The sequence below is a fragment of the Microchirus variegatus genome (assembly GCF_963457635.1).
Source record: "Microchirus variegatus genome assembly, chromosome: 18".
Lineage (NCBI taxonomy): Eukaryota > Metazoa > Chordata > Actinopteri > Pleuronectiformes > Soleidae > Microchirus > Microchirus variegatus.
In genome coordinates, this window is record NC_139819.1 from 1551720 (window position 1) to 1623808 (window position 72089).

Consider the following 72089-nt stretch of genomic DNA (forward strand, 5'->3'; position numbering starts at 1 on the left):
AGGCCGAGCGAAGCTGCTCTGTGCCGGCTCACAGTGAGCACCGAGCGTCCACAGAGGGCGGAGCTGATCACCGCCGACAACGTCGCTGCCGAACTATAAATACGTCATATCTTGACACACACAGCACATGTTCCGGGACACAGAAAAGTAAGAAACGGCCACTGTTTCAACAACAACAGTCTTTCTCCCTCGGACGCCATTGCTCACTGTAGCCAAAAGCACAACAACCTTGCGCAGCGACCCCTGCTGATCGGGCGTGAAATTGCATCGCCTATCCGTCACCACGACGCAGAAGTATAAAGGCTCGAGTGGTCTACGTGGTGACGCAGACGGATAACGCATTACGCAGTCGGAGAAGTATAATGTGGCCTTGAGGGAGCGTTTGTGTGTATGCAGCAGCAGAGCAGGGACGGGCGGAGATAAGACAAGTTTTTTATGCTTTTTTTAGCGTCTTCCGTCACTTTCCGACCCGTTTACAGTCGCCCTTTTGATATATATATTTATTCGTTTTTATCGTTTCCAGTTCCAAACACTGGGTCGGGGACCCTCAGATGGGTCGCAGAACACATCATTAGGGTCCCCAAACAAATTTGCTGAATCTTTTCCAAAAGTGAGGACATTTTCTGAACTCCAATAGCATGATCCCACGTCGAAGGAAACACCTTTGTAGTGAGTTGTGACCTGCTTGGCGTTCCGTAGCGGTGGTTCCAGGGTTTTCCGCCGCTGACTAAGGTCACATGACTGATGCTACAAATACGTCGCTAACGCTAGCTAACGCTTTAGAAACAAGGTGACTTTTTAGGACATTTCTGAGGACATAATATATCCTTCTGAGGACAGAAGATGCTTCTTGAGGGTAGACGGCTAGCGCTCGGTGGGTGATTCCACCGGCGTGGAACGACGCATGAGAATAGTCTGTATTTTCCTGTGCTGGCTGTTTTAACGTGTGCTAGACCCATGGTAGCACTTTGTAAGCTAGCTTCAGTGATTTGACGCCTTAGCGGGCTGCTAAGGCGTCATTGCGGCTGTCGAGGCGGGAGGCGACCAAAGCCCGGACACGGAGCTGATGGATCGGTCATTTAACACTCGTTCGAATCCAGCAGTTATTTGTTTACGTGTAAAAAGTTCCACTTTTTGTGTTGTTTTCGTGTGGATTTCCGTCGTATGGTTGTTTTTTTTTTGTTTTTTTTGTCACTCATTTCTTTAATTAGACAAAATAAATGCGTTTGCGTGTTCCGACTTTGTTTTGACACGGAAAGAGGTTTGACCCCGGATTTTAATTACACCCACAGCTTTTCATCTTTTTTTTACCCTCCTCTATTACTCTTCAAAATACCTTCTTTTTTATTTAAAAAAAAGGTGTGTGTGTTTTTTCTCTCCGGTAGTAGTTGCCGTCTCTCTCTCTCTCACACACACACACGCACACACACACACACACACAGTGATTACCATTGTTCTAATCCTTTTATTTTATTTCCCTCCCATCGTTGCTTGCTCTTTGGCAGCCTGCATGCAAATGTGGTGGGTAATGAGCAGAAAAAGGCTCAGAGAAAGAGGGGGAAGGAGGGAGCGAGAAAGAGAGGGAGAGACAATTTCTATGCCTCTGAACAATCAAAAGAGCAGCACACCCCCATTCTTTGTACTTTCCTTTGGCTTGTCTGTGTGTGTGTGTGTGTGTGTGTGTGTTGGTGGGTGGTGGTGGTGGTGGGTATGTGGAGGGGTGGTGGGGGGGTGCTGTTGCTGTCATGTGTCTGACAGATATTGAAGATAATTGTCCGCTTTCTTCGTCTTGCCTGTGTAATTCCACTGCAGCTCCGACAACACTCGCTCACCTGGGTGGAGGAGGAGGAGGTGGGGGAGGAGTTACGGAGAGAGTGATGGGAGGTGGTGCCGTCTTTGGTTATTAGAGGAGCGCGCTCGTGTTACTGCTGTTAGCGGTTTCTGATTTAAAGGCGGAGTGCATTCATCGGGGGGGTGCGGTGTCGGGATTCTCCGAACCCTCGATTCTCGATCTTTTAGCACAGATGCTATTTTTTTAGACTAGTTTCAGTTGTCTATATGCGTCGTGTCATGAGTGCTATAATAATGTAATCCTTTGTTTACCACTCTAAAGGCCTTATCGTCATTTATTTATTTATTTATTTATTTATTTATTACACCTTTGTGGTGAGTGAGTTGTGACCTGCTCGGCTTTCCGTAGAATTGGTTCCTGACATTTTCGGAAAGTGAATCACAAGTGTAATCACATACCCTAAAAGGTAACGCCTTTGTCGTAAGATTAGATTAGATTAGCTTAGATTGGGATTTGATTTATTTATTTATTTATGTATTAAACTAAAGACGCTGATGGCACAGATGCTATTTTCAGTCAAGGATCATTGGTTCCCATTAGCGATATCATAATATAGTCCTTTGTTTACCACACTAAAGGCCTTATCGTCATTATTTATTTATTTATATATTGAACTAAAGGCCCTATCGTCATAATTTAAGTCATTTATTTTATTTATTTATTTATTACACCTTTGTGGTGAGTTGTGACCTGCTCGGCTCTCCGTAGAATGGCTCCTGTTCGTGAATGAAATCAATAAAGTTTTGCTCCAGGTGAGGACATTTTCAGAAAGTGAGGACATTCTTTAGAAAGTGAGGACATTTAAAAAAAAAACATGAACGTTTTCTGACCTCTAATCACATACCCAAAAGGTTACGCCTTTGTCGTGAGATTAGATTAGATTAGATTATTTAGGAGGAGTTTTCACGTGAGTCGCGTTCAGTCCAATGATAGAAACAACAAACACTAAAATTATCATCATTATTTATTTATTTATTTATTGATACATTTATGTATTAAACTAAAAGGACTTATCGTCGTAATTTATTTATTTGTTTATTTATTACACCTTTGTGGTGAGTGAGTTGTGACCTGCTCGGCTTTCCGTAGAATTGGTTCCTGACATTTTCGGAAAGTGAATCACAAGTGTAATCACATACCCTAAAAGGTAACGCCTTTGTCGTAAGATTAGATTAGATTAGATTGGGATTTATTTTATTTATTTATGTATTAAACTAAAGACGCTGATAGCACAGATGCTAGTTTCAGTCAAGGATCATTGGTTCCCATTGGCGATATCATAATATAGTCCTTTGTTTACCACACTAAAGGCCTTATCCTCATTATTTATTTATTTATGTATTAAACTAAAGGCCCTATCGTCTTAATTTAAGTCATTTATTTATTTATTTATATATTTGTTTATTTATTACACCTTTGTGGTGAGTTGTGACCTGCTCGGCTTTCCGTAGTATGGCTCCTGTACGTGAATGAAATCAGTAAAGTTTTCCAGATGAGGACATTTTTTTAGGGAGTAAGATTAGATTTGCAGTAAAATCAGATGAGATGAGATTAGATTAGATTGAACTTTCTCGTTATTCTGCAGAGTCGCGTTCGTTCTCACGACGGAAACAACAAACCCGCTCGACGCCGTCAACGGAGATTGCGAAAGTCTTCACCGTGGCAGGTGAACATTTTTTACAGAGCGCTAAGCTAACCCACAGATGGCATGTGTGTATGGAAGGACAAAAGATAAAATATATACATATGTTTTCATAAGAAAAATTAAATCCCCGGTCCACGTGTTGGTTGGTGGGGGTCGAGGTTTTCCTCATCTGTGGCTCCTTCGATGGCGGGAAAGAGGAAAAAAAAACACAGTCCCTGTGGTTCTGCAAGGAGGCAAACTCTCAGAGACCCAAGTTGCAGAACAGGTGTCTCACTGGGGTGGAATACATTTGAATGATAAAAACCCAGGAGAGGATTATTCAGGCATCTCCAGCCCTGGATAGAGGGCATCTACTATTAATGAGATGGAGGGATTCAGATTTCCAGACCGGCTCCTGGCTACGCATCGGAGCTCTGCACTGTTTAAGAAATGTTGACTCTGGGGGGAGGACGAGAGGATTCAGGGCTGGGTTCATGTTCTGGAAGGTCTCTTAAAGCACCAGGACAAGCTTCCTTTACGCATAACATCAACCATGAGCAGATTAAATACAGCAAAGACATTTAAATAGAAAAGGGTTCTAAATATCACACATGGACGCAAACGCCTTTGTGGTGAACTGGTGAACAATAAAGTTTGATCCAGATGAGGACAGAAGAGGTGAGGACATTTTCAGGAAGTGAGGACATTTAAAAAAAAAAAACAGGGACATTTTCAGAAAATACTTTTCCGTCATGTGAGGACATTTTTAGGAAGTGAGGACATTTTAAAAAAAAAACAGGGACATTTTCGGAAAGAAGACTTTTCCGGCGTGTGAGGACATTTTTAGGAAGTGAAGACATTTTCAGAAAGTGAGGACGTTTTTGGAAGAGAGGACATATTTAGTAAGTGAGGACATTTTCAAAAAACACAGACATTTTCAGAAAATACTTTTCTGTCATGTGAGGACATTTTCAGAAAGTGAGGATATTTTCAGAAAGAGGACTTTTTTAGGAAGTGAGGACATTTTTACGAATTGAGGACATTTTTACGAAGTGAGGACATTTTTACGAAGTGAGGACATTTTTAGAAAGCGAGGACATTTCCATAAGGTGAGGATATTTTTTTTGGAAGTGATGATATTTTCATAAGGGAGGACGTTTTCAGGAAGTGAGGACATTTTCAGGAAGTGAGGACATTTTCAGAAAGTGAGGACATTTTCAAAAAACAAGGACATTTTCAGAGAGTAAAACTTTTCCGACGTGAGGACATTTTTAGGAACTAAGGACATTTTCAGAAAGAGGACATTTTATGAAGTAAGAACATTTTCAGAAATTGAGGACATTTTCAGAAAGTGAGGACATTTTTAGGAAGTGAGGACATTTTCAGAAAGTGAGAACATTTTTAGGAAGTGAGGACATTTTCAGAAAGTGAGGACATTTTTAGGAAGTGAGGACATTTTCAGAAAGTGAGGACATTTTTAGGAAGTGAGGACTTTTTTAGAAAGCAAGGACATTTTATAAGGTGATGACATTTTTTTTTGAGAAGTGAGGACATTTTCATAATGGAGGACATTTTTTTTAGGAAGTGAGGACATTTTCAAAAAGGAAGGACATTTTTAAGATGTGAGGATTTTCCTAAAATAAGGACATTTTCAGAAAGCATCCCATGTGCACATGTCACATGACACAAAGACAGACTGGACGATCAGGTCTCATTCCACTCATTTGGTTTGGATTCAGAAAAAGATCCCAGGTCATTGAGATAACGCCGATCACGTGTGGTGACTTGAGGGGGAAATGGTGTGACCCCCCCCATGATTCCGTTCACCAGAGGAATGCGTTCCACATACTTTGCCTTGATTAAAGATACCAATCAATCCATTTTAGGCGTCTCCGTAGAGCAAACCCTAAACTGGTGGAGCTGCCAAACGAAACAGCCTGAGAATTACAGTTGGTGCCAAATGGAGGATTCAAAAAAGAAAAAGAAAAAGAAGAACTTGAACTTCACTTGTGCATCTGTTGTTTTTTTTCCCGAAGTTCTAGGAAAACTGGGGGAATGGGAAGGCCCACTGTAGCCTCACTTCTTCTTCCACTCTCAGTCCAGACTTGGACTGACCCCCTCCTCCTCTTTAAGGCAACGCTGAAAACACTGGAATATGTGGCCAAATCAAACAATGGTTGGGTCCCATTGCTAAGCAGTGTCTAGAAGGACTGGGCCGCCCTCCAAGCCTGTGGTCACTGGAAAACACTGGTGAATGCTGGGATAATGCTAGGCTTCAACAGAAGCAGCGGGCCCCCACCACCACCACCACCACCTCCTCCGTCCTCCTCCCACTGAAGCTCGACTGGGACCTGGCTGCTCATCGCTAATTCTTGTACAGCAGAGTTCTGATGCGACGCTGCCTCCAGAAGCTTGTTTGTTGCGGCGAGTTTGTTTGTGCGGCACATTTCAACACCGAGATCGCTTCAAAGTGCAGCGGTGATGATGATATGTAGGGTTTTCAAAGGAACGAATTGATTTCACAGACCTGATGTTTAGGGCATTTAGGAGCGGCTTGCCCCAGGAATGTATTTTGGGAAGCCAAAGTGTCAGGGCCTCAGATCTGGAGTCGTGTTTTTTCCACTTTTTTGGTCTTGGGAAGTGGTGTTTTTTTTCTGGGAGGTCGTTTGCGAAACGGCGTTGACTGAAGATAAAGGCATGGACCAGTTTCTCCAGGTCCTGCTGTGCCTTAAGTCTTGATGTCTTCTTCAGATGATCACATCCACAAGGCTAGAACAAAGTCACGCTTAAGATACGATAATACCGCAAAGGTGTCTCTGAGTTTAACTGCAGTTCGTCCATGACACAATTTTCAACTCTCTGAATCCTTTATTGTCGGCTACGGAAAAATGGCAGTCACCTCTTTCTTCCCTCTCGTTTCCAAACCTTTGTCTCTCCTTCATCCAGACTCTGTCACCAGGAAAACCTGCATCTGCCGTTTTTCCCTTTCTGTACTAGATTCATAAAAGGCAGCAAGGATGGCGTCTTCTTCTTCTTTTGTGCAGGCTTTTATTGTGAAACTCATTTTCACGTCAGTATAACGGTTGCCCTCAAAGCTGCCAGATGTAACTGTATCTCAGAATACATGTAACTCAATGTAAACACAATCGCTTTTGGTTGTGGCTTCTGTCAACACATTGTGCTGCGATCGCTAACGCCGGCATACTTGGCTCCTTGTTTGGTGTCAAAATGCCGACGTAGATCGTACTCTTTGACGACCGACACCGCCTCATAACACAAAGGACGAACCGGTTTTTCTGAAAAACATGTATTCGCCTTCCCATCTTTCTTGAAACTGCCTTCCATCTGCATCGATCTTTCTCTTCCTGGACATTTTGGGATCATTTGTGGATATTTCAATCTCAATTTCATTCGTTGCATGATGCATATACAATGATACACTACTTCGCGGGTAACACGATCGCCATGCATTGTGGGAAATGTAGTTTATGGTCAAGCGCGCCTTAAAGGGATAGTTCGGAATTTTGGACATAAGACCTATTTTCCAACTCAGCCGGTGATGTGATGGAGACGTTTTCAAGAAATTTCATTCAGTTCTTCTAGTTCCCGAGTTCGCTGATGCTATGGCTAGCTCAAGTCACTGGTACCAGCTAGCATGGCATTAGAAACACTCATACCGACTCCACAGTGCACCCGAGGCAAATCGATTGTAACGGCAGACTATCGATGTACATATCTGTGTTGATAGAATGTTTGAAATAAAACCAACCTTGCAATTTGAAGGATTTATGTCTCAGCATCAACGCGTCATACTTCCTGTTAGGCTATGATAAAGTAGTCCCTCAAAAATTCATGCGATGCGAGGTTAGTTTTGTTTCAAATATTACTCTATCAACACAGATATGCACATCGATAGTCTGCCGTTACAATCGATTTGCCTCGGGTGCACTGTGGAGTCGGCATGAGTGTTTCTAATGCCATGCTAGCAGGTACCATTGACTTGCGCTAGCCATAGCACCAGCGAACTCGGCAACTAGAAGAACTGAATGAAATTTCTTGAAAACGTCTCCACGCGTCTCCGTCACACCGGCTGAGTTGGAAAATAGGTTTTCCGAACTATCCCTTAGACCTCGCTGGGCCACATAAAGTGACGTTGGCGGGCCACGTCTGGCCCCCGGGCCTTGAGTTTGACACACGTGACCTAGAGATTTCACACTGTTTCAGGGTCTTTAACTGCCGTGATCTTCACACCTCACCTGTGAGGTCACCTGTCCTTAGCGAGGTCGGGCTGCTGCGACTGTGCTACTGTATGAAACGTCTCTGGTGTCTTTGTCCGGGTCTCCGCGCGATCGATGCGTTGCAAAGTTCATCCTCTAATTACTGCAGTGAGCGCCCCCTTCACCTCACCTCACCTTACCTCACCTCACCTCCTCCCCCAGCTAACTTATCAATAACACACTTCCACTCATTTCCCCGGGAGCCGCAAATCTCCGGTGCCGACGCCTCCTTCAGTCTCCGAGTGAGCGAGCGAGAGGAAGCCTGGACGCATGTGTTAACAATCGCTGACAGGTCCCCTCCCGTAAACACCCCTGGAGAAGGAGAACATGTTTAGGTTTCCTTTCTGCTCCGCTGACTTCACAACACTGTTGTTTGTCTCCACGCGTCTTCTCTCTCTGTATCTGGTGTATCTACTTCTGTCTCGCTCTGTCAGAGCGCTGATTCACACTCTCCGTGGCAGCACGGAGGTCCGTCACGGTTGGCACGATGTGTAAAGGACGTCATCTGTAGGCGGTGGCGGCGGCGGCACGGTACGCGTGGACCCTATAGCCTCTTCCACGCTAAAATTAGCAAGGGTGCGCCTGCTAAAGGAGGTGTTAAATAGCATTTCCGTCTGAAGAAGTAGCTCAGTAGCGCTGTTGCCTCGCAGCAAAAAGGACCCTGGTCCGCAACCCCAGTCCCTCCATGTAAGGGATGTGTTTATGGGGTTCTTGCGGGTTCTCCGGTTTCCTTTTACTACAGTCCAAAAACACGGCGAGGTCAGTCGGACACCGCGGGTGTGAATGCGAGCGTGAATGTTTGTCGACGTGCGACGGGCTTGGCCCGATGTCGACAGGGATCGGCACCAGCGACCTTCATGTGGAGGATAACGCTGTAGACGATAACTACACTACCGTTCAAAAGCTTGGGGTCCACTTAGAAATGTCCTTAGACATTAAATTAATCAGAAATACAATCTATACATTGTTAATGTGGTAAACGACTATTCTAGCTGCAAACGTCTGGTTTTTAATGGAATATGTACATATGTGTATAGAGGCACATTTCCAGTGTTCTAATGGTACATTGTGTTTGCTAATGGCGTTAGAAGACTATTGGATGATTAGAAAACCCTTGAAAACCCTTGTGCAATGATGAAAAATCATTATTTCTCATCTTGTCGATGTCTTGACTATATTTTCTGCTCATTTTGCAACTCTTTTGATGAATAAAAGTCTGACTTTTAATGGAAAACACCCCAAAAAATTGTATAGGTGAGCCCAAACTTTGTGAACGGTAGCGTATACTTGCATCGTCCGTGGTTGAGCCGCGAGAGGAAGCTGAAAGCGACGACGTCATCGCACCTTTTCATCGACCCAAATGATGAAGTAAAAACATATTTCATATTTTCTCGTGACTCGAGCGCTTCGCGAACGCGAGCGCGCGTCGTAGTTTTGCGGCGGTCGGCCGCGTCGCGGGTTTCCACCCGTGCGGAACGGAGTCGCGCGACCTGGAAGCAATCCTCCTCATCTCATCAAAAATCCCATTTAAATGTGGTTTTAATTGTATTTTTTTGGTCCAGTTGGTGGCTGATACCCACACCTGTACAATCCATCGCTCAGAGAACACAAGGTAGCACGGACGACTGGCAAATGGAGCATGTGTGAAATGCTCCGTTTTTATGACAGAAACCACAGCCCACGTACGAACGGAAGCTCTGTGGACGCAAGAACAGGGAAAAGTGTTGAAGAGGGGGGAGGGTGGAGGTCTTACTTTTTTGTGTTGATGTCTCTTTCTGTCTCTATATCATCTTTTTCCTCGTCTTTACCCCCCTCCTGTCTGCCTCTCTTTCTCTGCCAGAGGGGCCGGGATTATGTCTGGAGTAGAGGGAGATAACCTGTAGGCCATGGATGAAGGGATTTGGAAGATGGGAATGTTTTTCTTTTTTTTTTTTTTTTCAAAGTGAGGTGGGTGGGAGGGCACGGCGGCGCCGGATGCAGTGCGACGCCGTTGGATTTATCGCCGAAAAAGAAGAAATCCCACCCAGAGCCGCACATCCGCTCATCCGCGCTCACTAAAATAAGCATCTTACAATATTCATTATAGCCTCGACAATAAAAGGAATTACGGCCTCCTAATCTTGGAACACAGGTAATTCTCGAGGGTTTTTCCCGGTCCCGTTGGATGGGGAAGAAGAAGAAGCTCTGCGTCCTGTAGACGGAGAAAAACCCGAGCACGGCGAGGGGAATAACAGTTAATGTGAAGGATTAGAAACCCGCGATGATCTTCCCCCGTTGTCGTCGCTTTTATCTCCGAGGTGCAGATCCGGGAAAGCTCACAGGGGGAAAATGGCCTTGTCCTGACGTTCCATATGCATATGTATGTGTGCCAGAGTGCACACACTTACAGTGCCGTGTATATATGCACAGTGGTTTTTTTTTTAGGAAACAATTTCTTTCTGTATCGTCCTTTTTTTTTCCTCTTGTGCAGGTCGAGCAGTTCCAGCGTTCCCAAAGAGACGTCCCGGCACTCGCTGTCCTACGCTGTCCGCGTCTTTGAGCCCAAACGGGGTGTGGCAATCCCATTACCTGCATGTCCTCTGCTGTCTCCTCAGACAGCAGTGGTGGTGGTGGTGGTGGTGGTGGTGGTGGTGGTGGTGGTGGTGGTGGGGGGATTTAAAATGGACAGGTGGCGCTGTGGGCAAGGTGACACTCTCGTGTGTACTCTGCTGTGTAACTGCTTACCGCAGAAATTGCATCTCAGCGTTGGGGGGGGGGGGTAAAGGTTGAGATTTGGGAGTGCATGCAGAGGGTTGCGGAGACCCCGATGTGACGACGTGCGATCGGGTTTCACATCTGCGCGCTTCATGCAAATATGCGCGTACAGACGTCATTTATTTTTCCGGGAACCCCAAAAAAAAACAAAAAAACAACGTTGTTAAGGAGTCGGAGTGTACACGTGTGTCTGATGTCACTGTGTGTGTGTGTGTGTGTGTGTGTGTGTGTGTGTGTGTGTGTGTGTGTGTGTGTGTGTGTGTGTGTGTGTGTGTGACTGTTGCAAAAACAGAAAAACAGTCAGGAGGAGGTGAGGGAATCAAAGCCCTACTTGCGCTGCTGTAACGTGAATTCCGGGTTAGGGTTAGGTTTCGGGTTTTTAACCATTTAAGCAGGGAAAAATAAGTCATGGGTTGATCAGAGGGAAGATGGTGGTGCAAGTGCAGGTCGAAGTATGTTGAACATCCACCAGAGGGCGACACCACGAGGTGCACAAAGAACCCCATTTGAATGGAAGTCTGCATGGGAAAATTAGATTTGTCTTCTTAGTTAATGGTCTCAATCACAAGTTTTGGCTCTTCCTCAATAGAAGCTGACGTCAATAATGTTCCCGTTTCGAGGGAAAATACGCAAAATAAAATGCAGAGCATGAGGTGTGATTGACAGCCTGGTTGCAGCGACATCAAAGACCTCCAATTTCATAGTTTTTCAAAATTCATATCTTCATATTTTTTTATTGCTGGTACGGAGCAGGACCTTGGACGCAACAGCACCTTAAGAAAATCGTACGCTGTCATTAAGAAGCAGAAGTGGACGAGGATTTCCTGGGGCCCACGGTTGGTGTTGGGTAGTGCCCGGGTTCCTGGGTTCGAGCCCCGTTTGGAACAACTTCGGAACAAGGGCCTTTCTGCAAGGAGTTTGCATGTTATCCCCGTGTGTGTGGGGGTTTTCTCCGGGTTCTCCGGCTTCCTCCCACAGTCCAAAAACATGCGATATTGGGGATTGCGATGGACTGTTGAACTGTCCACGGTGTACCCCGCCTATCACCCGACGTCAGCTGAGATAGGCACAGCACCCCCCGCCACCCTTTGGTGGAGGATTAAGCGGTAGATGGTGGATGGATGGATGGATGAGGATTCCAAACTCGGCAAAGGAACATCGGGTCAGAGGACAACCACGTGGAATGAGTCTGATGAATGATTGATGTGAGAGTCTGACGCGGAAGAACCAGTCCAACGACAACCAAAGAAGACAAAAACTTATGCCTGGGAACCCGACTTTCTACATCAAGGTTTGCCGTGTTGTTGAACCAGTCGAGTCATTCTCGTCCAAACTGTGGCGTCAACCAAGAGAGCTGCACCATCCTCTGTGTGACAAAACCCTGCAGATCAGCACTTTCTGAAATACTCAGACCCGCCACACTTCAAAGTCACTTTAAATCACCTTTTCCTGACGCTGGGTTCAAACTTCAGCAGCTCGAGACCACCGTGACCATGTCTGCACGACTAAAAGCGCCCGATTAGACACTGGCGTTAATCAGTTGAACAGGTGTACCTTTTCGGAATAATTCACTCCAATGAAAAGATTCTCCTTTTTCAAGTCATGAAAAAAAAAAACTGTTATCCAGAGTGCGCTCTAATATTTTCCACTTTCCTACCCAATAAAAATATAGATTTTTTTTTTCCCCCTCCTCATGTAAAACGATACTCTTCTTTTGAGCTTGGTTGTTTTGTAGCTTGCGTCCTACTGTTGTAGCAACCCCGGACATTCTACTTTGGTGGGGAAAAAATGCTTAAACAAACACTGGTAACAGTTTGTATGAGTGTCTTAATGTGTGTGTGTGTGTGTGTGTGTGTGTGTGTGTGTGTGTGTGTGTGTGTGCTAGGATACAGTGCATATGTGTTTGCATGCTCCAGCAATGTGCAACGCATTAGCTCCTGGCAGTCCCTCCACGTACATAAGTTTGATTCATATGTACAGTAGTGCTCCAAAAGGCTGGCTTTCTTTCCTGGGAGTTGCCAAAGATGACTCACTTAAGCGCTCGGGATACTCTTGTGTCCAACTGACTCTTGAACCTTTCAGAATAAAAGCACCAAACAGTGGTGGGAGGGGGGACATCTCAGACTTTTTCCAGTTCACCCGTTTTCACACCCGAAGCAAGGTTCCCTTATCTCGGAACCCTCGCCCCCGGTGGCCGTGCAGTGGACCTTCAGAGAACTCCCTTGTACCTTTTGTGACGCTCCTTACCCCATAGGCCCTTTGGTCTTGGGAAGGATATATCTGTGCGTCCATCATGGTACGGTTCAGTTTGGTACAGAGGGCGGAGGACAGTACCTTCACTTGGTAGGCGGAGTTGGACGTCCGGCACCTCGGGTGTTGAGGGAATCGCTGGTCGCAAGGGAGTGACGTTTTCCTGATCTAGCTCCGCCCGTACCGCACCGTACCGTTGTGCTGGTGGCCTAAGCGATGGGTACCGAGAAATGGAACGGTCCGAGCGGGTTATTTTGGTACCGTTCCTAAAGAATGCGCACAATTCCGAACCGAATCGCACCACTTGGTGGAAAAACCGACCAAACGTAGGCTTCCGATCTCCGCTCGGTAGAGTTTTGCCCCCGACCCACCCAAGACATTTAACCATCACAGTGACTCCAAAGCTGCTAAATTTGGGTAAAAATCCTTCACAGTCTTCTATAAAGTACCTAAAAGTGATACGTGAGTAAAAGAATTCCACCAGAAAATGACTTTGGTAGAAGTTGAAGTCACTTTTTACTGTACTTAAGTATCAAAAGTCATGTTCTCAAATCAGATGTACTTAGAAGTAAATCAGTTGGGAGCTAGGATTGCGCCATGGGTGCTCAGTGGTAGGGCGAGTTGGAAAACTGTGGGTTAAATTCCTGGCTCTGCTCGTCTATATGTGACCTTGAGCAAGGCACTTTAGCCCCATGTTGCATGTTTGGGTGAAAACTGTAGTTTGACAGTTCGAGGAAATGTAGTGGAGTAAAATGATTTACTTGTATACAGTATTTGTACTTGTGTAGAGCTCTAAAGTTCTAAGGGATGTTCAAGTTTCTGATAAAATAAAAAAGACCCAATGACCGCCCTAATTTCTGCCGTATGGTCGACGCAGTGGAGACCGTCGCGCTCCGCCTTCCAAAATTAAAAATCCATTTTCATGCCTTCTGCTGAGAATCTGCCAGGTTTTTTACTTACTTTCCCTTTCATTCCTGGTGTTGTTGTGGTGGTTAAAGGCAGAGCCTGAAGTGTGTGTGTGTGGGAGTGAGGAGGTGAGTGCAGTATTGGCATGCGGCCCGCACGACTCCCCGCTGTTCACAAACCCATCACGCCAAGATTCTTTTTAATTAGGCTGATCCAAGTGTTTTGTGGGAACCGGACCCATGCTCCACGCTATTAACACATCCTGAAGCGCGACTCCCACTCCCACACTGTATCCCTTTATCCTTCGCATGTTTCCTTTCGGGTTTTTTTATTTTTTTTATCATCTCCATTTTATCATCACATTAGCGACACTTGCTGCATTCTCCCTCGTCGTCTGCCAAGAGATGTTTTTTACCTGAAAGGTGTTGAAATATCACATTTATGCAGCTTTTGTTTCTGCTTGGATCGCCGACAAAACGGAGCGGTCGCTACTCGCAACGCATTCCAATGCAAATGCGGATTTTTTTTTTTTTTTTAACACCGTGTTAACAGAGCCCCTGTTTCTTGCCTTTTTTTTTTTTTTTTTTTCTTAAATAATTCATGTGTAGACAACAGCTTTACAGTGCTGCTCTCAAAGGCTCTCGCTGTGCCGAGTGTAAACACTCTCGACGTCCGAGGTCGGCGATAAGAAAAGTGGTCGTTTCTTTCCCTGATGAAGCTCAAAAGTAAAAAAAAAAAAAAAAAAAGCAAACCGTAAAGAACATTTGGAAAGGTCATTTTCCTTCATATTTAAAAACATTCCTGATTTTTCTTTAATGTTTTGAGAGAAAATAGCACCTGTGCACCGGCCTCCTGGAGTGTGCTGTCCATTAGCAAGATGTTGTGTGCGGCTGTTGTTCAAAGTTGCCACGGTAACTGTCTTCCTTATTTCTAAGGGGGGCCCAGAGGCTTTTTTTTTGGGGGGGGGGGGGGGGGGGGGTTTGCATATTTTAATGTGTGGAATGTAACTCCCTGAAAACAGGGAGGTAAAGGGGGAGCAGATGATCTTGGAGTGGACGTGAGTAAACCCACGCCTCCCTGTGCCGACGCCGGAGACTTCTGTGCTTGTGCAGACGCAAATTACCAGAGTATAAAGTTATTTGTTACGTTCTCTCCACGCTGTCTTTTGTTGAGATGCTGCTCAGAGAAACAAAGAAACAGGAACATTAACAGTGTTTCACTGCTTTATCTGGACGATTAAAGAGTGAATTTAGTCATTTAGTCGTCCGTAAAGGCTGCGTCCGTCTCTGAGATCTCAAACTTGGATGTTCTTGTTGTACAAGTGTGTCACATGAGCACATATGGATTGGTGTGAAAAGTAAACTGAAGCAGAATTGGTGTGAAAAGTAGTTTGGGGTTGGGGTTCCAGCAGCTGTTGGCCAGACGAACGTAAACACCGTCGCTGTTTTCGTGTGGATGGCTGGCTTTATAGGTGCAGCGTGTGAAATCTAGCAATGTTTATTGCAGGGTGTTGCAACTGAATCGACTCGATCAGATTAGTTTAACTTTATTAAAACGCATCCAACCATGAAAACATACAGCAGTAAAACAATAAAAGTGTACGTCACTGGTGTAAAAAACTGGTTTGTCCACTGTGGGTGTCTTCAGAAGTTGAGCGACTATAGATTATGAAGTAGATTATGACCTGGATGAACCTTCACAGACATCCTTTGTTGGCAACTGTAAAAAAAAAAAAAAAAAAATGGTGGCATCTATAGAGCTGCCCTGAGCCCTGATTTATATCAATTTAAATGTAAACACACCCTGCGTTTCACCCCCTCATGTGGAGGGTCTACATTTTCATATAAAACAGCCACAATATATATATATACAACAATAGTAATAACAATAATACAACTTAATTTATATTGCACTCCAAACAATTACTCCATTTACCCCTAACCTTAATCACAACCACAATCTTAGCCCTCGAAATTATGCCTCTCTAAAACCAGCTTTTGGGACGACTGGTCCTGGCGTGGTCTTTGTTGACGTCCTGTAGCTATCAGAGCCTCAGTGTCGGCGTGGCTAACCCTCCGGGTCCAGTCTTTCATACAGTTTGAGTATTTTGGTTTGGTGCAGTTTTTTCCACATTCTCAACTCCTGAAAATAGTCGTGGTTGGGAATGAAAACGACCCTGGCTTTACTAAACACTTACCCTACCCCTACCCCCATCTCCTTCTCCACCTTGGCACTCTAGACTTCTTCGATGTAGCTTATTCCTCTCTTGTAAGTCGCTTTGGATAAAAGCATTGCTAAATGCTTAAAGCTCACATAGTGGTCCTGTTGCACATATATGTTAGTTATGGAGGTCTACTTACATACATTAACTTGTTTTTATGCTCAAAAACCTCCTAGTTGCTGTAAACGAGCCGATAGAAATCTGTCTTTTTTTGACAGCCGCGATATTTCAGACTCAACTCTCACCCCCAGAAGACAGACTGTGTTGTGATTGGCCAGCCAGCGTAGAGCCTTCCCAACTGTCTTGTGATTGGCCAGTACCCGGAAATGACATATTCATCACACCCGCTCTCAGAAGCACAGCTCCCCCCTCTGGAACGGTGGATGCACTGCTCCTCATTATCAAAACATTGTTAATGAATCCACTATGAGTATCATCTTATAACTAACTGACAACCTAATAACTTGACTGACAAATGGATCAGAATAAATAATCCTGACGTAAATGTGTTCTTCTTCTTCTCCTTTTTTATGGAGTTGACAGACTGGGCGCAGTGTTCGCGTTATTCTGCCCCCTACAGTCTGAAGACGTATCTGCATTTAAGGGGTGTCCCATTTCTAAGTGACAAAATAACCCTCAACACTTGGTTTTGAGGGCCAGTTAACATTAAGGGTTGAGCTTGCGGGTTAAGATAGGAATTGGAATTGGCCCAAAGTCATACTTGACGGCAAGAACTGACTTGAAATGACTTTCTTACCGAAAAACATAATCGTGTGAATCGATCTCTTCCCCCATTTTAGAGCCATAGAGGATCCCTGCACCGCCCACCACTGCACATCGCAGACAGCCATCGCCGCCTGGCTTTGGGGAGAGAAGAGGTTCTGTCGGCTTTGGGATCAACTTCACCGCAGGCATCACGTCTGCAAGGCAATGCTCCGATGGGTAATTATTCACGAGGTCACGACACATAAAGTAACTTCAAATAACATTTTCTCTCTAAAGAGAATCACTACTCGTCTAAGATTCAGATCAATCCCACAAAAAAACCCATCAAAACAACAGTAAGAGCAAACAGTCACCTACCGTCGTGTTGAAGGCCCATAAAACCAAATGAATTGTTAAAATGTGACAGTTGGTTCCACTTGCTCATGTTGATACTGTCTTTGTGCAGAAACAGTCCTTTGTCGGGAATGAAAGCCTTCTTAAAGTCCTTGTCCTCAGAGTTCCGCAGAGACTGAGCACAGGTCTGGAAATGTCCAATAACATTTTTTTGTAGACATTTTGTCCATGTTTATCTCAAAGCAGCTAAGGACAAATCAAAAGAGTTCTTTACCGTCCGTCTGCTCGAAGCGTCCATGTCGTAAACGTCCTCAAAATCAAAGCGAGGAAGCTAGTTGAAGCAGTGGCATGGGAGTCGGGGTCCTTGTCGGTGAAATGGTAACTTCTGGCAACGCGTCCTTTTCTCTCGGACTTCCTGAGAAAGTGCTCCAGCTAATTTGGAGATATGACCGATGAGCAAATAAATCCAACACTTCAGCTAAACAACAAACAAGCCGCTCCACATTTTATTTGAACGTAATTTTCCCTAAAACACAACTCACCTGATGCTCTTCAGCCAATAATCCCATGACAGCACAGCCAGTACAATGGTGAGCGAAATCACCGAGAAGCAAAACACGTCGTTAGACCTTGAATGTCATCCTTGATATGTGGGGAACTGCATTTGACCAAGTGTCTCCAAGAGGTTGCTTTGCAAACCGGATCTTTATCAAGGATCCATATCGTAAAAACACAAGCGCGTACGTCAACGTGACGACGCGATGACAGCAATGCACACAACATAACCATTCACAGACGTCAGATGGATGATACAAAAACAGGTTATTTCACTGATGGTCCATTGTTGGCGCTTTGTTTAGTCTGGTGGTCCTGATACACATTTACAGATTTACCCGACTGATATTCTGCTGACAACTAATAGGATGCAGACACGTGGTTTTTGCATGACAATATAGTCAACAGGCACTTTTGTAGAGGGTTAGAATCTGTACATCACACTTTGCAGTCTACTGGCAGTAGACTGCAAAGTGGACTGCACTATCCACTACATTCTTGTTGAGTCTATCTTTACCCTGTAACCTTTGTGTGTGTGAGTGTGTTCAAGTTCAGCCCAGGGCAACACCTCAATATACTAGAGCAATTATTTGTGTGCTCAGCGTTAAAGTCTAAAATGCAATCTTGTAAGATAAATAACACAACAAGAGTATTTAATTTGTTTGAGTTACAGCGCTGTTCTATGGGAACGCATTGCAAAAGCATTTCCCATGAATCAGGCGTTGGTCATAGTAAACACAGGTGTATTGTTGACACACTATTTACTTAATAACGTGTTGTGTCTCCACGACACAGTCACAGACTGTAGTTGCTTTTCTATTAACAATAGTACCTGCTACTTTTAGTTAGGGATGGGGCGATCCGATCCGTTATCGGGTTCCGATACAGACATAATTGACGGATCTGATATCTCTATAGTTGTATCGGAAATTTCCGATCCTTCTGTGTGTGTGTCTCTGCTGAAATGTCTCCACAAGTGATTCCCTGACTGCTCTGTTAGCTGGCTGCAAAAAGTGGAATGGGTTTCCTGAACCGAGGCGCGTCTCGATGAGTCGCGGAGTAATGCTGCACGACTCCGTTCGGGAAATCCATTCCACAGTTTACAGCCAGCCAGCTAGCAGGCGAGCACGATTGACCTGGAGTTAACCAGGAAGTTCAGCTCCGCAACCTGCCGCCGACGTAATCCCAGCCGTCACCGTTTTTGTTTTAACGCCTGCTCGCTGAGGAGAACGGTACTGACAGCGGCATAAAAACAATGCAAATCACGCTCCTCTAAGCCAGGGTTCACGTTAGCCGGTATATATGCCGTTTTTTGGCCGTTGTCACGTGAATTTGGTGGAAAAAAGGTGGATCGGTGCATCCCTACTTTTAGTTCCTGCTCTGCGAGCTGAGCCAATACTAAAACGTGACGTCAACCGACCGCAGGGCCACTGAGTCGTGAGCGCGGCGTCCGACACAAGAATCAAACCGAACGGCGGTGGTGAACGGCAGTAAAAAAGACTTCCTGAAATCCTGAAATCTCAAGATTTAATAATAACTAGTTTTATTCAAGTATAACTAACCGCAAGTATATATATATATATATACGAGACTGCGATAGCAAAAGACCAGCAGGCAGGACTGTGTCATTCCCAGGTCTAGATCACCCTTGCAAGTGAAGAAACCGTCGTCTTGTGTGGTTTCACAGCACAGTACGGAGCTGGACACGAGTGTCGCTGGAAGATACGAGTACGACACGCGATAAAGTGTCGTACTGAATTAAACGTACTTGCGGTATCAAACTTGCAAGCAGAAACATCAGCATGAGGTTTTTTCTTCATTTATTTATGCACATTCATTACATTACAGTCATGGTTTTTTTTTTTTACAATAAGTGCATTTAGGCGGGCAAACGATGAGTCGGAAATCATACGTAGGCACACGTCTTCCAAATATCCAGTGGTAAAATACCAGAATAAATCATTAAATTATCATTATAATATATTGTAAGAGGAAATGGAGTAGAAATACGTTACACGGGCTATGCTCAAGGGTTACACACCTGAGTTTCTAAATCCCTATGTCCCGAAAGCTTGACGGAACACAGAATGCTAACGCTAACCCTAACCCTAACGGACATTGACTGATGCCGGGTGCGTCGGGAACATTACGCTGGGGTTAAATCCGCGCTTAGCCCGACGCGTGTTGCTCGTTCCGCCCTGCGAAACACGTACCGTGGTCTCGTCAGCGCCGCAAAAATTGCCCTCCACTGAAAGGCCAGGCCAGTATTTAAAATGTGGAGGTTACATTGTAATCTCAAAGCGCCGGTCGGAAAAGGCCAAGGAGGTCAAACCTCATATGGAATTCGGAATATAGGGCTGTCCCCATGCTGGTTTGCTCACTATATTGACAGTGTTCATAATCCTTTCCGATCACTTTCTTCAAGGACTATTATTATTAGTGCTAACGAATTAGCTGGAAAAATCTGACTCATTAGGACCAGGTTTTGGTCTCCATGGGGGACTACAGGTCCTGACGAGGTCATTGTTTATGACAGAATAGGTTGTATAGAGGACACTTAGGTGAACATTCGTTTGAACGTTGGGTATTAGTAGGGTAAGAAATACAAGAACGCACCCAAACGGGGACAGCCCTATGTTTTCCGAAAGCCCTGGAGCTCCACAGCAGGGACACCGAGTACCACTAGCCCGCCGTCCTGGAGCCCCAGAGCGGATACAACAAGCACCACACGCACCCCACACCCTGGAGCTCCAATATATCACCATTATATCCATGTTGCCATGTACTTTGAATTAGCCTTTGGGCTTTTCGTAAACATAGGTGTGTAACCCACATGAACTGCTCCGTCACACTCTTTCATACAGTCTTATTATTTTGCTCTGGTGCAGTTTTTTCCACATTTTCATTTCCTGGATATAGTCGTGTTTGGCGAAGAAAACGACCTTGGTTTTAACATCTCTTTCCACATAGTAGTGGGAGAAGTTCTGGTAGTTCTCGGTGATGAATCCATATGCACTGACCTGACGACAGAGAAGAGAGCGAGAGTCGGGGATTAAAGAAACCAAAAACGGGAAAATCACCCATCCGAAAAAAGCCAGAATTCAGGCCGTTTTAGCTATTGTTTGGTTTCCTGTATGCAGGAAGACTCTGTGATGCTCACCCTGTAAATAGTATTATTTTTTATTTAATAAGGACGTAAGGTACCTGTGGGTTGCGCGAGGACTTGGTTAAACGCTAACTTACTGTGTCACAGGTGTGCAGAGCCAGGAAGAGAGTCAACGCCCCAGTGCTTGGTCTGACAAAGGCCCAGTCTGGTTCGTTCCCATGGGCAGACATGAGGAACCTGTTAGAAACATGATGATGATGAAACATCTTTGTCTTTGTGTGTCTGTATGTATGTTTTGCGTTATACATGATACGTTTATTGTTGAAACAATATGCAGTACATTGTGTGTTATACGTGATACGTTTGTAAAAACCTATGTTTTGCGTTATACGTGATAAGTTTATCGTTGAAACATAATACTTTTTGCGCTATACGTGATACGTTTGTAAAAAAAATACATTTCACGTTATGTGATAAGTTTGTAAAACCTATATGTTTTGCGTTATACGTGATAAGTTTATCGTTAAAACAATATATACGTGCTAAATGTATTGTTGAAACAATATACAGTACATTTTGTGTTATACGTGATACGTTTATCGTTGAAACAATATACATGTAGCATTATCGTGATAAGTTTATCGTTGAAACAATAAACGTTTTGCGTTATACGTGATATGTTTATCGTTAAAACAATAAAGGTGATAAATGTATTGTTGAAACAATGTACGTTTCGTGTTATACGTGATAAATTGAGCGTTAAAACATTATACGTTTTGCGTTAAAAGTTATAAGTTTATCGTTAAAGCATATTTCCCGTTACACATGATAAGTTTGTTAAAACTATGTTTTTGCGTTATACGTGATAAGTTTATTGTTGAGATAATCTACTTTTCGCTTTATACGTGACAAATTTATCGTTAAAACATTCTACGTTTTGCGTTAAAAGTGGTAAGTTCATCGTTAAAACATATATGTTGATAAGTTATACGTGATAAGTTTGGGAAATCTATGCTTCGCGTTAAACGCAATAAGTTTATCGTAAAAACAATATACGTTTAGCATTATCGTGACCATTTTATTTATTATTACAATATACTTTTCGTGTGATACGTTTACCGTTAAAACAATATACAATTATTATACATATATTATATTATATTATATATACTATTACTTGTTGAAACAATATACGTCTCACATTATGACGGGATGGTTAATGACCCTTAAGGTATTTTTTAAATATTCCTACAATGTCACATTCATTACTTTTGCTATTGTTATTATTGCTGGAGTGGAATTACCGTCTCTAATCGACGCATCTTTGCGCGAAACCATGAAATGTATGAAATTTGAAAGCAGGTTTACCTGTTTCGCACATATCTGAGAAAGTCCTGGTGCAGCACGTAGAAGCGGCTCTCGTTATACCTCCCGGCGTAGTACTTCCTCGGTCTGGAGGGTTGAAACGGAGAAATATAGTTGCAATAACTGCAGAACGACATGACGAGACATCGAAAACTGCGCAAATGCTCGCAGATCTTCTACACACCTTTGATTTGACACTTGTGCACTTGTGTCTAAATCTGTAGCGTCACTGATAGACAATACGTGGTCATCACTTACTCTTTATGATCAACTGTTTCTCCTTTGATAAGAGCCGTGTGCCAGTTGAGATCATGCAAGCCTTCGGGAATCAGCACAAACTTTATGTCCTGGGGAAAGAAAGCAGAGCGCAGATGAGCGTCGGCGCGGTTTCGGCGTTGGCCGTCGCCACGCGACATACGACATTCGGTCAGTACCTCGTCGGCGGGGACGGATGTGTAGCCGTACTTCTTGAAGACTTCCAGCGACGTAGTGATGGTGTAAGCCGTGTGAACGTACACCGACGTCCTGCTCCCTACGTCCTCCTCGTAGCCTGCGGTGACTGCGCCGTTCAACCTGCCACGTGGAACGAGTTTCAGAATCGTCAAAGTTATGATTCGTTGTCTACCGCTTTATCCTTTGGGTGGGATGGATGGGTGGGAGGTATTTATTTTTCAAAATACAGTTGAAATGTTGAGGAAACCCCCAAAAAGTGGAGAATAAAGTCCATATTCTAAGTTGTTCGAGGCATACTTTAAAGCGGATCTAGACCGTAAGTTCCTATTAGCGCTGTTTTTTTGTTGTGTATCTGCGTCATTACCTTGTTTACGAAGCCCTGAAGGTTCTAAACAAACAGTTCAGCCATTGCTGAGAACGTTGTGTTTTATTGTAATCTCGGGGCTCAGCGAGATCTCTGAAAATCCCGTAATAGTTACGTAAACAACGGTTCTCCTGAACAGGAGATCGTCCTGCTCTGGGCACTAGTCCGGGCACTAGTCCGGGCACATCCGGTTGCGTACATTGAACCGCAGAAGAAGAATAACGTCCGTTGTGGAGGTGTTTCACGAGCGACAGTGTCTTCTGACTCTGGGTCAAAGTCTGGGAAGCTATTTTTAAACACCGTTAAAACAATGTTTTGATAACTAGTAGCAGTGCAACCACCGTTCCAGAGGGGGGAGCTGCGCTTCTGAGAGCAGATGTGCTGAATAGTACTGGCCAATCACAAGACTCTGTCTTCTGGGGGTGAAAGTTCACTCGCGGCTAAACATCGCGGCTGACGAACACCGTCAGAAAAGAGGATTTCTATCGGCTCGTTTACAGCAACTAGGAGGTTTTTCACCATTTCACACTTTCTTACCGAAAAACATAATCGTGTGAATCGATCTCTTTCCCCATTTTAGAGCCATTGAGGATCCCTGAAGCGCCCACCACTGCACAGCGCACACAGCCGTCGCCGCCTGGCTTTGGGGAGAGAAGAGGTTCTGTCGGCTTTGGGATCAACTTCACTCGAGCCATGATCTCTGCAAACCAAGAATACAGCAGCAAGAATGCTATGTAAGTTATTTAGTCCACAAGCTCGTGACACATGAAGTAACTTTAAATACCTTGTTGACTTAATGAGAATCACGGTGTGCAACTCGGCTAAAATGTGAGGGTCTGGTACAGGGTATCCGCGGGGTCTTAAAAAGTCTTAAATCCAATAATTTGAATTCAAGGCCTTAAAGGTGCCATATGTAAGAATGTGGCCAAAAAACGGTTACTGCATTCAAATTCAAAATACAGAGGCCTTTTAGGTTTCGTTTTCTGACCTAACTGGCAACCTGTGGTCTCGGCAGCTGAGAAAAAATCTCATAAAAGGTCTTAAATACAATTACGAAAGGTCTTAAAAATCTATTAACGTTACGTTTATTTAAAACGTGCATAAACTTCAGTCTCGCTTTGAAATGTTTCTGTTTTTGAGGACGCGATAACGTTACTACAACACGGAACTAAAGTAGGTCACCTGTGCTGCCCGGTGAGAATTTATCGCGCACCACTAGCTAGAGTGCTGTGCGCGCGCCGCGGTGTGCTACAGCTTAGCATAGCAGCGGAGAAAACTTAACGAAAGCCCACAGCGAAGCCCAATTGCTTGCATAAGATGGCTAAGAGCAAATGTGTGGCTCCAATTTTCCTTCATGTCTTTTGTACTTTTTTGCCAGTATGGATTTGAAATGGGTCTTTAAAAAGTCTTAAATTTGACTTGTTGAGACCCTGTGGTAGCGATGCAGTCACCTACCGTCTTGTTGAAGGCCCATGAAACCAAATGGAATGTAGAAATGCGACAGTTGGTCCCACTTGCTCATGTTGATACTGTCTTTGTGCAGAAACAGTCCTACGTCGGGAAGGAAGGCCTTCGTAAAGTCCTTGTCCTCAGAGTTCCGCAGAGACTGAGCACAGGTCTGGAAATGTAAAAAAAAAAAAAAAAAAAGTTTATCTAGAAGCAGCTAACAAATAAAACGGAAACATTAAAAAAAAAAAAAAAAAAAAAAAAGGACTTTACCGTCTGTCTTGCCGAAGCGTCCATGTCATAAACATCCTCTAAATCAAAGCCGGGAAGCCTGTCGAAGGCATCGCTGGAGTTGACAGGTGTGGAATTCTCCGCTCCAGGTTTCGCGGCCTTTTCTCTTGGACTTTCTGACAAAATACTGAATGTGGAGATTTGACCGATGAGAAGTGAATCCAACGCTTCAGGTGAATCAAAACGTAAAGACATTTATTCTCAATTTTCCCCCTAAAATACAACTCACCCGATGCCCTTCAGCCAATAATCCCATGATAGCACTGCCACGACAATGCTGAGTGAAATCACCAAGAAACATATACGTCTGGACGCCTTGACTGCCATCCTCTTATGAGTGGAACTGTATTTGATTAAGTATCTCTAAGTGTTTACTTAACAAACAGGATCTTAATTATCTACGTCAGCCAGAAGAAAGAAGATGATACCTCTCAACTTGACTGACTGGCCACACATGCTCCACAGCATTGCACGCATTCTCCAGAGTGTAAAGGGTTATAATCACACTTTATAGTCTACTGGTAGTTGTTTGCGTGTCATTCAACTGTCTTTCTATTAACAATAGTACCTTTGTACCTAGTAATTTTGGCTTGTATCTGCGACATTACCTCGTTTTTACGAAACGCCCTGACGGTTCGAACCAAACAGTTCGGCCACTGCTGAGAACGCTGCGTTGTATTGTAATCTCGGGCGCAGCGAGATTTCTGGAAAAACCCCGTCCGGTCACGTAAACAACATTTCTCCTGAACAGCAGATCCTCCTGCTCCGGTTGCGTACATTGAACCACAGAAGAAGAAAGTCCGTTGGTGTGCTAATTACGTCACTTTCAGGTATTGGCCAATCAAAGGAGAGTAGTTGGGAAAGCGGCTGAGGAGAGCTTCAGTGAGGAGAGATTTCTATCGTCTCGTTTACAGCAACTAGGAGGTTTTTGACCATAAAAACAAGCTTAAAGCTCCCATAGAGTGGTCCTGTTGCACATATGTTAGTTATGGAGGTCTACTTACATACATTAACTTGTTTTTATGCTCAAAAACCTCCTAGTTGCTGTAAACGAGCCGATAGAAATCTGTCTTTTCAGACGGTGTTTCCCAGCCGCGGGATTTGAGACTCAACTCTCTCACCCAGAGTCTTGTGATTGGCCAGTACCCGGAAGTGACATATTCAGCACACCCGCTCTCAGAAGCACAGCTCCCCCCTCTGGAACAGTGGATGCACTGCTACTCATTATCAAAACATTGTTTTAACAGTGTTTAAAATTGCTTCTTCACGACTCCCCGCCTTTGACCCAGAGTCAGAAGACACTGTCGCTCGTGAAACACCTCCACAACGGACGTTATTCTTCTTCTGCGGTTCAATGTACGCAACCGGATGTGCCCGGACTAGTGCCCGGAGCAGGAGGATCTGCTGTTCAGGAGAACCGCTGTTTACGTAACCGGACCGGGTTTTTTCAGAGATCTCGCTGAGTCCGAGATTATAATAAAACACAGCGTTCTCAGCAGTGACTGAACTGTTTGTTTTGAACCTTCAGGGCTTCATAAACAAGGTAATGACGCAGATACACACTAAAATAAAACAGCGTTAATTGGAACTTCCGGTCTAGGTCCGCTTTAATGTATGTAAGTAGGCCTCCATAACTCACATATATGAGCGATAGGACTCTATGGGAGCTTTAAAACCGCAACTTATTCAAACCGTGGTGTAGCTTGAAAAAGGAAGTCATCAGCCCAAAAACAAAGGCCAGATTTCAGAGATTACAGAGGTCAGCGGTGTTGACCTGGCGTTGCCGCCCGTTCACAGATCCTCAGCGAGCCGCGTACGGGCGGATTCGTCCAGTGTGTTTGCGATTGCGTTTCTGAACTTGTTTGGTATTCTATGGCGAGTGGATCCATCCAAACGGCAATATTTACTCCTCGGCACATGTGGTTCACATAAAAGCGAGTGCGCATTCTTTGTCGGGTTTATTTGTAAATTGTACGTTGGTGTTGTTTAGACGGATCATTTCATGTGTGGACAGATTTTCGGAATAAGCAGGCTGCCGATTTCAGGTTTTCATGCCTTTCACGTATCCTATCTTGCTAGGGGACGGACAGAGAGGAAATGAGCAGCAATTTCTGGAAGAATCAAATCCATTTCATTGCGTCAAAAAGAGCCCGTCCTCATCTGTCACCAGTCGAGTCCCCGCTGTGTCCGAGCAGGGTGTATATGGAAGTGCCCAAAACACCACAACTGTGTCTGAACATCATCTAAACACCGGCGCTCGCTTTGAAAAATAAACACCAAGTCGGGGAAATGATTTCCAGACCTGGCGTTTTTTTCTCCGTTTCGCCTCTTTCTTGTTCGACACTTTTCAGCCTTGGATGCTGCAACACAGACTCTCATTTACACCCATCACCTCTTCTCAGGTTCCTCTCTCCTCCTCCCGTCGCTGTGGATCGGTCGTCAGCGTTGCAGAGGAGCCGTAGGAAGGACAACAGAGGTGAGTTATCCTCCAGGGGCGATCTCGAAGAAAAAAGGAAGCCGTGTTGCGTTTGGCTGCGAGAGGTCAGCGTTTAGCATGCAGGTGAACTCGCGAGGCGAGCACGTAGAACGCCTAACCGCATCACGGCGACTCGGAGCGAAGTGCGAGAGTCAGCGTTAAACAAAAAAGGGCACCTTGTTTCCAGGCACTTATCTGGAATGATAACAGGAACCAGGTGATGAAATGCTGCGAATAACGACATCGTTTGCCTCGTAACGTTGTGGAAAATATGGAGCGATAACTGTCTGCTACGTATTGAAATAGTCATTTTAAACAACAAAGTGGTATCATTGAGGGCCGGAGCACGAGGACCTAGCGGCGGGCGTCCATCTTGGCGATTCGCACGTTTCGCAAAATGAGCAAACACGCCTCATTCGAAAGGGCGTGGACACTACGACTTTGACCGATTGGCTTGAAACGTCACACTTTAAATGATAGTTTAACCCAAAGTAGTAGTTTAACAACACTAGCATTGGCGGTGTGTTGTAGCAGTGCTAAAGCTACCACAGCATTAGCAGCTAATATGCTGTTATTTTTGTTGTAATATCAATAAGCGGTTTGCTTAAGTTTAACAAACTAAATCTCTTCCGTCCAGGCATCTTTGGCTCAAAGGTTTCTGCTAACAGCACTAGCATTAGCTGCTGCAAAACAATAACAGTGAGTGCTCCCTGCATTAGCTGCTAACGCGCAGTTTTATATTTAAACTACATGCTAAATTTAAACGTCTGGAAGCTCTTCGAAGTGGCAGTATTCACAAAAATAATCCATATTTTAATAAATATCATTATCAATACACGGAATACACTAGCATTAGTGGTGCTGTAGCAGCGCTAATGCAACGCAAATAACAGCTTTCTTGTAGCGTGCTGGATGCTAATGAGAGTGTTCGGAACATTATTTTTGTTTTAATATCAATACACTTTTTGCTTAAGTTTAACAAACTAAACCTCTTGTCCAGGCATCTTTGGCTCAGAGGTTCCTGCTAACAGCACATTAGCATTAGCCGCCGCAAAACAATAACAGTGAGTGCTCCCTGCATTAGCTGTAGTTTTATATTTTAACTACAGGCTAAATTTAGATGTATGGATTTTCTTTGAAGTGGCTGTATTAACAAAAATAATCCATATTATAATGCATATCATTATTGATCAATCGATGCACGGAATACACTAGCATTTGCAGTACTGTAGCAGTGCTAATGCTACCACTGCTAAGGGCATTCTCACACATTCACACTTTTTACTAAAGTTTAACAAACTAAACCTCTTTGTCCATGCATCTTTGGCTCAATGGTTCCTGCTAACAGCACATTAGCATTAGCCGCTGCAAAACAATAACAGTGAGTGCTCCCTGCATTAGCTGCTAACGCGCAGTTTTATATTTCAAACTACAGGCTAAATTCTGGACGCTCTTCGAAGTGGCAGCATTAACAAAAAACAATCCATATCGGAACACGTGTCGATGTTGATCAGCACGGCGAAAAATGTTGCACGTGTCATGATCGCATTTCTTTTGCCACATCAGACGTTGCAAACGTGGGCCCTTTAAGTTCCTCAATGGAAACACAAAGGAGGATGTGGTAGAAATAAAAAACCCTGTGTCCTCAGCAAAATGCAGTCTGTGCCTGTGTGTGCGTGTGTGTGTGTGTCCTAATGAAATTCAGTATTGATCCGGACAAAATAGACTTTATACATCATTCATGCTCTCTATCCATCACACCCTGCTAAGTTTTCCAAAGCTGTTTGTTTTAGACGAGTAGAAAGAGAACCGAGTCTGAGCCGCGGCAATAATTACTTTGAAGAGATTGTTTTAAAAGTCTTTCCTTTAGTCCCCTTTTCTCAAGGTGTAACAAGCTTATCTGTCAAAGACAATGTCCATTGAACGAACTGCTTAATTTGAAATTGATTGAGGTCCTCTTCTTTTTTTGGTTTCGGCTGCAGTGGTGGTGGTGGTGGTGGTGGTGGTTGGGGGGGGGGAGGACCCCGATAGAAACTTGGGGGAATTTAAAGCTCCGCCGTGAGACAGGTCACAGTAAAACAAGGTAGGAGATGGGGGGGGGGGGATAATGCGTAAATCCCCGACGAGATAAAGACACGTTTTATTGCCAGTTTTTCTTGCGACTATAGCGGCATCGTCTCCTTTGTGTAGTTTGGTGGACGCTAGAAAAACCCTATATAGGGTGGATACGGACAAAAAGAAAAAAGCAAAGAAAATAAACACAGGACGTGGTAACCTGACACAGGAAACCCAGTGAATGCTGGGAGCGAGCGGCGGACCGTACTTCCTGTAGGACAGCACAATGGCAAAGCGGTGGCCCCACAGATTCCTAAAAGAGGCTGCAGTCGCAGGGACAAGGAAGGGCAGTCCGTGTCCTCCGGTTCCAGCGCTGATAAGAGCATAGATTAAAAAAATGGCATTCGCTGCCGTCGGGGAACAGAAAAAAACTTCCTGAGGGTTGCCGTGGTTACGCGATCCGTTCAAGCGAAATATCAAGCAGGGTCAAGAAATTGTTGTTTGTTGACTTTTGGCATCTCTACGGTTTTTCCAATCGCTTCTTTGCGTCCTTCATCAAAGACGTCGTTTGGACCTGGTGGTTCATCTGCGTTTCCACAAAACAGCCTTTTTTGAATCGTCGATTTGCGCTTTTCCGTTACATAGCTAGTTCTAGAACTATAGTGTCAGGTGTTTTGGGCGTACCTGAATCGTTAGAAACGGTTGATTTAAAAAAAGATTTGTTCACAGAATTCGATAAAGCCTCCTCTGTTAGATGTTGACATTCTAGACATTTTCCTTTGCTAAATGTTGGAGATTAATGCTAATGTTTTCGGCGAAGTTATTTTTTAACTTCGACGAGCATTAGTGGTGCTGTAGCAGTACTAATGCAACCCAAATAACAGCTTTCTTGTAGCATGCTGGATGCTAATGAGAGTGTTGTTAGGAGCATTATTATTATTATTTTTTTTAATATCAATTCACTTATTGCTTAAGTTTGCTTAAGAACTAAACCTCTTTGTCCAGGCATGTTTGGCTCAAAGGTTTCTGCTAACAGCACATTAGCATTAGCTGTGTATAATCGACTGCTCTGCTTTGTTGGCTTTGATTCTTGTGACGGACGTCGCGCTCATGACTCTTCCAGTGAGTCCAAAATTGAATCGCTTGTTCCCGGCCCCATTGCGGACATTTCCTGAAAATCTCATCCAAATCAGTCCGTGACTTTTTTCGAGTTATGTTGCTAACAGACAGACAAACTCCGGCAAAAACATAACACCTCCTTGGCGGACGTTTGCGGTGGTGTCGTATAAATACGCACTCCACCTTTTTGTACACTGGTTTTGTAAATCTCGGTCATATTAGTTCCTCGTGCGTGTGCAGAAGATTATTATTATTATTTAGATTAGAGTTTATTTTGGTCGTCCTGGCGGGAAACGTGCCTCAAACTTGCTTACTAATAAAAGTGGTATCATGAGAATGTCGGGTCTGTCTGTGCAGATGAGACGGTGTCTGTCTGGTCCACCCTTCCTCCTCCTCTTCCCTTCATTCTTCCTAACTGACCTCCCTCTGTCTCCTCACACATGTTTATTTAAGTAAAAACAATCTTTTTTTTTTACAGCGCTGGCGTCGGCAACAAAATAATGTGATTTTTTTTTTTTTTTTTTCCAAATCCAGTTTCTTTTAAAAGCACTTTACAATTTCTTATTATATTTCACGGTACTGTGCACTGAATTGACATTTAAATGACTTTACGAGTGTTTACTAGATAACTAGTAAACAAGTAATAAGTAGTAATAGTCTGATTTAATCTCAGAATTATCAGATTAAAGAGAAAGACAGAATTCTGACTTTGATCTCAAAATTCAAAGGTTAGAGTCAGAATTTGGACTTTAATCTCAGCATTCGCAGATTATAGTCAGAATTCTGTCTTTTTCTTTAATCTGAGAATTCTGAGATTAAATCAGACTACTACTGCTTATTATTATGAAAAAGTCAGAATTCAGAGAAAAAGTCAGAATTCTCAGATTAAAGTCTGAATAACAACCTTTTCCCCCAGAATTCTCAGATTAAAGTCTCAGATTAGAATTCAGACAAAAAGTCGGAATTCCCAGATTTAAGTCAGAATTAAAACATTTTTTAAAGGAATTCTCAGGTTAAAGTCTCAGACAAAAAGTCAGAATTCAGACAAAAATAATTATCAAATTGAAGTCAGAATTGTAACGTTTTACCCAGAATTCTCAGATTAAAGTCTCAGATTAGAATACAGACAAAAAGTCGGAATTCTCAGATTAAAGTCAGAATTCTTTTTTTCCCCCCAGAATCATCAGATTAAAGTCTTAGATTAGAATTCAGACAAAAAGTCAGAATTCTCTCATTAAAGTCAGAATTCTATCTTTTTTTCCAAGATTTAAGACAATAAGTCATAATTCAGATAAATTCTGAAATCTGAGATTTAATTCAGAATTCAGACTTTTTTCTCAGAATTCATGCAGTTTTTTTTGGGGGGGGGGGGGGGGGGTGTTTGTACATGTGGCCCTCATACGCAAACATAAATAATCCCTGCAAATTATAATTTCCTTGAATGACTGAAGAGTTGTATTCACCACACAAAAAATGATCTCTGGTGTTTTTGTATATATATTATCCAGATCCAGATATATTATAAGTGTTTAATAATCATATTTTCAAACTTTACAGAGTGTTTTCCCCTGTGTGTGAACATGTGCTTCACAAGTAAATGTCACCTTAAGTGGAGCAGAATTTCTAAAAGTCAAATATGAAGCGTCACAGTGAGTCAGTTTTTCTGCCGTATTTGGGCAGCGTGACTTTACGCCGAACTCTTGCTGCGTCTGAGGTCGTTTGTCTGCGTCCAGAGCGCAGATGAAAGGCTGCGTCCAAATAAAGAATCACTCATTCTTACGAGAGCGAGAGAGAAAGATTTAGCCCAAACTGAGCAGCTTTTTACCTCCTTAAAACAAATCTTTGCTTGATTTATTTTCGAGAGATTTTTCAGAAAGATACGGAGAGACGGGAATCTGAAAAACAAACACCTCACCGAATTATCGCAGAAGTAAATATGTACACGAGATCATATCCACAGATTATACAGCAGCTACAGCCATGAACAAAAACATGATACGTAATCATCATTCATAATGATCGACGGATTAGCAGTTATTAGTAGTGCAAATACGAAATAAAACGTCAATTTAAAGTGAAATAAATCAGAATACATGTTGAAACGTGTATTAAAATGAAGTCTGATGTAGTATAAAGTATTATCCTTCTTTTATATACAACAAAAGCATTTTTTTAATTATTATATTAATTATATCAATATTTAAATTTAAGTTAAAAAACACTTCACAATAACTCTGCATTAATTAGCACAACTTAAACACAATTATGGGTCAGTTTATTAACAGTTAATTACCATTTAATGAACGTTATTCATGTTTATGGGGTTATTTAATTCAGTATTATTCCATGTCAGTAAAACATTGAAGTAATTTATTATATATTTTTTTCCCTTAAGTGACTCTTAAATTATGTATAATAGCAATACATACTCATTACTTAACTATAATAAAGCATTTATTAAACATGTGTTCCACAAATGGCTTATGGTCACAAAAAAACATGAATAAAGGTTAATAAATGCTTATATAGTGGAGTTATGCTAACTCAATGCTAACCTGTAGCTTTATAAACCCTTGAATTAATACATTCATGATAATACAGTGCCAAGAAAGTAAAAATAGGCCTCGTTTTAGGGGAATTAATTGAAAGATATTGAGATTTTAATAAAGTAAATATGGACTTTTGTCCACGTTACAGCTCGCTTTCGGCTTAAATGACCAGGAACGAGCACACGTTATGTCTGTATTCAGGTTCCCACACATACGAAAACACACACACACACAGGAATAGCGCATGATTTATTTATTTATTCTTTATTTTTGCTTCACGTCTTTGTGCCTTTTCCGCGATACCCACACAGAAAAAGCGACAGTGGAAGTGGGGACGTCTGTGCTTTCTTATCTGGCTGTTTTGTTCTGCGTGTTGACCCCGGCGGTGGCGTGAGTGTGTGTTCACGGGCCAGTTCCTGCAGCCTGGCCCTTCGCTGTCAAAACCAGTGCGTGTTAGCTCGCCGCCCCACACACACACACACACACACAGTCTTGTACTTGCAGCATACTGAGGACCGGGTAAAAGAGCTGACAAAGTGAGGACCAGCATTTCCACTTTATAAATCAACACAATTACAAATATCTACTTCATGAATGACATCTACTAAAATTTGACCCAAAATGTTTGGTCCAAAATTTGGAAAAAAAATTTGACCCAAAATTTGACAAAAAAATCATACTATAATGTCATCCAAAATTTGAAAAAAAAATGACCCAAAATTTTTGGTCCAAAATTTGAAAAAAAAATGGATGCGAAATTTTTGGTCCAAAATTTGCAAAAAAAATTGACCCAAAATTTTTGGTGCAAAATTTGAAAAAAAAAATGGATGCGAAATTTTTGGTCCAAAATTTGAAAAAAAAATTGGACCCAAAATGTTTGGTCCAAAATTTGAAAAAAAAATTACGCAATATTTTCGGTCCAAAATGTGAAAAAAAAATTGGACCCACAATGTTTGGTCCAAAATTTGAAAAAAAAAATTGGACCCAAAATGTTTGGTCCAAAATTTGAAAAAAAAATTGACGCAAAATGTTTGGTCCAAAATTTGACAAAAAAAGTCATACTATATACTATGTCGTCCAAAATTTTAATTTTTTTTTTTTTTTTAAATTGAGTATAGCATGTTATAGCAACCTAAGGAAGGGATTTCAATGAAAACAAAGTGAGGACCGACCAAAATGTCCTCACTCCGTAAAAATGTCCTCACTTTGTTGGTTAAAAACCCTCACTGGTCCTCAGTATGGCGCAAGTACAAGAACACACACACACACACACACCTATCTGCGGCATTGTCCATTCAATGTGATTATCGCTGACCCACACCGCCTCCTGTCTCCGGGGCTCACATGAACCAGTGCTTCCTCCGAGGAAGGAAACATTCGTTACCCACGGGCCCCGTGTCACACGACTACACTGTACAGACCCCCCGAAAAAAAAGGCAGAGTCTTAGTGGGAAAAAAAAAAAAATTCCAGTGGAAAACAATATTTTACCGCCGTCTGCCTTGGATTTATGTCCCTCCTCCTGCAGGAATCCGCGTTTCTGGAGTTTATTCACACAGCGAGAGGCGTGAGCGTAATCCACTTTAGCAACTTAGTGTTATCATGAAGTTATCTCATGATAGCTCTTCTATCCTCCCTCCTTCTCTCGCTCTCTCTTCAGCACACACACTAACAGTGAGGCAGTGGGACTATGAGAGAGAGAGAGAGAGAGAGAGAAGGGGGATCATTTGTCTCAATCTGCAGCGATGATAGTTTATCAGAGGCTGGAGGAGTCGTGTGGGAGCAGGTGGTGGAAGCAGCTTTTGTGAAGAGACCACGGTAATCAGATCTGCAGCGATGAGGGACTGAAGCGCTAACCGACCAACCAAACAAACGACCGACTGACCAAACAAACGACTAAACAACCAACCGACGAACCAACCAACCAAACAACTGACTGACTGACCAAACAACCAACTGGCCAACCAAACAACCGACTGAGGGGCCAACCAAATAACCAACCAACCGACCAACTAAATGACTGACCGACCGACCGACCAACCAAACAACCAAAAAACCAACCAACCAAATGACTGACCGACCGACCAACCAAACAACCAACCAACCAACCAACCAAATGACTGACCGACCGACCATTCAAACAACCAACCAACCGACTGACGGGCCAACAAACTAACCAACAAACCAACCAACTGACTGACGGGCCAACCAAACAACCAATCAAACAACCAACCAAATGACTGACCGACCAACCTAACAAGCTACTGGCCAACCAACTAACCGACTGACGGGCCAACTAAACAACCAACCAACCAACCAAATGACTGACTGACCGGACAACCAATCAACCAACCATCCAAATGACTGACCAACCAAACAACCAACTAACCAATCAAACAACCGACCAACCAACCAAACAACCCGACCGGCCAACCAACCAACTGACTGACGGGCCAACCAAACAACCAACCAACCAAATGACTGACCGTCCGGACAAACAACCAAACGAAAAATCAACCAAACTAACAATCAAACAAATAACCAACCAACCAAATAAACAACCAAACAAAATTGCACAGCTCCCTGGTCGGCCAATTAGACAATGCGGACAGTCGCTATCTTCCACCTGCTCCTTCCGCGAGGTGATGCTTCGCTGCAGTCCACCTCGGATTTCAACGACCCCCCCAAAAAAATTATCAAAAAAGCTGCAGCACGAAATCCAGGGTACACTATTTCTTTTTCATATCGTGATCGCGGGGCCCACGCGGTCGCTGTAGCGGTTAGCACTGTTGCCTTTTGCAGGGCAAGAAGACCCGGGTTCACGCTTGTGATTTCACATAGACGAGTTTACCTAAAAGTTAGCACAGCAAATTGTAAATGCTACATTATGCTAACCGACACGCGTTATCTTTAGCTGAAAGTTAAGTTAAAGATATCGGGATTCTCTAGGTCCAGAGAGTTATTTTATTCTGTATTTAGTCTGTCATATTTTGTGATACATTGGTTGATCCTGGCAGTAGCGATGTCAATTTTTCGCCTGCCAACATGGCAGCGTTAACACAACATGAGTCGTGCGATGCCCGGAGCTTCATTTCCAGTGGATTGTGGATACAGGAAGTGAGGGTCTCACTTCCTTCCCCACTCAAATTCATGCCTTATCAAATCCAGGACGACACTTATCAAGATACCATTAAGCCCCCCCCCCCCCCCTCCCTCGGTGGCCTCTACTCACTACTGCAAAGTTATTGTAACCTCGCAATTTTTGGACATTTCCTCTGCCATTAACGGGCGTTTAATGCACCGGCCGTTTTTTTTGGAAATTTTTTCTCCCACTAAATTGCGTCCCGTCGCCTCGTCCTCTCGTCGTCTTTGTCTCTCCCGCTGACCCGTCCACTTGTGACGACAATAGACGCTTCTTCTTTCTCTCATTCATACAGTGCGGCGTATAGTAATACCGCGGCGGTTGCCGTGGCAACGCGCTAGTCAGACGATCTCATTACTGGCCCTTAGACGTTTCTTTCTCGCTCACTCTCTAAGGAATTACCACTTTTCATTATGATTTCCCTCCCCACTCTGCCGGCCACCCCCTCCTTCTTTATCTCCGTCTCCCCCTCTCTCCCCCATCCTTCCCCCCTCAAAGGTCAGATGTCCTCCATGGTGGAGGGGGGGGGGGAGAGAGAGAGAGAGAGAGAGGAAATCTGTAAAAGCGTTGAGGTCTTTTCAGTAACCCCACCACCACCACCATCCCTTCTGCTGCCCCCCCCCCCCCCACCTCCCTCCGATTGCACCCCACAATCATTCTGTTCCTTTCTATAGCCGCAAAAGAAAGGAGCCAGAAAAAGAAGGGAGAGGAGCCTCGAGTCTGCTTTTCTTTAGAGCACATTTTGAAATCTGTTTCTTTTTCCCCCTGCCCTTCTCTTTTCTCTCCTCAAAGCTTCCTTTTGTGTGGAAAATAGCTCCTTGAACTGATGGCGGAGACGCGGGTCTGTGTTGACTTTTTAAAAAAAAAAATATCTTCCTGTCCACACTCAACGGCCCACGGATTCACAGATGTACTTAGGGAACGGACGTACAAATGTGAACTAATTGGAGGCATCAAACCTCACGTAGTGTTGGATTTATTCCGCTGTACTGTACACTACCGTTCAAAAGTTTGGCGTCACCGATACAGGTTTTTGTTGTGTTTTTCCATTAAAAGTCGCACTTTTATTCATCAAAAGAGTTGCAAAATGATTCGAAAATATAGTCAAGACATTGACGAGGTTGGAAATAATGATTTTTATTCACTTTGCTGAACCAGCAAACCTGTTTTCAGCTCTGCATAATCAACCAAACAATCAACCAACCAAACTGACAAACCAACCAAACAATCAACCGACCAAACAACCAACTGACCAAAGAACCAACTGACCAAAGAACCAACCCACAAACCAACTGAACAAGCAAAAACAACCAAACAACCATCCAAACATCCAACCAACCAAACGACCGACAGACCAACCAACCAAACAACCGACCGACAAACCAACCAACCAACCAAACAAACAAACAACTGACCGGCCAACCAAATAACCAACCAAGCAACTGACCGACCAACCAACCAAATAAACAACAGACCGACCAACCAACCAAACAACCGACCGACAAACCAACCAACAAAACAACTGACTGACCAACCAAAAAACTAACCAAAAAACCGACCGACCGACCAACCAACCAAACATCAACCAACCAACTACCCAAACAACCAACCAAACAACCGACCGACAAAAAAACAAAACAAACAAACAAACAACCGACCGACCGACCAACCAACCAAACATCAACCAACCAACTACCCAAACAACCAACCAACAAACCAACCAAACAAACAAACAACTGACCGATCAACCAACCATGTTTGTTCATCAAAAGAGTTACAAAATGAATAGAAAATATAGTCAAGACATTGACAAAATTAGAAATGATTTTTATTCACTTTGCTGAACCAGCAAACCTGTTTTCAGCTGTGCTAACATCATTGCACAAAGGTTTTCTAATCATCCAATAACCTTCTAACGCGATTAGAGAACACAATGTACCATTAGAACACTGGAAATGAGCCTCTATACACCTATGTACATATTCCATTAAAAACCTTTGCAGCTAGAATAGACGTTTACCACATTAACAATGTATAGATTGTATTTCTGATTCCATTAATGTTATATTCATTGAAAAAAGTTGCTTTTATGTCAAAAATAAGGACATTTCTAAGTGACCCCAAACTTTTGAACGATAGTGTACACATTCTGATCCACAATGAGGCAAACAAATCTCAAAATGAAAGAACAGTGTGCAGAGAAAATCCACCGTTTTCTGATAAAAAAAACAAAAACAAAAGACGTCCGAGTCCGTCTCACCTCTCAATCTCCTCCTTATCGCAAACTTTGACTTTTCCATTTTCCGTCTGCTACAAAGGGACACGGGAGTGTGTGCACATCCATAAGCCTCATCGCTCCATCTCTCATTGATCCATATGGAGGCGCTCTATTCAACTGCATCGGCCGCACCATTGATCCCGGCCTCTGTGCTGCGGTAAACATTTTACTCGGGCTCGCCTCCGTCCTGATCAATAGCCTTCTTTTAATAATGTATCTCATTGATCAGTTTGGCCCCAGAGTAAATTGATCAATTATTTTAATCTTTTTTTGTTGTGTGTGTGTGTGTGTGTGTGTGTGTGTGTGTGCGCTTGGTGTCAAATGAGGGGCAACCCGGTCCGGGTTAAACGTTTAGTCCTTCCCGCGATTTGTGTGTCACCGTTAGAGAGATATTTCAGGGTGCGTTAGTACGTCTACTTATGCACAGTCAGTGTGTTAAATGCAGCACATGTTCAGTGTTGAGGGAAGTTAGAAATCCAGAACACGTTTTACTTTTTACTTTTAGACCGTTTGTGATATTTAGCATTATCTAGGACCGTCCAATCACAGACGAGATTCCCCGGCGTGTCTAAAAATCTCTCTAAATTAGCGCCGCTAACGTTTCCATGACGACTGACCGGAAAAAGACGCGCGTGACGTGGCGTTTACGTGACTCCCGGTCGTTAAGACGAGTCTCTAAAGTAACGCAGTTTTTGTGCCGTGGAACCAGAGTCCAGGCGCCGTTTACCAATTAGCTCCGTTAGCTCCTTTAGCGCCGCTAGCGAACTGGAGCGGTCTGTTTATTAAACGGAAAGCAAACGCAAATTGCGTTAAGCGTTACTTTAGAGACTCTTTTTAACAATCGGAAGTCACGTAAACACGACATCACGCGCGTCTTTTAACCTTCAGTCGTCATGGAAACGCGCCATGCGCTAAAGTCAATGCCGTTAGCTACTCTGAATAGAACCGAAATTCACCAAATTGGCTTATAAACGTACGGAAATGTTGGGTTAATTGTGTGTGACGCAGGCGAGAGACTTCCATTCAAACTGGGTTCTTTTTGCAACCAGCAGTGTCGCCCCCTGGTGGCTATTCAGTATATTGCCACTTTTTTTTTTTTTTTTAAATAACCATCACTACCATCACAAACTTAAAAAAATAACGCTGAACTATCCTATTTTTTTTAACATATAGATCATTTAAAACACGTCAGTGACAGATTATCTGCACAAAAGTGCATTTTTTACTCCTGAAAAATTCCATTCCAGAAAAAAAAACACATTAAAATGGACAACCTTGTGTGTTTTTTTTGTTTTTTTTTTGGATTCAGTCTTTAATTTTCTTTGTGAGTGAGCACCGTGTGCTGATCAGGTTCTATCTCCGTCCACTGTCGTCCCCGTGATGGATTTCAAGGTTACCGGTCATCAGCGGTGGTGAGGTAAAGGCTCTCCACGCTCCACATCTCATTACTAGTCCTAATTATCCTGATAAGTCACTATTGGCTCGTCTGTGCGTGTGCGTGCGTGTGTGTGCGTGCGCGTGTGTGTGTGTGTGTGTCTTGATTTCACAGTCACTCAGCAGAGCGAGTGCATTTATTCTTGGCTCAGACACAAACATACGCCGAACGGCGCGGACATAAAACAGCCGATCAATAGCCCGGTTCGTGTCCCTGACTTTAGGAGAGGCAGCAGAAAATGTATTTGAAATCCAAAGAGTTATCAGAGGAAAGAGGGAGGAGGAGGAGGAGGAGGAGGAGGAGGAGGAGGAGGAGGAGGGAGGGGGAGGCGGCAAAGTCTTTGTTAGTTTGACCTTGATGAGATTTATCTCGTGTTTTTTTTTTTTTTTTACCTCTTCCTCCAACGACGGGCCGAGATAACGCCGGGCAAGTTTGAGAACGGAACAAAAAGAGTCGCGGCGACTTGATCGTTACGGCCCCGTCTTATGCTAATAACGAGCGCTAGCGTAAACGTATTCGTCGTTAGCCGGGGGCAGATTCTCTTTGATCTGTCCGCGTTTTTTACGCCGCGGTCGCCTCGCGGGCAGGTTTTTCACGGTACCTTCTCCCGTGGCAATCAGCGAGCCGATCAGGTGTGTGGCGAGCGTCGCGTCGCGTCGCGGCGTCGAGCGCGGTAGCTCATTAAAGTCTCATCTTCATAGTCGTCCGCCGCCTCCTCTCTAAGACGACGTGACAGAGCCCCCACGGCACATTAAACACCCACCGGTCGCCTCCTCCTCCTCCTCCTCCTCCTCCTCCTCCTCCACACTGGCCACACCAACATGCTCTGATGATCATGTATCGGTGCAGTTTTCCATCTTTCGCATCAAAACAAAGGCCTTTCTTTTTGTTTTTTTCTTTACATGACTGTCACGCACCGTCCCCGTGGACGCACTCCACAGTCGGGAGCATGTTGAGTGTTTGACAGCTGCTGCCGCTGCGGACGCTACATCGGGAATACGAGACCACGGGAACACACGGAATATGGTTTATATTTCGCATGATTAGCTTTGTTTATGGTCAGTCTTTATCTGTTCGAATCGACCTCTGAAATCCGGTTTAATTTCAAAATCAACAGCCTAGAAGTGCACCCGACTGTCTGAGTTCCAGATTATATCTAGTCAGTCTGAACAGCTTAAATAAAACACAAAAGATCAGATTTTTCCAAAGCTGATTCTGATCTGATCGGGTTTCAGTGTGTTTTCCGCTCCAAAGACATCGGAAGTGATTCCGACAACTCCTTCGTTGATTCCGTCAATCCCAAAGAAAATACGCACAAATTACGGAAGCGCAACGCTTCAATTTGGCGGAACTCAGCACGATTTGGACAGGAAGTCGAAACACTGATACGACATTAAGCCTCCGCCTTTTTTTCAGAATAAAAGCCCCCGTGTTGCCACCTCACAATACTACTAGTTTCCTGCCAAGCGATCGAATAACAGCATATATTGGTAACATTAATATTTTCCTGTATCCTCTGCAAAAATCTTTCGAGACTCTTTGAGTTTGAGTTTGGAGGACGTGATGGACAGCACCCTCTGCTGGACAACTTGGTGTTTTACTTGAATCTACCTGTTGATGGCGCTTCGAGGCTGTACAAGCGTGTAAACATTGGAAAGAGACAAATATTTGTACATTTTTGCCACATTTAATGTCTTCGATAACCAAATAAGGATTATTAAGATAAGAAAACCAAACAGTTATGGGTGTTTTTCGTGTTTTATTTATTAGGGTCCACTTTTAAAAACATGCATTATTATACCAAGACTACAACAATACAGTGAAAACAAACAATTAGTGGTGGGGGGTATCTTTAAGTCCTGCTTTTAAAACCCTCATAAATGTGTACGTTTGATTTTGACCTTTAACAGAAACCACAAATAACAACATTTACATTAGGAGATGTACAAACACTAGCTTGTGTGTGTGTGTGTGTGTGTGTGTGTGACTGTGTTGTTATTGTGTGTGTCTACAGAGGCGGCGCTAATTGTAAAGGATGTGGCAGGTTAAGATAAGGTTATCTCGACGCAACGAAACGTCTGAGAAAGAGAGAAGGAGGGGGGAAAAAAATAGAGAGAGAGGAGGCCAGAGCTTGCAGATGGAATTAGATTGATTAGACGAGCCATATTTGGGCCACGGCGCTATTTCCGGACAGACCTCAGTCGTGCGAGCCCTCAGCCCTCGGTTGTGAGCCTGGCACGGCCCTGCTCTCGTCCTCACCCCCCCACTCTCTCTCTCTGACACTTCTGCTGTGCAGCAGGACAGCTGATAGTGCCACAGGCTGTCACTCACACTCTAACTGACTGGACACTGCAGGACTGAGATAGTCCCAAAGAGCCACCGCTCGTCCTCTGACAGTGAGGGGGGGGGGGGGTTAGGGAGCGACAGAATCATAAAAAATCATCAACAATGGAGGCACCACAGCATGAGGGCTTTCCAAAGAAAAGAAAAAAAAGAGAGATTTCTGATTGGACTTCCAGGGCCCAACATTCAATTCAACTTAAAATGATAGTTTAGGGCTAAGGCCACATTATACTTCTCCGACTGCGTAATGCGTTATCCGTCTGCGTCACCACGTAGACCACTCGAGCCTTTATACTTCTGCGTCGTGGTGACGGATAGGCGCTGCAATTTCCCGCCCGATCAGTAGGGGTCGCTGCGCAAGGTTGTTGTGCTTTTGGCTACAGTGAGCAATGGCGTCCGAGGGAGAAAGACTGTTGTTGTTGTTGAAACAGTGGCCGTTTGTCACTCTTCTGTGTCCCGGAACGCAGTTTTAAGATAATTTGAGGCGAGAAATTGGCCATTTAGAGTCTAAACATGTGCTGTGTGTGTTAAGATATGACGTATTTATAGTTCGGCATCGACGAAGTCTGCGGTGTTCAGCTCCGCCCTCTGTGGACGCTCGCTGCTCACTGTGAGCCGGCACAGAGCAGCTTAGCTCGGCCTGTCCTGAGGACCAATCGCAGCTCTTGCCGTCTCCGTTGTCCCTTGACGGAGTGACGGACACTTAAAAAAATATTCCGTGCACCCGGAGACGACGCAGAGGCTCTTCGACAGGTTCTGCGTAACCTACACAGAGCACTTTACGCAGGAGTATAAATTGGGCTTTAGGGTTAGGGTTGGTGTTGGGGTTAGGGTTAGGCTTCTTCTTCCTTTTTACGAATTTCCTGAGTTAAATCCATAAGTGGAGGTGAAAAGACCCGAGATCCGATCAGGAACAGAAGAACAAAACAGATTTTAGCCACGTACCATCATAAATGAGAGTTCGGGGTTGGGGTTAGGGTTCGGCTTCTTCTTTCTGTACGAATATCCAGAGTTGAATCAATAAGTGGAGGTGAAAAGACCCGAGAATCGATCAGGGACAGAAGAAAAAATACAGATTTTTGCCACATACCATCATAAAGGAGAGGTTAGGGTTAGGGTTGGTATTGGGGTTAGGGTTAGGCTTCTTCTTCCTGTATCCCAATAAGTGGAGGGGAAAAGACCCAGGAGTCAATCAGGAACAGTAGAACAAAACAGATTTTTGCCACCTACCATCATAAAGAGAGTTCAGGGTTAGGGTTCGGCTTCTTCTCCCTGTAAAAATATCAAGAGTTTTATCAATATGTGGAGGTGAAAAGAACCAAGAGTCAATCAGGGACAGAAGAAAAAAACGGATATTTGCCACATACCATCATAAAGGAGGGTTGGGGTTTGGATTAGGCTTCTTCTTCCTGTATGAATATCCCAAGTTAAATCAATAAGTGGAGGTGAAAAGACCCGAGAATCGATCAGGGACAGAAGAAAAAAACAGCCTCATACCATCATAAAGGAAGTAGAGACAGAATAGTTAAAAAGCAATAATGGATGCACCACTGCATGAGGGCTTTCAAAAGAAAAAAAAAAAAAAAAGAGTCCAACGTTCAACTTAAAACGATAGTTCAGGGTTAGGCTTCTTCTTCTTCTTCCTGTACGAGTTAAATCAATAACTGGATGTGAAAAGACCCGAGACTCGATCAGGTGACGGAAGAAAAAAAAACAGATTTTAGCCTCATACCATCGTAAAAACCTGCACCTGCTCTCTTTTCCGAGACGTCTGAAGAATGTGTTCGCTGCTTTATTGCACTGTCGGACAGACTTTTCTTGGGTTTGTGAAGCTGCGGAGTCTCCGAGTCCAGAGAGAAAATCAGTGATTTTTACCTCTCACGGCACCCGACTTTGGTGTAGGGGGCAGTGAGAGCGGTTCAGGAAAGCCAGTGTTAATATATAATATTTCAATACCTCAAATAACAACCCTACTTTTAAGAAAAGAGAACGACCCTTCTTCTTCTTCTTCTTCTTCTTCCTTTTTCAGTGTGTAGTCGAGTGAAACTTAGCCTTAAAATTTTCCATTTCCATATTTTTTTTTTTTGCCATCTCTCTCTCATTCTTAAGACCTCGGGGGTAAAAAAAAAAAAAGATTCTCGCTACAGCTCTGCGGTTTAAAGCTCATAGACTTCATTTTTTAGACGAGGATGTGGGCGAGGAAGTCGACCACCCCACCACACCCCCCCCCCCACCCCCCCCCCAAAAAAAATCGCTCAATTCCTGCCACCAGGATCCTCCATTAGCCAAGCATTAGAAACAAATTAACTCTCCTCAGTTGAATGGCTTGTCAGAGGAAGTGTGGGAAAATCCTCTATTAGGCAGGAGTTAAGTGCCTATTGGAAAGCTGGAGATGGAATCCTGCCTAATAAAGGAATAGTCAACCACTGGAACGCCGCTGAATGAGAGAAGAAGAAGAAGAAGAAGAAGAAGAAGAAGTGCTAATTAAGAGAACAAAGTGTCGTCTTACAGGCTCCGCCGTTAATGTGAGTTTTTCGGCGATGGGCCTCGTCTCGTTTTGGCGTCCGCCGTTTTTTTCAGAGGCTCCGTGTGACGGAGAGCGATAAAAATTTGTTTATTTCGGGCGGCGGCGGCGGCGACAGCGTGTAAACAGATAAATTATGGATGGTCGCGGCTCCCAGAGGCCACGCGAGTTCCTCAGACGAGGCCTCGTCTCTGCAGATTTGACGTGTCGTAAGCTAAGCCGCGCAGTGGAAACACCTCCCAAACTATTTGGTCGGTGGTGGAGGGTGAGGTTGGTGGAGGGGGGGGGCGTCACACTTCTTCACATGAGTCAAACCACAGCTCCGGTTCTCCTCCGCTCTCTCCGCAAACTGAGCTGAGCGTTTTTCCAAAAAAAAAAGCTTCAAGCTGTGAAAAAAAAAAAAGTGAGGAAAAAAAACCTAGCGTCACGGACTCAAACCGAACCGGGCGGAGATTCAAAGTCAACTGGAGCGAGAAAAAAAAAAAAAAAAAAAAAAAAGTACGAGCTCCATCTCTGTTTATCTTAGAGAGAAGTGAGCATGGGAGCGCGGTGATGAAATCAAAAAAAAAAAAAAAAAGGGAGGAAAAAATTAAACAGAGTTGAACAGGCCAGTGTATTTGGTTGGCGTTGCCGTGGCGACGGAGTGCATGGTTGCAGATAAACAGCACGTTGAGTACTCGGGGAGGAATGCAGCCCTTCTGCCTGCGGTTTGGAGAGGAGGTTAACACTTCTCTTTCTCAACAGCTTCACCACTCAATAACACATGGGACTGGGGGGGGGGGGGGATGAGGGGGGTGAGGGCAAAGGGGGTGGGATTGCACTTTAATTGCGCACATCCCCGGATAAAAGGGAATGTGTAGAAATATTTGGGAAAATGCTGGAAAAAAAAAAGAGAGAGAGGAGGGAGCAGCGAGTAATGGTGGATTTAATATTGTGGCACAAGTCGTTCCAGTGTTTTCACTTAAAAAATTGGAATCGGTGACAAAAAGAAAATGTGTGTGTGTGTGTTTGTGGGGGGCTGGTGGTGGGGGGCAAAGGGGGGGCGGGGGGGGGAGAGAAATTAAAAATGAAAAACAGAAAAATGGATCATGGAAAATTACAGAACTTATAGTCCTGTAGTTGTCGGGGGGTGAAGGTTCAACATCTCTGCTGCGTGTTTTTACTCCAACAACAACAGCTCGAGACGTACGTGGAGTTAAGCCTCGTTTACGGTCGTTACGCTGCTACGCGACGATGCTACGCGACGCTGCTACGCGACGCTGCTACGCGACGCTGCTACGCGACGCTGCTACGCGACACTGCTATGCGACGCTGCTACACGCCGTTCTATGCGGCACTGCTACGAGATGCCTTTCTACGCATCGCTGCTGAGGGACGCTGCTCTGTGACCGCTGACGGCGCTACGTGACGCTGCTAAGTGACTATGCTACATTAGACTACTACGGGACGCTACCACACGGCGCTGCTACGCGACGCTACTACGCAACGCTACTACGCAACGCTACTACGCAACGTTACTATGCAACGCTACTACTTGTCGCTGCTACGGGACGCTACCGGCTGCTGCTACCGGCTGCTGCTACCTGACGCTGCTACGCAACGTTGCTACGTGACGCTGTTCTATGCGGCACTGCTACGAGATGCCTTTCTACGCACCGCTGCAAAGGGACGCTAGGCTGTGATCCTGCTATGTTAGACTACTACACGGCGCTGCTACGTGACGCTACGACACGGCGCTGCTATGTGATGCTACTACGTAGCGCTGCAAAGTCATGCTGCTACCTGACGCTCCTAAGCGACGCTGCTACGTGACGCTACTACGTGACGCTACTACGTGACGCTACTACGCAACGTTACTATGCAACGCTACTACGTGTCGCTGCGTCGGGACGCTACTGGCTGCTGCTACCTGACGCTGCTACGTGACGCTGTTCTAAGCGAGGCTGCTACGAGATGCCTTTCTACGCACCGCTGCTAACTGATGCTAGGCTGTGATCCTGCTATGTTAGACTACTACACGGCTCTGCTACGTGATGCTACTACACGGCGCTGCTATGTGATGCTACTACGCAGCGCTGCAAAGTCATGCTGCTACGTGACGCTGTTCTAAGCGACGCTGCTACGAGATGCCTTTCTACGCACCGCTGCTAAGTGACGCTAAGCTGTGATCCTGCTATATTAGACTACTACACGGCGCTGCTACGTGACGCTACGACACAGCGCTGCTATGTGATGCTACTACGCAGCGCTGCAAAGTCATGCTGCTACCAGACGCTCCTAAGCGACGCTGCTACGTGACGCTACTACGTGACGCTACTACGTGACGCTACTCAGCAACGTTACTATGCAACGCTACTACGTGTCGCTGCGTCGGGACGCTACCGGCTGCTGCTACCTGACGCTGCTACGCGACGTTGCTACGTGACGCTGTTCTATGGGGCACTGCTACGAGATGCCTTTCTACGCACCGCTGCTAAGTGACGCTGCTACGTTAGACTACTACACAGCGCTGCTGCATGACGCTACTACGCAGCGCTGCAAAGTCATGCTGCTACGGGACGCTGTTATGCGGCGCTGCAAAGGGTCACTGCTAAATTCCTCATTATTTTAAAAATTAGATCAGATCTATAAAATTAGATTAAAAAAATTCCAAGCAGTTGAAAACCATTTGGATAAAGTGAAATGTTGGTGGGTTGCTGTAGCGCCACCATCAGGACTAATTGCTTACATACAGTAAGAAGGTTTATTTTTATGAATGGGAATTTTCATCAGCCCTGAGGGAAAAAGAAGGAGCCGTGTCTCATTTTTCCACTTGCTGGTAAATGTTAAAGTTATGGATAAGCAGGTGGGAAACGATGATGGTCGCTGTGGGAACAGGAGGGAGGGAGGAAAAGAGGGGAAGAAGCCAATATGGAGAGGAATGGTGGCTGTGACTCTCTGATAAGAGTGGCCTCTCCTCCTCCTCTGCTCCACTGACTGAACGGCAAGGACGTGTCTGTCGCTCCATTAGCGGCGCCATGTGTACGAGGCTCCGCCCCTTTTCTGCTGCGACTTAACCGGCGATTACCTGATTGAAAGGTAGCTGTGGAGGAGAATAAAGGTGATGAACGTGTTACTGTGAGATTAAATTCACAAAGTGTGTTTTACAGTCATGTGAAAAGTCTGATTTTAGTCGGACTAAGACAATAATTCTGTTTCCTTTGTGTCACGCAAACGCAATAGTCGGACTAAAATCGAGCTAGTCTTAGTCGGACTACGACAATAATCCCGTTTCCTTAATGTCACGCAAATGCAATAGTCGGACTAAAATCAAGCTAGTCTTAGTCGGACTAAGACAATAATTCTGTTTGCTTAATGTCACGCAAACACTAGTCGGACTAAAATCAAGCTAGACTTAGATGGACTAAGACAATAATTCTGTTTGCTTAATGTCACGCAAACACAATAGTCGGACTAAAATCAAGCTCGTCTTAGTCAGACTAAGACAATAATTCTGTTTGCTTAATGTCACGCCAACAATAGTCAGACTAAAATCAAGCTAGTCTTAGTCAGACTAAGACAATAATTCTGTTTGCTTAATGTCACGCAAACACTAGTCGGACTAAAATCAAGCTAGACTTAGATGGACAAAGACAATAATTCTGTTTGCTTAATGTCACGCAAACACAATAGTCGGACTAAAATCAAGCTAGTCTTAGTCGGACTAAGACAATAATTCTATTTCCTTCATGTCAGGCAAATGCAATAGTCGGACTAAAATCAAGCTAGTCTTAGTCGGACGAAGACAATAATTCTGTTTGCTTAATGTCACACAAACACTAGTCGGACTTCAATCAAGCTAGTCTTAGTCGGACTAAGACAATAATTCAGTTTCCTTCATGTCACGCAAATGCAATAGTCGGACTAAAATCAAGCTAGTCTTACTCGGACTGAGACAATAATTCTGTTTTCTTAATGTCAAGCAAACACAATAGTCGGACTAAAATCAAGCTCGTCTTAGTCGGACTAAAATACGTGGATAATGTGATTCATAGTCCGATTGCGCCTGCATGTTAACGCTTAAGGCCCCTGGTATACAGTACTTCCACCTCACCTGTAGGTGGAGTAGCTGTGAGCCGCTCGAATCAGACACTTCCTCTTTGGTATTCCCTGCGTCCAAACTTGTACCGCCACCCGATGGCGAAGTAGGATACTACAGGACCTCTGACGCGCAAGTGTAGACACTAACCACGTAATTTTTTTTTTTTTTACGATAACATCAGTATATTTGAGTGATTTTAGCTTGAAGAAGACTGCGATTGTTGTTTCTTTGTATTTGGTTTGGTAACGGAGTGGTTTCTTCATCCTCATATTTTATTTACCGCGTTCTCGTGGCTGGTTAGCGCTTCCCGCGGCGAACGTGGCGACTCTTTAGCCGCCGCGGCGTCGCTCCGCTCTATCACCGCCGATCGTTTCACCTGCACTCCCCCTCCCCCCCCCCCCCCCCCTCCTCCTGCAATAACGGCTGCTTTTATTCTCCTCTCTAATTGCTTGTCGTATCGCTCTCCCTCCGGCTCTTTGTTTCCTCTTATCCACCGGTGTCACACGGCCACAATACGTCTGCCCAGGTTCCTCTTCTTTGCCCTAATGTGCTGCGTTTCCTTTTCTTTCTTTTTTTTTTTTTCCCCTTCTCCTTTAATGGTCCCCGTGGGCACGGCCCTGCGCGGTGCCATATGAGTGGGTTTATGGACGCTATTATTAGTGTTTACTCGCTGGCACTTACTGGGTCGCCAAGCGTCCACGGCTCTGCCAGCGCCGTCCGTGTGCAGCGAGGCCCTGCAACCCTGACTCCTCGTTTTTTTTTTTTTAATGTTATGGGTAACGTTATGGCTCTGTCTCTTTGCTCAATCGTTAACTCCGTGACCATTTTATGGGGTATTAATTGAGTTGTAATTTTGACTCAATGAAACCGTGTAAGGGTTTAATGCCGTTTTAACTCGGGGGATCTAATTGAAAACAGGCGCTAAAGCTCTCGCGCTTGACACGAGGTCCAATGTTTGACGGAGAGCGGGCGGGCGTTCGTTTTTTTTTTTTTTCTCTACGCGTTCACAATACACATAAAAACGCCTTAAAAACAACACTTTTGAAGACACACACACACATGTGCGTGCACATGCAGAGAGAGAGTGAGTACAGAGAGTTTTTGGATGGTTCAGCAGACTGATCACATTACCTCATCTCGCATGTATTTGAGGCCCGAAACATGATACGCATGCAATTGTTATTTTAAATCACCGTCTGGGAAAGCTTGGACCCAAGGTCTGCGGAGTCACTAACCCGGGTGAGAGAGGAGGAGGAGGAGGAGGAGGAGGAGGAGGAGGAGGAGGAGGCACAGTTGCAGGTGTTACTCTGTGTACTGACGAGTTTACGAGAAGTTTGCAGTTTCAAAAAAATCCGTCCGAGAAATCGGCTCGCGCTGCTTTGAAGGAGTTTAAATTTAAAAACACGGTACGTAACTTCTGCAGCTTAACAGTCGCTCCGTCAAAACTCGTGCTACCGGCGCAGTAACGCTAAACTTTATAAACAGAGGAACGCATACGCAGTGCACAGGTACGCTGGCTATTTGTAGCGCTGCTGTTTTCGTTTAATCAAAAGGCCGCTCCAGTTCGACTGCAGGCGAGCTAACGGCGCTATAGGAGCTAACGAAGCTAACCGTTAAACGGTTATTTTTCAAAATCTTCTTATAATGCCAAAAATTTACTTAATTTCAAAAAATCACTTATAGTTCTAAAATCTACTTAATTCAAAAATCCACTTATACTTCCTAAATCGACTTATAATTCCAAATTTTACCTATAGTTCCAAAATCTACTTAGAATTCCAAAATGTACTCAAAATTCCAACATTTACTTATAATTCCAAAATCTACTTAATTCCAAAATCTACTTTTAATTCCAAAATCTACTTATAGTTCCAAATTTTTCTTATAGTTCCAAAATTTACTCAAAATTCCAACATTCCAAAATTTTGTCATAATTCCACAATCTACTAATAATTCCAAAATCTAGTTATAATTCCAAATTTTACTTCTAATGTACTTGGATCTCCAAGTGTGAGGTCATGGAAAACGATACCAAAAGCGTGTAGAGTCGATCTGTGCTGGAACTGTACGGTGGAAAAGCATCATTAGCTTTTCATTGTCGTCGTCGTCAGTTTGTCCTGAACCTTAGACCCTCGCCACTAAATTGCTGACTGTGTTTTTAAAGTGGTCGCCCCCCCCCACACCCCCCCCCCCCCACCTGTCTCTCTATTCTATCTGTCTGTCTGTCCACCGTCTTTGTCTTTGTCCACCTGCAAGGTTAATGTGTGCGTGAAAGACAGAGGGTGGATATCTGTGCCGCGCTGACTTCAGATCTATAAGAATATATTTCACCTCTCCAGGCTGGACGGGCTCAGAGCCAGAGGCCACTGTGTGTGTGTGTGTGTGTGGGGGGGGGGGTCTCAGGTTAATTAAAGTTCCTCGTCGCCTCCTCTCAAAGTGTGCTTTTAAACAGAGTGCTGCTGTGTGTGCGTCACGCTCGCTTTAATGATGGACTCGTTGTGTCTGCACGAGCCTGAACGGACACATTTCATAGCATCGATTCACGGCTAATTTGACGCTTTCGGAATTCCACGCTTGTCTCCTACGACGACGACGGCGTGATGGTGTGTGTGTGTGTGTGTGTGTGTGTGTCCTTAAGGGAAGTGATTGTTATCAGTTGTCGTACCCACACACAGTTTTGAAACAATACTTCTACTTGAATGCTTTATTTAGAGCAGTGGTTCTCAAAGAGCGGGTCATGGACCCACAGATTTGTCAAAATGTGTCAAAAAAAATTTGCAGAATTTTCCCAACTTTTCTTTAAATTTAACATTCATGAAGCAAAGTGTTACTTAATTTACCCCCAAAATAAGGTTTCTGGGGCCCCCTGCTTCACAGTAGGTCTATAGATTAAGGTCTATGGATTAAGGTCTATAAATTAAGTTCTATAGATTAAAAAATGTCCATATTTTCCCAACTTTTTGTTTTAATTTAACATTCATGAAGCAAAATGTTACGTAATTTACGCAAAATAAAAGGTTTCTCTGGCCTCCTGCTACTCAGTAGCTCTATAGATTAAGGTCTATGGATTATGGTCTATAGATTAAGAAATCGACAGATTTTCCCAACTTTTCTTTTTAATTCAACATTCATGAAGCAAAGTTTTACTTAATTTACCAAGAAATTTTTTTATAGATTAACGTCTATAGGTTAAGGTCTATGGATTATGGTCTATAGACCAAGAAATTGACAGATTTTCCCAACTTTTCCTTTTAATTTAACATTTATGAAGCGAAGTTTTGCTTAATTTACCCCCCAAAAAAAGAATAATTCTGGAGGCCCCTGCTTCACAGTAGATCTATGGATTAAGAGATTATATTTCATAATTCACATAACAACGCTGATTTTCTGTGTGGACTTTGGTGCAGGAGAGTGATGTTGTTTAAAAACCTCACTTTTCTTGTTGGAAAACAATGATAAGTGGCTAAAAACATGGCCGCCACCCCCATAAAACCAAACTTTACACCTCCTCGATCGCAAACGTTTGTTTGTATTGATTTTATTGTGTTGATAATTGCGTCAAGACTTTTTTTTCTTTTCTTTTAAGTGCGGCATTAAAGCAAACCGCCCGTGACCTTCTCTCTCTTTTTTAAACTCTCATTTACTTCCTCGGTAATTCCTCCTTCTCCTTCCGTCCCATTGACTCCATTTCCAGCTCAGTGAGCTGTGGCGGCGTATAGGACTGTACTTAGTGTAGAATCTATACATAGAATCCATAAGCATTAAACTTTATCTCATGATTTATCATATTGGACTTGTTGAAACAGGCAAGAAGCTTCTGTAACGACACTAAAGTGACTCTGAAGTCCTTTAACCTGAATATCGGTGCGTTGTCACTTTCACTCACTTTTGTTCCCCTCGTCCTCTTCCTCTGTCCTTTTCCTGCTGTGATTTATTGGATGATGAGACTTTCTCTTTCCTCAAAGGGTGAGCGCCCGGCTTTGGGCATCCGGCCAGAGAGACCCTGCTTTAATTGATGTCAGGATTCTGTTTCACCTTGAGAATCTCTATTAGCTTTTAGTTTATGGGGGAGCAAATGAATACAGGGCAATACAAGCATGCACACACAATGTTACAGGGGATGTGTTGACACATCCCCTGTAACACCAAAGTCGTTTACCTCTTTTAAACAACTTATCTGGACGTACACTACCGTTTAAAAGTGTGGGGTCGCTTAAAAATGTCCTTATTTTTTAAGGAAAAGCACTTTTTTTCAATGAATATAGCACATTTTGAGAAAGAAATTAAAATTCTGAGGAAAGAAAAATAACATTTTGAGAAAAAAATTTTTTGAGAATAGTATTAAAATTTTGAGGGAAACGATATAAAATTTTTAGAAAAAAAAATCACATTTTGAGGAAAAAAAATCAAAAATTTGAGGGAAAAAAATCAAAATGTTGAGGAAAAAATCAAAATTTTGAGGAAAAAAAAATCACATTTTGAGGAAAAAAATCTAAATTTTGAGGAAAAAAATTCAAATTTTGAGGAGAAAAATTCAAATTTTGAGGAATAAAATCAAAAATTTGAGAAAAAAAATCAAATTTTGAATGGAATATGTACATAGGTGTATAGAGGCCGATTTCCAGTGTTCTAATGGTACATTGTGTTAGAAGGCTATTGGATAATTAGGAAACCCTTGTGCAGTGATGTTAGCACAGCTGAAAGCAGTTTTGCTGGTTCTTTTATTTCTAATTTCTAATCTTGTCAATGTCTTGACTATACTTTCTATATATTTTACGACTCCTTGCAATGAATAAAAGTGTGACTTTAACGGAAAACACAAAAAATTGTATAGGTCGGCCCAAACGTTTGGACAACAGTGTACGGATCAGTGTCGGGCCATTTCTGCTTGGAAAATGTCAACGTTTAAAAACCCATGCAAAACTCCATAGAGAAAATCAGCGTTTTTATCTCACAGCGACACAGCAGCCGCCGATCTACTGCTGCTTCGTTTGGGTCCGTTTGTGTCACTAAGGTGAACCCAAATGAAGGATTTCAATGTCAAATGTCACAAGAGAGCATTTTTCAACTCACTGACGGGGCTAAACCTAACCCTACTTGAGTTTTCAGTTGAAAAATGCAGTGAAACAATGAAATAAGGCAGTGAACGCACTCTTAAGACATTACTTAGGAGAATTTAGTTTGCCCACAATGCATTTCTTTGCTGTCGTATCTGATTTCAGAAAGGTGTACCTAATAAAGTGGCACCAGGGGAGTTTATTTGAAGGTAATCCAAATGTACGGCAAATATTTAGCGTCAATTCTCACGTGTGCTGAGCGTTTGCCGTGTGTGTGCGCGCGTGTGTGTGCGTGTGTGTGTGTGAGTCGACATGAAAGTGCCGTGGCTCCGTCGTTTCCCCCTTAAATGCTTTGAGAAACGCATTATGACGAGTGTGGAGCCGAGATAAGTTATTTCTGCTCGGATAAGCACAGGAGGATCTGAGGGAGCCAGAAGAATCTACATTAGGGAGAGATATCTGTTAATTAAATCTGTCTCTGCCTGATCTCTATCTGTAACATGTAACTTACACCACACACACACACACACACACTCTCTATCATTACCTTTTCCTTTGCTGAGATTTTTTTTACAAAACACTTCCTCATCTGCGATATTGTCAGTTATTTTTTATCGCACAATAAGACCTGATACTATGTTCTTTATACCTATATTATTATATTATAAATGCATTAAGGCCGATGATTAAGATATCGCTGTCAAATAAACTACATTTAGTGTTGAGACGACACATTGGGACGAATGCAGCAGGGAATTAAAAGACCAAGATGGAAACGTTCTTGGTTTGTGTCGTTAGCTTCAGTTTGGTAGCTTGGAATGCTAACACCTGACAACCTGTCCCCGTTTACCTGTCCTCATCGTTCACCTGTCCCCATCATTCATTTGTCCTCATTCACCTGTCCACATCATTCAACTGTCCTCATCTTTTACCTGTCCTCATCATTAATTTACCTGTCCTCATCATTCATTCACCTGTCCTCATCTTTCACCTGTCCTCGTCTTTCACCTGTCCTCGTCTTTCACCTGTCATCATTCACCTGTCCTCATTATTCACCTGTCCTCCTCATTCACCCGTTCTCATCATTCATTCACCTGTCCTCATCATTAATTTACCTGTCCTCATCATTCATTCACCTGTCCTCATCATTCACCTGTCCTCATCTTTCACCTGTCATCATTCACCTGTCCTCATCATTCACCCGTTCTCATCATTCATTCACCTGTCCTTTTCATTCACCTGTCCTCATCATTAATTTACCTGTCCTCATCATTCATTCACCTGTCCTCATCATTCACCTGTCCTCATCTTTCACCTGTCCTCATCTTTCACCTGTCCTCATCTTTCACCTGTCCCCATCATTCACCTGTTCTCATCATTCACCTGTTCTCATCATTCACCTGTCCTCATCATTTACCTGTCATCATTCACCTGTCCTCGTCATTTACCTGTCCTCATCATTTACCTGTCATCATTCACCTGTCCTCATCATTCACCTGTCAACATCACTCACCTGTTTTCATCATTCACCTGTCCTCGTCATTTACCTGTCCTCATCATTTACCTGTCATCATTCACCTGTCCTCATCATTCACCTGTCCTCATCATTCACCTGTCCTCATCATTCACCTGTCCTCATCATTTACCTGTCATCATTCACCTGTTTTCATCATTCACCTGTCCTCATCATTCACCTGTCCTTATCATTTACCTGTCATCATTCTCCTGTTTTCATCATTCACCTGTCCTCATCATTCACCTGTCCTCATCATTCACCTGTCCTCATCATTCACCCGTCCTCATCATTCACCGTCCTCATCATTCATTCACCTGTCCACATCATTCACCTGTCCTCATCATTCACCTGTCCTTATCATTTACCTGTCATCATTCACCTGTTTTCATCATTCACCTGTCCACATCATTCACCTGTCCTCATCATTCACCTGTCCTCATCATTCATTCACCTGTCCTCATCATTCACCTGTCCTCATCATTCATTCACCTGTCCTCATCATTCATTCAGCTGTCCTCATCATTCACCTGTCCTCATCATTCACCTGTCCTCATCATTCATTCACCTGTCCTCATCATTCACCTGTCCTCATCATTCACCTGTCCATTTTTCCTGGTCCTCAAACTATTTTTTTTTTTTTTTAAGTTTTTGACATGAATTGTATTTATGACTCATTGTAAGTCTACAAAAAACAAATAATTGATCAGATTTCTTCAAATAAACCTCCTAAATGTTATTCACTGGACTCACAAACGTTACGTTAAACTCCATCTTTGACGTGACTTCAATCACTATATTTTTCTTGTTGCGTCTACACTTTCTTCTCCATCTCGTCGTTCGCCTTGTGTTTTTCTTTCTTTCTTTCGACATTTTCTTGTTCTCCACTCAAATGTCTTGGGACTCAGTTTGGAAGGACAGGGGCTCGGAGGTGACTGGATCAAGGGGGGGGGGGGGGGGGGGGTGAAGATGTTGGGATGTATGTGGACCAGATGTGTGGACTTTCATGAGGCTGTGGATGAGGACGGCAGAGAAGTAGTGGTGGTGGTGGGGGACACACACACATGGCTGTTCTCAATTACACTGATCAATGGAAGGGGGATGAAGGCTGGGTGGGGGGGTGGGGTGATGGTGGTGGTGGTGGGGGGGGGGGTTTCACCACTGTAAAGAAAGGGGACACAGATTGTTCAAAATGAGACAAAAGAGAGTTGAGATCATATAAAGACGGGGACAGATGTGATGTACTTATGTTGCAGGTGAAGATATAGGATAATTTTGCACATATATATGTATGTGTATATATGTGTGTGCATATATATGTGTGTGTATATATACATATGTGTATATACTGATTATATATATGAGTATATGTGTGTATATATATGTACTCATGTGTTTATATATATATATATGTATATATGCTTTTGCACATATATGTATGTGTATATATATATATTTGTGTATATGTGTGTGTGTGTATATATACATGTATATGTAAATACTGATTTTATATATATGTGCATATGTATGTATATATGTGCATATGTATGTATAGATGTGCATATGTATGTATATATGTATATATGTGCATATATATATATATATACACATATATATGTGCATATATATATACTGTATATACACATATATATGTGCATATATCTATACTGTATATACACATATGTGCATATATATATATACACATATATGTGCATATATATGTATATACACATATGTGCATATATATGTATATACACATATATGTGTATATATATATAAACACATATATGTGTATATATATGTGTATATGTGTGTATATATATACACACATATACATATATATGTATATATGTACACATATATATGATATATGATTGTGGTTACATGGGCATTTACTGTAGTCAAACGTGAAAGTGATGTAAAATTGCCCCCAAAAATTACCACAACATTCAAAATGGCCGTCCCACAATGTTGCCGAGAGAGTTCGGTACCACGGAGACTCAAGGTCCCCGCGTTGCTTCTGAATTTTACTCAAAGTTTGATGAGTTTTCATAATGTGGAAAACATTCTTTTCCCATATTTTACCATCTTTTTCTTTAATTGTAAGCCATCGTTTCACGGGTTATTTTAGCGTCCAAATCACACCTTTTTTTTTCCAAACAGAGCCACTCGCACCGGAGCCTTTAAATGAAAACATAACATTATTCGTTAATCAAAGTACCGTATCACATCGCGTGTACATTAACACGTCTTTTCATGTACATACCAGTTCACATCAAGCGATCGTACTCATTAGAGCACCGGAGGAACACGGAGCGACGATGGCCCTGATTTGCCTCTGCGTTATAGATCCTGAACGAGGCCCCCGCAGATGGAGAGCAAGCTCTGTTCTGTGTTTTAATTAGGATTATATGTCGTCTTTAAAGGGATTCCTTCTCTGAAGCCTTCTCTCCCCGTTTAGAGCCCTATAGGGTTACACAAGATTAAAAGCACTTTTCCATCATTTTCCCCCCCGTCTGATACATCTTTGAAACTGTGCCGTGTTCCCCGTCTCTGGAACACTTTATCTCCCCCGAGGAAGGACTGAGGGGTGAGAGGAGGGGTGAGGCGAGGTATGCAAGGCTTTGCTTTCTTTCTTTCTTTTCTTTTCTTTCTTTGCGTCATTTGCCTTGTGCGTAACGTTCAGCGACTACAAGGTTGATGTTTTGGTCTGCGGCGTTTTCACGTGACGAGAAACACCGTAACCGTTCAATAACCGCTACGATACGACGACGACGACGTCCAATCGCGGGGAATCTTCCCCCTCGGTGAACTCTGACCTTTACTCCTGCGAGCAGAGAAAGAGAAAGGCATTGGTTTCCTCCCTCCCTCCCTCTTACTTTCCCCCCCTTCTTCTTCTTCTTGAAACCAACTTTATTCTAAACACTTGAAAATCCTCCACATGTGCAAGCAATTAGGTTTCACGACTTGCTCTGGATGAGAGACACACACACACACAGAGAGAGAGCTAGCTTGGTCGGCACACAAACGGTGCATGAACATGCATCAGTTAGAAGAAATATGATTTGAACGTGAGCAAGCGACGAGATGTCGATTTCACGGCATCCGTAGAACAAAAGTGTCTCGATTGGTTTTCACATACCCACCGTTCATCGTCGTTTATGACAGGTGTCACGAGCGTGGATGTAAGAGAGAGAGCTTTTGAAGTTTTAGATGAAGTTTAAACATTTTTTTCACAATTCTTTTTTTTATTATTATTTGAGAAAAAAACCCGCAAAATTTTAAAAAAAAAATCACAAAATTTGAAAAAAAAATTCAAGTTTTGAGAATTTTTTTTTAATTTTGAGAAAGACATTTTCACATTTTGAGAAAAAAAATCACATTTTGAGAAAATAAATCACATTCTGAGAAAAAAAATCACGTTTTCATCTCTTTTCACATTTTTTGAAATTTTTCAAATCTTTTTGAAATTTTTCAAATTTTGTAGAAAATTTTTCAAATTTTTTAGAAAATTTTTCAAATTTTTTAGAAAATTTTTCAAATTTTTTAGAAAATTTTTCAATTTTTTTAGAAAATTTTTCAATTTTTTTAGAATTTTTTTCAAATTTTTTAGAAAATTTTCACATTTTTAGAAAATTTTCACATTTTTAGAAAAAAATTCACATTCTTAGAAAAAAATTCACATTTTGAGAAAAAACAATTCACATTTTGAGAAAAATGTATGGGTTAGGGTTAGTGTTTCCCTGCTTTGAAAGGTGTCCATAATCCATAGTTTTTGAGTTTCCTAGCTATCACAAACTTAACTCGCGTTATATGGCGGCGCGGTGGATCAGTGGTTAGCACTGGAAGATGTTTAAGTCGCGTTTAAGACGTCACAACCAACCAGCTAGAACTGCATCGCCAAAAGCGTAATCCCAGGCGTATCGCGGATTATTTGAGCTGCGGGTGCAACCTTCGGGAAGGATATTTAACGTGGCCACACTTCCTTCTCCCTCAGTGTTTTCCTCCTCCGCGTATGCAAATCTCCGAGAGACTCGCACGTCGCTAATTGCAGACACTCCACCAATCAGACAGTAATTACTGGTATCCTGCTCGTCGTTCCTTCCAATGGCTGAGCAGCTAATTTGAGCCGCGGTTTAAACAGCTGGAAAACGGCATCCTGTGGCAGAATCTGGAGTGTGTGTGTGTGTGTGTGTGACACGCTGTGGAAAATACAATGTAATGCATTTTTAATTTAAATAGTAGGAAAGTCTTTCAGCATTAGACGTTGACCCATATGTGGTTGATGTTGATCTTCCAGAATCGGGTATATGATGTAAGAATTGTTCTTTTTATCGCCTCCATCTCATAAAATGTAACAAATTGATTTAACACTAATGGTCTCTCACTCTATAATCTGGCTTTTAACTATAAATAATGTGTATTTTTGTTAAATATTGGCCGCAATAAGTAAGACTATAAGGAATATAAGGCAAAAATGAACATTACAGTTCACTTATGACATGATAAAAGGTGTGATGGTACCATGTTATTGTTTTAATGTCATTTCCAGGTAATAGCTTGGCAATAAAATAATATCTTAGTATTCAAATGTGACCATTGCATATGTTTTAATTTGAAATTCATATCACATAACCTGTTTCTATTATATTTACCTCTCTGTTACACTGTTGCGCACCCACCATTCATCGTTGTTTATGTCCCTACTGATCCGGTAGAGCCAAAATGGTGGACACAGGTGTCACGAGCGTGGACGTAAGAGAGAGTGATTTTGAAGTCTTAGATGAAGTTTGAAGTTTCAAAATTTGCAAATTATTTTTTTCAAATTTTGAGGAAAAAAAGAAAATGAGAAAAAAAAATCAAATTCTGAGGAAAAAAAATCAAATTTTGAGGAAAAAAAATTTAACTTTCGGAAAAGAAATTCAAATTTTCAGAAAAAAAATTCAAATTTTCAGAAAAAAAATTCAAATTTTCAGAATTTTTTTTTATCACATTTTGAGAAAAACTTTTTCGAATTTTGAGAAAAAAAATTCAAATTTTGAGAAAAAAAATTCACATTTTTGAGATTATGTGTAATAATCTCTTGTGTGAAAATGTGTATTTTCCTGTTTCTATTATATTTACCTCTCTGTTACACTGTTGGTACCAAGCTAGTACCTTGATATTACATTGAAAATATGTCTTCAATATATAAACTTAATATTAAATCCATGAAATATGTCAAAATGAAGCTGAATCTTCTGATTCCTAAACATGAAATCCGAAAACCTTACGATCAAATAATATTTGGATGAAGTTTTAATGCACTTCGGGGAAGTATATAAATAAATACTAATAATTAGTTGTTGATTAGTGAAAGAAATTGGCTAAGTTTCCTCCCTGAAGTCAATCAGGAAGATGGAGTATAGTAAGTAGCCACCAGGGGGCGACTGCACCGTAATCTCCACATTATTTTTTTCAAATTTTGAGGAAAAAAAGAAAATGAGAAAAAAAAATCAAATTCTGAGGAAAAAAAATCAAATTTTGAGGAAAAAAAATTTAACTTTCGGAAAAAAAATTCAAATTTTGAGACAAAAAATTCAAATTTTGAGACAAAAAATTCAAATTTTGAGACAAAAAATTCAAATTTTCAGAAAAAAAATTCAAATTTTCAGAAAAAAAATTCAAATTTTCAGAAATTTTTTTTATCACATTTTGAGAAAAACTTTTTCGAATTTTGAGAAAAAAAATTCAAATTTTGAGAAAAAAAATTCACATTTTTGAGATTATGTGTAATAATCTCTTGTGTGAAAATGTGTATTTTCCTGTTTCTATTATATTTACCTCTCTGTTACACTGTTGGTACCAAGCTAGTACCTTGATATTACATTGAAAATATGTCTTCAATATATAAACTTAATATTAAATCCATGAAATATGTCAAAATGAAGCTGAATCTTCTGATTCCTAAACATGAAATCCGAAAACCTTACGATCAAATAATATTTGGATGAAGTTTTAATGCACTTCGGGGAAGTATATAAATAAATACTAATAATTAGTTGTTGATTAGTGAAAGAAATTGGCTAAGTTTCCTCCCTGAAGTCAATCAGGAAGATGGAGTATAGTAAGTAGCCACCAGGGGGCGACTGCACCGTAATCTCCACGTAATAACCTCAATCACTAGTTTCCCAGTTCTTCTTCCGGAGGAAAATGATGTAAATTTTATAAATGAAAATAGACGATTAAGCACAGGACATTTGAGTGGACACCAGTTTGATTGACAGCTGCTATTGTCCAGGTGAGGCTTCAGAACGAGGAGCTGACATTGTTTTTCGGGCGACTACACGCATGAAAAGTGTGTAATGTCATATTTCTACACATACCTGTCGCTCTGCTCCTCCGAAGATTGGTTAATTCCGTGTGACCTAGCTGTCATCTCAGTCCTCCTCCTCTGTGATTGATTATCATTTTATTAACGTTTCCATTTTGCCGCTGGTTCAGGTGATACGGCGTGACACGCGCTTCCGTCTCCGGGTGATGATTGGATTAAAAAGGTGACTGAACCCGTAATTGCTTTTAAATTACACTCGGCGTGAATCGCGCGCGCGCGTCGTTAATGTAATGATTATCCACATCACGCCAATGTTACCTCAGTGAATCTTTAGCCGTTTAGTCGCGACGAGGTGACACGTCGCACTCATCATTAAAGCCGCAGACATGATCTGCTCAGACAATAAAGACTCGGGGAAAATCCTGTAGAGGGAAAATATCGAGCGCCATTAGCCGTGAATTCCACTCTGCTGGTCATTTGCTGCTCAGTTTGGTGTCAGTCAGGTAAAAGTCAGGTAAAATATAATCAGCCAGACCAAAGCTGAGCAAAGTCACGAGAAATAACCCAAATATTCATAACTTTTATTTATCACAATTCTGTCAAGAAATGCAAGAAATGTCAAAATAGTTATTATTATAATATGACCTTTCAATTTCTTATACATGTACCAATTTATCATAGTCATAACTCCGCAATCTTAGCATCCATATCATGTAAAAGTACGGTGGCCCTGGAGTGCCAAACACTACGACATTAAGAAAATGCTAACATTACAAAAATGCTACAATATTACAAAAACGCTAAAACTTTAACAAAACGCTAAAACCTTAAGAAAACACTAAAACATTACAAAAATGCTAAAACTTCAAGGAAACGCTAAAACCTTAAGAAAATGCTAAAACGTTACGAAAAGCTACAATAATACAAAAACGCTAAAACTTTAAGAAATCGCTAAAACCTTAAGAAAACGCTAAAACATTACAAAAATGCAACAACATTTAGAAAATGCTAAAACGTTACAAAAATGCTACAATGTTACAAAAACGCTAAAACTTTAAGAAATCGCTAAAACCTTAAGAAAAAGCTAAGACATTACAAAAATGCTAAAACAATACAAAAATGCAAAAAACATTAAGAAAATGCTAAAACATTACAAAAATGCTACAATATTACATAAACGCTAAAACTTTAAGAAAAAGCAAAAATATTACAAAAATGCTAAAACTTTAGGAAAAAGCTAAAATATTACAAAAACGCTAAAACCTTAAAAAAATGCTAACACTTTAAGAAAATGCTAAAACATTAAGAAAACACTAAAGTATAACGAAAACACAAAGTGCTAATATGTTGTGTTTTGCTAATGTTTTTGCACTTTCTTAATGTTGTCTTAATGTTTTCCTTAATGTTGTAGTGTTTGGCCCTCCAAGGCCACCGTACACAGGTACTTTTGTGTATTTTTTCTTTTCTCGGAAAGGTCACGAGATCCTTTTATTTTAAAGCTGCAGTACATTTTTATGAAAAGCGACTTTTCTCCTACTCTGAAAACAGTCATAACTAAAGCAGTTCAGTGTCGTGTGAAGGTGATGAATGAAGATAATCATAAATAAATGAGTGAATGAATGAACGTTAGTTTCACTTCTTTCTAACTCTACCTTTTGACCTTCTGCACATGGTTCTTTCTTCCCTTGTTTTATTGCTAAAACATGTCTCTCTCTCTCTCTCTCTCTCTCTCTGTGGCATTTTCACAATTGCACAAACCTTTTTTTCATTTGCAGACTCTTTCCCCCGTTGCATGTTTTCATTTTTGACTCATCTCTTGCTCATTAGCCGCAGATCTGTGGCTTCAGCAGAAACAGCTTGAGCAGGCACTTTACTGTCCTGATGTGCCTGTAATAGTGTTTTGCAAACAGCACAAGTGGAATCATTTACAACTTTCAGCTGCGGCACAAACTCCACTTTTTTTTCTTTTTTTTTTTTACGACACGGGCACCGACGCTCGACTTAAACGCTCCAAAGAGTGTGGGATTATGTGCGGAGCTGAATAACGCTTGGCTACATTTGGGATAATCTATGGTGGCTTCATGTGAATAATGTCCCCGAGAGTCCATTCTGTGCTTCTATAGATACAACATGGTCGGCTCAACTATCAATTACAGAGTTAGCTCACGTACGTAGCTAGGAAATTTTTTAGCTAAAATGGAAAAGGGAGCTTCGATAGACCGACTTTCAGCCCCTCTATAACCCCAAAGCAAACCCTTGTTTTCCTTTTGTCCAGACATTTTTCTGAGGGGTACTGGGGAACTTTAGATTCTGTGACCCGTAGCTGCAGCTCCCTCTGTTGGACTCTATTGGAAACACAGGTGTCGACGTGCTACATACAGGCCGTGTTTTTGATTGGTTAGGGTTAGGGTTAGCATGTACTAGGTTTACCCTTGCAAAGTTCTCAGCTACTGTTAGGGTAATGATGCTCTCAGGGTTAGCATGTACTCAGTTAACCCTTGCAATGTTCTCAGCTAGGGTTACGGTTAGGGTAATGATGCTCTCAGGGTTAGCATGTACTCAGTTTACCCTTGCAATATTCTCAGCTACTGTTAGGGTTATGATGCTCTCAGTGTTAGGGTTAGCATGTACTAATACCCTTGTGATGTTCTCGGTTAGGGTAATGATGCTCTCAGTGTTAGGGTTAGCATGTACTGATGGTCTCAGGGTTAGGGTTAGCTTGTACTAAGGTTACCCTTGCAATGCTCTCAGTTCACAGACTGTGTAGAGGATGAGAAAAATACTCCACACTCCAGACTCCGTCTATTGCAGCAGAATATTTTTTTCCACCACTTTGTGTTTTGTTCATCCAGTAAATTCCTGGGGTAAGAAGTTCTTCATGCCTATGCAACTGGAAGTTTCAGTGGAGGTTTTTCTGGCTCAGGTGGTTGAACAAAAGAAAAAAATAGAAAGAGAAAGAAAGAAATTGGCTGAGGGAACAATTACTGCACTTGTGTAATGGTTCACTGAACTGTTTCAGTGGTTTGGTCTGATGTGAGTTTTCACGTCAAAACCCAAAACACAGATAATTAGACCAGAGGCAAAAATATAGATTCACATTTTACGTGAAGAATATCGATAATTATTATAATGTGTATACTATGCTATGTATCCTATGCTCTATAGAGACAAGCTGATTAAATATTTGTTTGTTTTTCATTTTCCTCAACTGTATAAACACACTTGAGTAAAAATAACTGCTCAAAATGTTTAAAATAGGATTGAATTTGTGAAATTTAACCACTACGGATTAACATTTTAAATATCTGACGTTTATCAGATTAGAAACGTTAGATACGATAGATAGAATTATTTTGTCGGATGTCAGTAGCCAATCAGCAGGCAGCTTCCTAAGGCCCGCCCACAAATGAAAAACCACGGAACAAGTGTATTTCCAAACCATGATTAAATCGATATTTTACCTGCTGCTTAAAAAATATTGACACAAATCAAATTCCATACAACTCGGCCTCATAGCGCCGTTTTCATTGAGGCATAAACGTCACTACATTGGCCCCTGTCGTCATATTGAGGCCCCTGGGTAGATGCTCCTAACCCTAGTAAGGTAATTACTAGGGTTACCCTAGTAAAGGTAACCCTAACCCTAGTAAGGTAATTACTTGGGTTACCCTAGTAAGGTAATTACTAGGGTTACCCTAGTAAAAGTAACCCTAACCCTAGTAAGGTTATTAGTAGGGTTACCCTAGTAAAGGTAACCTTAACCCTAGTAAGGTAATTACTTGGGTTACCCTAGTAAGGTAATTACTTGGGTTACCCTAGTAAGGTAATTACTTGGGTTACCCTAGTAAGGTAATTACTAGGGTTACCCTAGTAAAAGTAACCCTAACCCTAGTAAGGTTATTACTAGGGTTACCCTAGTAAAGGTAACCTTAACCCTAGTAAGGTAATTACTTGGGTTACCCTAGTAAGGTAATTACTTGGGTTACCCTAGTAAGGTAATTACTTGGGTTACCCTAGTAAGGTAATTACTAGGGTTACCCAAGTAAAGGTAACCCTAACCCTAGTGAGGTAATTACTAGGGTTACCCTAGTAAAGGTAACCCTAACCCTAGTAAGATAATTACTTGGGTTACCCTAGTAAGGTAATTACTTGGGTTACCCTAGTAAGGTAATTACTAGGGTTACCCTAGTAAAGGTAACCCTAACCCTAGTAAGGTAATTACTAGGGTAACCCTAGTAAGGTAATTACTAGGGTTACCCTAGTAAAAGTAACCCTAACCCTACCTACGTCTTTGAGGCACAGACAGTGGTGTAGGAGTCCGTTTGTGTGCAGCGGCGTCTGTGAGCTTCCGCCGAGCGCCGCCTCAGCAGTGGTCCTCCCTTATCATAGCGGGTTTAACAGGGGGCTAATCCAATCAGGTGGGATAACGGGGGCCGCTCTCCGCGAGTCGAGGAGGATCAGGCGAGCGCTCCTCTGCTTCCCATTAGCGTTTGTGTGTCCCTCCAGCCGGGGCCCGTCCTAATCCCATTTCCCCATCTAAAGCCTTAACCCAAACAAGCGCACGGGACAATAATCTGCGGTCACACTCCTGTCGGGCCGCCCCGGGCCCCCTCATGCTGCTAATGGACAGAGGGATGCCAAGTTACTGTGTGTGTGTGTGTGTGTTTGGGGATGAAGGTGGTGGTGGTGGTGGGGGGGGGGGGGTGAGATGTGGTTCCTTCCTTTAGCCAAAGAACCACAACATTCACAGTCATTTCTTTGTTCCGTCGATCACACTTTATCTTTTTTCTCTTAGAGGCACAAGTTTACGAAAGTAGGGAGAGTGTACGAGGTTTTGGTTTTAAAAAAGCGACGCCAAGGACGTAGGAGGGGCTTGGCAGTTAAGCCCCGCCCCAAACTAGAGGATAATGGACCGGATTTCAGGTCCCGATCTGGTCCTTTCCAACAATCGTGGTTGTCTTTTTAAGACAAGGGATTAAGACGCGATTTTACCGTCTTCAACGTATTAAACATGTTTGTTATTTACGACTTTTTGGGGGCGTGACCCTGACTCCGAACTTGAGAGGAAGTCAATGTGAAAATTAGCTTCTACTTTACTACCGATTTATAACATTAGTTTTTTTTAAAGTGACAGCAAGGATGTAGGAGGGGCTTGGCAATTAAGCCCCGCCCCAAACTAGAGGATAATTGACCGGATTTTGGTCCGGATCTGGTCCTTTTCGACAATCGCGGTTGTCTTTTGGACAGATTATCTGGCCAAATGATCCTGTCGGGATTAAGAGACGCCATTTTACGTATTAAAGACGTTTGTTAATTACAACTTTTTGGGGGCGTGACCCTGACTCCGAACTTGAAAGGAAGTTAATGTGAAAATTAGCTTCTTCAGTAATCAGTGAACGTTTTCCTGAGGACTTTATGGTCTCAATCGCTAGAGTTTCACGTCTTCTTCGACACATCTTCGATGACGTCGATTTTGCCGGTTCGAAGGATCGCAAAAAACACTACGTCCGTTTTTTTTACGTACATTGTGGTGCTAGGTGTCTGTGGCCGGATCGCGTTTCCTCCGCGCTAAGAACGAAACACGTCGAACCGCCAAAAAAATCAGCTCTCGACAGAGATCGTTTTTCAGCGCGAGCGTGTCGTTTCCTTCGTACGTACGTACGTTAATCCCTCCGTGACCAGCTAACGCAGCTGTGTAAAAGCAGTGCTGCGAGGTGGCATCTTTTTCGAATTTTGAAGCGGAGAAAAAAAGAAGCGGAGAAAGGGAATTTGAGAGTTTTCTGGCTCTTTGTCCCCGGCGACGGCACATGTGGCCCAGATGCAGAGTCCCGATCCAAACCCCGTGTTCATCCAGACGCCACCCCGAGTGTCTCAGATCGCTGCTCGCTCGCTCTCTCTCTCTCTCGCTCTCTCTCCAAGGACCTCGGAAAAAACAGCCTCATCCACATTTCTTCATTTCTTTTGGTTTTTCCGTCAGAAAAATGTAAGCCCCACGACTTCCTTAATGAGTTCCAACTGAAATATGGCTGCTGCGAGAGGCATCCACCTCAAACGAGGCTCAGCGCTCGTGTTCCACGTGGAAGACGTTAGTTTCCTGCTTTATGAACAAATCTGATCATTTTTAGGGTTTTATATCTCACTTTTAGTTTTTTTAATTTAATATCAAAGTCGCGACACCGTCACCGTCGACCCCCCGCGAGTGAAAGTTAAAGGTTCAGTCTGTGTTGTGTTTCCCTGTCCGTGTGTGTGTGTGTGTGTGTGTGTGTGTGTGTGTGTGTGTGTGTGTGCACAGCTGGCAGCTGCGCTAAATCACAGCTATTAGACTAAATCAATTAGGAGGAAGATTTTTCAGGTACCTGAATGCAGTGTTTTGTCGTTGAAGGAGACGCGTGTGTGTGTGTGTGTGTGTGTGTGTGTGTGTGTGTGTGTGTGTGTGTGTGTGTGTGTGTGTGTGTGTGTGTGTGTGTGTGTGTGTGTGTGTTTTTAGCTAATTTAATTGTCCACGAGACTCCGGGCGGCCACCGGCGAATGTTGACTCCGAAAGGACAGTGTAAAAAAAAATGCATACATATGAGTCGTAGTGATCAGATTTAGCTACTCGCTAATTTTATTGAAAAAAAAACCCTACATTTTATCCACAATATTTGTCGGTTTTGCGTGTTCATGTTAGCATTTAGCTCAAAATTGCGTAAAGCACTTTGTTTTTAATGGTTTTTGTTGAAATTGACGTTTGTGTGTGTGTTTTTAGCTAATTTAATTGTCCCGGAGACTCCGGGCGGCCACCGGCGATTATGCTAATGGTCGGTTAATCTTTTTCGGTGCAAATGTTGACTCCGAAAAACCTTAAATTGACAATATTCTAGAGATAAGTCTGTGACGATGTGCTTTATTCAATTTATTTATATCAAGGACAGTGTAAAAAAATGCATAAATATGAGTCGTACTGATCAGATTTAGCTACTCGCTAATTTTATTGAAAAAAAAAAACCTACATTTTATCCACAATATTTGTCGGTTTTGTGTGTTCATGTTAGCATTTAGCTCAAAATTGCGTAAAGCACTTTGTTTTTAATGGTTTTTGTTGAAATTGACGTTTGTGTGTGTGTTTTTAGCTAATTTAATTGTCCCCGAGACTCCGGGCGGCCACCGGCGATTATACTAATGGTCGGTTAATCTTTTTTGGTGCAAATGTTGACTCCGAAAAACCTTAAATTTACAATATTCTAGAGATAAGTCTGTGACGATGTACTTTATTCAATTTATTTATATCAAGGACAGGGTAAAAAAATGCATAAATATGAGTCGTAGTGATCAGATTTAGCTACTCGCAAATTTTATTGAAAAAAAAAACCTACATTTTATCCACAATATTTGTCGGTTTTGCGTGTTCATGTTAGCATTTAGCTCAAAATTGCGTAAAGCACTTTGTTCTAAATGGTTATTTGTTGAAATTGACGTTTGTGTGTGTGTTTTTAGCTAATTATTTATATTTATATATATATATATATATATAATTTATATCAAGGACAGTGTAAAAAATGCATAAATATGAGTCGTAGTGATCAGATTTAGCTACTCTATGATATAATATTTGTCGGTTTTGCGTGTTCATGTTAGCATTTAGCTCAAAATTGCATAAAGCACTTTGTTTTTTAATGATTATTCGTTCAAATTCTTCAGGGTTTGGAGGACGTAACCAGACGTTATTTGTGTATTAATTTGAGTACAACGACTTCCAGGTTTTTGGTTGCTTGGCAACCGCAGACTCTTTGGAGGAGCTTTGGTGAAAAGCATTTTTTAGACTCTACCGTACGTGTGAACGGCTCAGAAAAGCCTCGTCCGCCGTCCCGTTTTGATTCGGACAGAACACGAGGTGAACTTCTGAGAAACTCGAGCAGAATTTTCACAACAAGCCCAAGACGAGAGGGAAAAAAGGAGGAGAAGAAGAGTGTGAGATAACAGCAGGGAGAACTCGAGGACAGTCTGGTCTGGTGTGTTCGGCGGCTGAACTTAACGCAAAACACAAGCGCGCACTCACAGAAAACACTCGGTTTCGTCCGCAAGAGAGAGAGAGAGCGATGCTGTTGTTGATTTACGTAGCATGGGCTCGTGAGCGTCTGGTGAAAAGCTGGTCCAAAAGTCATCGTCGTCGTCGTCTTTCGTTGAGAAAAACAAAGAATCATCAGAAAGCGATTCTAAAATGGTTGACAGCTGTGGAATGTGGTCGTCGGAGGAGGAGGAACACAGTTATTGTCACAGTCAACTGCAGTTTTTTTGGGGTTTTTTTAAAAAACACATCCCAGTGCCACCAGTTTACTCATCAACAACTGCCTCGCGTCGCGGCGACTCACTTTATTCTCCACTGTTAGCACAACAATTAGCACTCTGTCCACCCACATGTGAGCCAGTGTGATGGCTGAGCTCAGCCCACACAACAGCCTCCATCAATCAAGTGGTTTAGGTTGCAGATGTTAGTTTTTTTGTTGTTTGTTTTTGGGGGGGGGGGGGGGGCATTGATTTTGGTGGTTTTGTTCAAAGTGTGACAGTTTAAATCAGGTCAACCGAGGTTGAAACGTCCACGTGATCGGAGCGCGACATTTCCCTCGTGTACGGTATATAATCTGAGTAACACACACACCCACACTAACACACACACACACAGAATTGAGAATTTGAATAAATCTGAATCGAAGCACAGAAAATACTGTAAGAGCCAGAACCTGAATTTGTTTGATCCACTGGCTCCAGAAGAACTTTCTGTATCTGTATAGAACTTTACCGTCTTGTAGTTATAAGCATCTTACGTTAATGTGACAAAATTCATTTTAATCCTGTTAAGATGTCACATGAAACACGTCACGCATAATTTCCCGCCAAAACCGTAATCCGGATCCGTAATTTTTAGTGCAAATCTAAAATTTAGGGATTTCTTGGAAATGTGACGGTTTTTCAGAGTATACGTAGACTCTTAGAATTCAGAGTAACCCGTCAAAAACAGATAAAGCCACGTCCACGAAAAATATTCGGAAGTTCTCCGTAAACACGGCATCGTTTAAAAAAAATGTTGACGGTACATATGTTAGGCATATGTGTGTGTGGCGCTGTGATACAAACTCCAAACACAAGATGGCGATACGAGAGATTCTGAAAGGGATGAAAAAAAAATCTGTGTGAAATTTAGTGAAAGCTAACGGTGGGACGGCGGATTGCGACAAATGCGGTGAGCTACGGTGGCCGCGACTGACCAAAAATGGAACGAACGTGCTTTGTTTGCGTTTGCTAGCTTCCGTTTTAGCTTCGGAGCGCGGGACGATTGCTGAAGCTGTTGATTCTCCACTCAACGAGATTCAACGGGACAGAACCGGGAATGAATGCAAACGTATCTCTAGCAAGTCATCGTCGACGATACCAACGTAGGTATTTTGCGCCCGCGTACCACGTAGGAACAAAAAAAACTGGACGTTTTTTAACGCCCTCCTGACGACAACCCGGAACGCGCCGTGAGCCTTCAATCGGGGGCCTTTTTTTAGAACAACGTTTGGCATTTCACGGCTGAGGAGGAAGCCTCTCGACGCCTCCCGCTGTTCAGAGAGCTCCGCTGCTAACGGGGCCGGCGTGACTCCCGTGGATCTGTTTCCTGATGCTCGCCTTTCAAAACACACACACACACGGGGTCTCACTGGAGGCCGAACTGTCAGTACGAGGAGGATGTGGACGAGCGTTTTGGCTGGAGAAGCCCTCACCTGGTCGGGTGGTTGAGGCTCCCACACACGCTCGGTGCACAAAGCCTCCCTTGTGTGAGATAAGCGGCCGGCGCTGCGAGGGCCCCGCGGCTCTATTTTTACAATCAGAGCACAGTTTGTTTTCGTTAGGCCTCCGAGCTCCAGTCTGTCAGGAGAGCAGCAGGCTGGCAGAGCTGGAGGTTGCGTCGGGGGTAGCGATGTTTGTGTGTGCGGAGAAGCGGTAGCGTCTCCGACAGAGGTGGGGGGCCGCCCCGGGGTTTTTTTTTCGGAGTTAGCTCTTCAACGTTCGCCTTTACGTTTATTTGACCATGTTTGTTTACCTTGCCGATCCCAAGCTCCACGTGTGGATCCGGCACATAAATCCCGATACTGTGCCGCACTTTCAACAAGTCAAGAAAAAGGGATTAAAAAATCGATGTAAAATAAATAGTGCCGGGCAACGCTAACGGGCGTTTAACAGCGTCAACGTTAGCGCGCGACGCGCGTCTATGTTTACGTGACTCCCGATTGTTAAAATGAGTCTCTAAAGCAACGCTAAACTTACATACGCAGTACTCGGGTACACTGGTTATTTGTAGCGCTGCTCTTTTCCTTTAATAAACAGACCAACTCCTGTTCAACTGTAGGGGCGCTAATGACGCTAACACAGCTAACACGCATCTATTGCAGCTAATGGAGCTAACTGGTAAACGGTGCCCAGCACAAAAAAAAACACTAAATTTTGTGAAATCTAATAGCGAGGCGACAGATTGCAACATATTGCAGATAACTACGGTGGCCGTAACGGACCAAAAGTGCTCTGTTAGCGTTTGTTAGCTTCAGTTTCGGAGCGCGGAATGATAGCTGAATCCGTGGTGAAACATGATTGTGTAAAACGGTGGATTTCTTCTTCTTTTCCTCAACTTCCTTACTTCCTACTTTCTTGTGACCTTTTATTTAT

General features: G+C 42.8%; 2 protein-coding genes across 2 annotated transcripts; both read right to left on the reverse strand.

Moving 5' to 3' along the window:
- Positions 1-15730: 15730 nt before the first annotated feature.
- On the reverse strand, positions 15731-17512 carry LOC310940161 (alpha-N-acetylgalactosaminide alpha-2,6-sialyltransferase 1-like; the record flags this gene model as incomplete). The annotated part of the gene is made up of 5 exons (XM_083905093.1): positions 15731-15839; positions 16642-16804; positions 16968-17130; positions 17218-17274; positions 17486-17512. The coding sequence occupies 5 exons, from the start codon at positions 17510-17512 to the stop codon at positions 15731-15733; spliced, it is 519 nt and encodes a 172-aa protein (XP_083761219.1).
- Positions 17513-20344: 2832 nt separating this feature from the next.
- Positions 20345-24850, reverse strand: LOC310940162 (alpha-N-acetylgalactosaminide alpha-2,6-sialyltransferase 1-like; the record flags this gene model as incomplete). The annotated part of the gene is made up of 9 exons (XM_083905094.1): positions 20345-20518; positions 20742-20841; positions 21973-22056; positions 22228-22316; positions 22404-22542; positions 23324-23486; positions 24242-24404; positions 24506-24650; positions 24753-24850. The coding sequence occupies 9 exons, from the start codon at positions 24848-24850 to the stop codon at positions 20345-20347; spliced, it is 1155 nt and encodes a 384-aa protein (XP_083761220.1).
- Positions 24851-72089: the final 47239 nt, after the last annotated feature.